At 37.4% G+C, this 72,089-nt stretch overlaps 2 protein-coding genes and 4 pseudogenes across 2 annotated transcripts; 2 read left to right on the top strand and 4 right to left on the bottom strand.

Annotated features, from left to right (window-relative positions):
- Positions 1-20,037: 20,037 nt before the first annotated feature.
- On the bottom strand, positions 20,038-21,083 carry LOC147827829 (olfactory receptor 8B8-like). Its single transcript, XM_087212635.1, has one exon. It carries the CDS (start codon positions 20,968-20,970, stop codon positions 20,038-20,040), a length of 933 nt encoding a protein of 310 aa, XP_087068761.1. The 5' UTR covers positions 20,971-21,083.
- Positions 21,084-30,513: 9,430 nt separating this feature from the next.
- Positions 30,514-31,461, bottom strand: LOC147827828 (olfactory receptor 8B3-like). Its single transcript, XM_087212634.1, has one exon. The coding sequence runs from the start codon at positions 31,438-31,440 to the stop codon at positions 30,514-30,516; it is 927 nt and encodes a 308-aa protein (XP_087068760.1). The 5' UTR covers positions 31,441-31,461.
- Positions 31,462-32,835: 1,374 nt separating this feature from the next.
- On the bottom strand, positions 32,836-36,040 carry LOC147827827 (olfactory receptor 8B3-like; annotated as a pseudogene).
- Positions 36,041-40,389: 4,349 nt separating this feature from the next.
- On the top strand, positions 40,390-41,210 carry LOC147827826 (sin3 histone deacetylase corepressor complex component SDS3 pseudogene; annotated as a pseudogene).
- Positions 41,211-49,118: 7,908 nt separating this feature from the next.
- On the top strand, positions 49,119-52,145 carry LOC147827825 (GRAM domain-containing protein 2B pseudogene; annotated as a pseudogene).
- Positions 52,146-61,395: 9,250 nt separating this feature from the next.
- Positions 61,396-64,422, bottom strand: LOC147827824 (GRAM domain-containing protein 2B pseudogene; annotated as a pseudogene).
- Positions 64,423-72,089: the final 7,667 nt, after the last annotated feature.

Raw genomic sequence — 72,089 nt, 5'->3', positions numbered from 1 at the left:
CACAGGGACATGCCATTGTTGGACATACATTTCCCTAAAAACACAATACATAAACAAAAAAAGGAAGAGTAAAACTACCTCCACAAGATCAATTAGATTTTGTTATCTTCTCTTGTTACCTTCATTAAATTTTTTTAAAAATCCCCTTGTGAAAAGTAAATATATTCCATGAAAATTCCATTGATACAAAGATAAATCTACAGATATGTCCCAGGCACAAGTGTTGTCAAAAGATGTTCTAATTAAAAGGTAAAATGGCTCAATACAATTAATAATATAAGGGCCCGAGTATGTTTGTGTTCCAACAGAAAACAAACTCACAACTTCGGAGATCACCACAACTGATGTGTCACCTGCTACTGAGACCAAAAAACAAAAGAGATATATCATGCCATGGACAAACTTCAATGAAGCAATTGTCTAGATGCCATGCTATCTTGACTCACTCTGCTGCAGCTGTTGCTGTTTCTAAAAAGGAAAGGAGGAGATGTAGCAGATACCTCTTCCCAGTTTTAGCAGGCAATGGCACAAATTTCTTGCCCCTTCATAATTCAGCTGTGTTACATTAGAAGTAGTCTAATCCACTAAGTTCACTTCCACCCAAGGTCCATTCAGCTTCAGCAAAGTCCATCCCCTTTGAATTAACTTTTTGTTCTCTTCAGTAAAGATATGCTTTTACCCTCATTCTACAGTCCTCCCTGCTTGATATTTGTTATCAGCAGGTGTCCCAAAGCCTGCCCAGTTTTCCCCCTTCCCCCACTTATAATAAACAATGGATTTCCTAGGAATCCTTTGTCTTTGCTCCCCAGAACAGATTAGATCATTAGTTTCTCTAAAGTCTCTGTGTGTTTTTTCTATTTCCAACTTTCCTATCTCTTGGATGCCATGCTGGATTACAGGAGGCCAAGACCACTACAGGGGCCTCTGGTAATATCCCCTTTCCCTTTCCCCATACAGTACCTCTGAAAAGCCCCACATATGAGCACATGAGGTTTTGAGTGCACATCTAGATGAAGCCCTTTCTTATGCAGGCTCCCAAAAGATTCATGTAGGTCCCTTTATTGACAAGGGTATTTAGTCCATCTCTAAGATTGGCCAATATCCTAACAGTTTCAGCACTGCTGAAAAATCCAAGTCCAAAATCTCCCCTGAGATTTAAGGCAAATTCTTAGCTGTGAGCCCTGTAGAAATGGAAAGAAAATTAAAAACTTCTAACATTCAATGGCACAAAATAAACATTACACTTCAAAAAGGTACAAATAGGAAGATAGAAATGAATGGAATCAAAACAAGTTGAATATCCAGCAGAGCAAACATTAATTCCCATAATTCCATGCCCAACACCTAGGGCACTCTGTGTCAAGATATGAACTCCAATGGGTCTGAGTGGTTCCAGCCCTATGCCACTGCTGGTGGTTGTAGTTCTATGGCTTTTCTTAGGGGATGGCTTTTCTCACTCCTTGCAGATTTCCTAAAATGTCTCTTGCTTTTCAAAATTTCTGGGGTTTCTACTGCATCTTTCACTTCACACTGTGGAGCCAGAGTGACTCCATTTTGGAGCTGTCTCCTTTGTTCTCTCAAATTTGTGCTTATCCACTCAAGATTCCTAAGTTTATTACCCAGCCATCTGTGTACTCAGGAAGGACATTCCGGACACACTACCTATAAGGTAAAACAGTTAATGGCTAACTGCCCACAAAAGATAGATGTGACCATTAGTCAGTGGATCTGCTAACCATCAGCTTATGACAGTCGACCACTAACCTTTGCCCCCTTCTCCCTTGCAAAAATCTATACGTAACCCCCTTAACCCCCCCTAAGCCTAACCAATCAAAACCCTACACTTCATATGTATTTAGTATTAACCAATCACCTGGCTACTAACAACCAAAGCTTGTTGTATACTCAATAAAAACCCTGCTACTTTTGAGGCTCGGGGCTCTCAATCTCGATCCGCTGCGTCGGTGACAATTGAGAGTCCCTGCTTAAGCTTGAATAAACGACCCTCGTGTGCTTACATCGGAAACGGTCTCCTGGTGGTCTTTGGGACATCGCGATCTGGGCACAACAACACTTAGAGCTCCAAGCTGCCCTTTCAGAGGCAAATTGTCTGGACTACAACTTTTGCATTCTGCACACACATAAAACCAGCACCACATGGATAATTCCAACATCTGCTGCCAGCTGAAACAGCAACCTGAGTACCTTTCCTCTTGGTTGTAGGGGTCCAATGCCTATGGAACAAATTCCAAGGAACAACTTCCCTGGACTGCTGTCACTCTGCAACATGGTGCTGTGGAACATTCTTGCTCTCTTCTCAAAACAAAGTCTTTCACATTTGCAATTCTGAAGCTGCAGATGGTGGAGTCCTGCTGCTTCTTGTGATGCCCTCAGGGCATCTTTTCTATTCACCTGTTCCTACTCAGCAATCAAGATCTCTGCTCTATCTTTGCAGGTTACAACCTTATTGATGCTTCCTTTCTGGCCAAACTCAAAACATTTTAAATTATTCTACTGGGCTTTTTGCTCTTCATTCTTAACATAAATCTGGCAAAAAGCACCCAATAGTAGCCATAAGATGGCCTCAAAATTAGATGGCCTTGCAATTTATTTTGCCAGATTACTTAGTCCACCACCCTTAATCTCAGTCTCAGGCAAAGTCTGGACAGAGCAAAATGCAGACAAAATTTCTGGCAGTGTATAACACATATTGTCTGGAGTCGTAGCCAACACAGGACTTCAGAGAAGAAACCTCCTGAGCCTGGTGTTTACTGGCTTTCTGGTCTTCTGAACTCTGACCAGAATCTCTCATACAGTAAAGCCTAAGGCATTCCATGTCTACTTCTTCAGCCAGCATCTCCAAACCTTTCCTAACTCTTTCTCTTCCCACAAGCCAGTTCTAAAAGCACTTGAGTCACATGGCCAGGTAACGTCACAGCAACAACCTCACTTCTCTCCTATCAAATTCTGTCTTAGTTATTTTACTGTCATTGATGAGACAAAATATCTAATATTCCAAATTAAAGGTCAAAGGGCTTTTTTACCCCACACTTCACAGAGTTGGCTCCAAGGCAGAGTGGCACATGGAAGAGGGATGTCACAGAGGAGACTCTTTCTCAGCAATGGAATTTTTTTGTTATTTGTGAGAAATTGTCTTTGCCTTTATTCTTAAGTAATAATGTAGAAAAATATAAAATCATAAGTAGACACTGATTTTCTGTCAGCACATCAAAGATATCATCACTTTGAATTTATTATGAGTTTATGTATAGTTGAAATTGATCTCCAAGTTGACTAGCTGAACATAACTGAATAGTATTTAAAGAATTCAATTTACTTATTGCCACCATTATGACTCAATTCTAATTATGTTTCATATAAAAATGTAATTTTAAATGATTTTAATAATATATAATTCTCTAATCTAAAAATAGAGTCTTTGCACTAGTTATTCCAATCTTAGAGATTCTTCATGGATGTATTTCAAGAGTTTCATCATGAAGAAATTGATTTTCTTTTTTCTCCATAAAATATAAACTTTTCCTTGAAAATCTCAAACTTGGAAAAAAATAGAAGCAGTACAGTACAACACAGTTCCATTATCCCAAATATCAGTTTCAAACTGTCCAACATGAGGATGTCTGTTATGGCTTGTATCTAGATGTTGCCCCGAAGTCTCATGCAGTTTTAGGTGGGTCTTTTAGGAGGTGGCTGGATCTAGGGTGTGTGATGCTGGTATCAAGAATGTGATCCTGGCATTGATTCTTGGTGCAATGCTAGGACAAAGGCTGCCACACCCTGGGTGTGAGTGTGAACTTCTCCAGGGTAGCCTCGTTAGGATATATTGGACAGAAAAAGATTCACTGCTTGTCACTTGCTCTTTGCTGCTTGCTACTTCCCACTTTTGTTCCCTTCCTGTCTTTTAATCACCATGAACTCCTGTTTTTCATCTGTGATGCTCCTCTGCCATGTCACTCTGCCTTGGAGCCAACCAACTATGAATTGAAACCTCAATAAACTGTGAGCTATGATAAATCTTTCCTCCTTTAACTTTGGGTGTTGGGTATTTTCCTCAGCAAAGAGAAAATATAACTAAGACATGAACTATGAATACTTGTGTCCTTTACTTATAAATTGGTGATGTCCAGATTAATTCTTTATAAACTGAAACTATGCTGCACAGACAGTGCCTTTTATACAGCTACCCTGCCAAACAAAAAAGCTTGACCTTAGCTGAGCTCACAATGCTTACATTAGCTTAAAGTATCATAAGACTATCATCCTTTTTCATTAACCAAGGAGGAATTCAAAATTAAAAACTCAATGTACAGTTTCTATTAAATTTTGTTACTTTCACCAACTCATAAAAATCAAAATATTTTAAGTTGAGCCCCATGTATAATCTTTTTTTTTATTATTTTGGTACATCCTCCATCAAAGCAGTCACTAAAATATTTTCCCACTTTTACTTCCTGTGTTCTTCCATAAAGTCAATAACCTACAGATGCCCTACCGAGGTCCTGAGTCACACAGAACACCCCGAATCACCCCGCTACAGACAGGCAGGTCTGCCCATGCCCTATCTAGGTCCTGAGTCCCACAGAACACGCCAAATTAGCCTGCTCCAGACAGGCAGGTCTGTGCATGCCCTACCGAGGTCCTCAGCCACACAGAACACCTCGAATCAGGCCACTGCAGACAGGCAGGTCTGTGCACTCCCTAACGAGGTCCTGAGTCAGGCGGAAAATGCAGAATCAACCCCCTGCACACAGGCAGGTCTGCCCATGCCCTACATAGGTCCTGAGTCACACAGAACACGCTGAATCAGCCTGCTGCAGACAGGCAGGTCTGTGCATGCCCTAACCAGGTCCTGAGTTGCACAGAAGACACCTAATCACCCCGCTGCAGACAGGCAGCCACCTGATTCCACACTACAAAGACTCAGAGGACACCAGACCACCAGACCAAGGTACTAAGTACCACTGTGCCCCGCCCAGAGGTAGGGACTTCTGAGCCATCGTCCCACTGCTCCTGGTCCAGAGGAAGGGGCTTTTGGGCCACCTTCTGTCCCTCTGTTCCTGGCCCAGAGGAAGGGGCTTCAGGGACACCATCCCTCCCACTGCTCCCAGCACAGAGGGAGGGCCATCTGAGCCACCATCCCACTGCTCCTGGTCCAGAGGAAGGGGTTTCCCAGCCACCATCCCTCTGGCTGCTCCCAGGCCACAGGAAAGGGTTTTTAGGTCACCATCCCTACCGCGGCTCCCGGCCACTGTCCCACCTCACCCAGCTCAGAGGAGGTAATCTGTGCAGGTGCTAACAGCCCAGCACCCCAGTTGAAATGAGAAAACACATAAATAAGTCTCAAAACCAGACTTCCAGATCAACTACAGCAACCCCAAAGGGAAATGAGATGGAACACTCTGATACTCAACACCTGGACCCACTGAACTGGCAACAAAAGGGGATCTGGAAAAAATGAAATCAGAAATAATTTCTCAGATAACAGGAGAAATTGTGCCCCTAGTGCAAGACATGATTAATAAATCTAGAGAGGAGCTGAGGAACATGATGGAATCCCAACATAGGAAACAAATGGAATAAATAAAACAGATGCAAATAGATTTCCAGGACATGGAAAACTCCATTGAAAGTCTACACAGCAGAATGAGCCAGTGTGAGAACAAAATTTCAGATGTAGAAGATAAGATTGCAATTAGTGACCAGGAAAAGAAAAATTGCTTCAAAATTCTAAGGGAACATGAGAAATCAATCCAGCAGCTGCTAGATGATGCAAAAAAGAATAACATAAGACTGATTGGGCTCAATGAAGAAACAGGAGAGAGTGCAGATGACATAAAAAAATCTCTTCACAGAAATACTGGCAGAAAACTTCCCAAGCAGGGAGAAAGAGCTTGACATACAGATAAGTGAGGCATATAAGACTCCAAATAGCCTTGATCAAAAAAAATCTACACATAGGCATATAAATGTTAAGATTCCAGAAACACAACAGAAGAACAAAGTTTTCCAAGCAGTCAGAGAAAAGAAACAAATCACATACAAAGGAAAGCCCATCAGAATCACAGCAGACTTCTCAACACAAACCATCAAGGCAAGAAGACCTTGGAGTGACACATTCCAAGCCCTAAAAGAAAACAGCCTCCAACCCAGATTGATGTATCCTGCAAAACTATCTTTGAAAATGGATGGAGAAATAAGATACTCTCATGACAAAGAGCACCTTAGGAACTTTGTGAATACCAAACCAGTACTCCAAAGAAATTTACACAATATCCTAGGAACAGACATTGAGGATCACAAGCCCAGGAAGTAAAGCAGAATGAACCCATGTGGCATGACAAGAAATTAAATGTAAAGGGGGAGAACCCAACAAAAAGAAAAAGTCATGGCAATGACAAGTTATATGTTTCAGTTATAACCATCAAAGTTAATGGTCTCAATTCACCAATCAAAAGAAATAGACTGGCAGAATGGGTCAAGAAGCAAAATCCAACAATATGCTGCATACAAGAAACACACTTAATTCAAAAGGAAACTCATAGACTGAAAGTTAAAGGGTGGAAAACAATACTCCATGAGACGGGAACCAGAAAAAAGAAGGAGTAGCTATCCTCTTGGCAGATCAAGTAGATTTCAAACCAACACTGATTAAGAGAGATGAAGAAGGACACTACATCCTTGTAAAGGGAAGAATCCAAGAGGAAGAGATGACAATCATAAATATCTATGCACCAAACACTAGTGCACCCAACTATATAAAACAAATACTAACGGACATGAAAAGTCATATATGCACTAATACAATTGTAGTGGGGGACCTCAACACCCCACTGTCACAAATAGATAGATCAACTAGACTAAAAATAAGTAATGAAATACTAGAACTCAATCGAACTCTTGAACAAATGAACTTAACAGATGTTTACAGAGTCTTCCACCCCACAAAATCAGAATACACATTCTTCTCAGCTGCACATGGGTCATTCTCCAAAAAAGACCACATACTCACAAATAGAACATGTTTCAGTAAGTGCAAAGAAATTGAAGTTATCCTCTGTATATTATCAGACCATAGTGTGATGAAATTGGAGATCCATAGAAAAAGAAACTCAAAAAATTTCATAAACATGTGGAAATTGAACAACACACTTCTGAATAACCAATGGGTCACAGAGGAAATTAAAGAAGAAATCAGACAGTTCCTTCAATTAAATGACAATGACAATACAACATAGCAGAATCTATGGGACGCAATGAAAGCAGTCTTATGAGGGAAATTCAAAGCAGTGAATATGCATATTAGCAAACCAGAACAAGCCCAATTAAACAACCTGATGCTGAACCTCAAGCTTCTAGAGAAAGAAGAGCAGGACAACCCCAAAGCTCATACAAGGGAGGAAATTATAAAGATCAGAGGAGAAATCAATGCAATGGAGACTAAGAGAACGATACAGAAAATCAATGAATCCAAGAGTTGGTTCTTTGAAAGAATCAACAAAATTGACAAACCTTTAGCCAACCTTGTCAGAAAAAGGAAAGCAAAGGCCCAAATCCATGCAATTAGGAATGAAAAGGGTGAAATTACTACAGACCCAGCAGAAATCCAGAGGATCATCAATACCTAACTTCCAGAACCTATATGCCAATAAGATGGAAAACACAGAAGAAATGGACAGATTCCTAGATACATATGAATTAACAAAGTTGAACGAAGAAGACCTAAAAATTCTGAACAACCCAATATCAACCAATGATATTGAAAATGTAATTAAAAACTTATCAACTAAGAAAAGCCCCAACCTTGATGGCTTCACTGCTTAATTCTACAAGACATTTAGAGAGGAACGACTGCCATTACTGTTTAAACTCTTCAATGAAATTGAAAGGGAAGCAATACTCCCAAATTCATTCCTGGAAGCAAGCGTCACCTTCATCCCCAAAGCAGAGAAAGCCCCAACTGAAAAAGAGAACTATAGGCCAATCTCACTAATGAACATAGATGCAAAAATCCTTAATAAGATACTGGCAAACAGAATGCAGAAGATTATCAAGAAGATCATACACCCTGATCAAGTAGGATACATCCCAGGGATGCAGGGATGTTTCAATGTACGAAAATCAATTAATGCAATACACTTTATCAACAGAGCCAAGGACAAAAACCATATGATTATCTCCATAGATGCAGAAAAAGCATTTGACAAAATCCAACATGCATTTATGATAAAAACCCTACAAAAAATTGGAATAGATGGTCTCTACCTCAAACTGATAGAAGCCATCTATGAAAAACCAACAGCCAATATCATACTAAATGGTCAAAAACTGAAATCCTTCACACTAAAATCAGGAACAAGACAAGGATGTCCACTATTACCACTCTTGTTCAATATAGTTCTGGAAACATTAGCCACAGCAATTAGACAAGAGAAAGAAATAAAAGGAATAAAGATAGGAATTGAAGAAGTCAAATTGTCATTATTTGCAGATGACATGATACTCTATATAGAAGACCCCAAGAACTCCACCAAAAGTCTTCTGGACTTAATAACCAAATTCAGTCAAGTAGCTAGTTACAAGGTCAACACACAAAAATCAATAGCTTTCCTCTACATGAATGACAGACTCACTGAGAGAGAAATAGGGCAAATAATTCCTTTCACAGTAGCATCCAAAAAACTGAAATACCTGGGAATCGTCCTAACAAAAGAAATCAAAGACCTCTTCTCTGAAAACTATGGCATTCTGAAAAGAGAGATTGAAGACGGTATCAGAAAATGGACAGACATCCCCTGTTCCTGGGTAGGAAGGATTAATACAGTGAAAATGACCATACTTCCAAAACTGCTATATAGATTTAATGCAATTCCAATTGAGATCCCAGCAGCATACTTCATAGACCTTGAGAAAACAATCCAAAAATTCATTTGGAACAAGAATAGACCCAGAATAGCAAAAGCAATTCTAGATAACCGAGACATGGCAGGGGGGTATCACAATCCCCAATCTGCAACTCTACTACAAAGCTACTGTGATAAAACAGCATGGTACTGCCAAAGAAACAGACTTGAGGACCAGTGGAACAGATTAGAAGATGCAGAAACAACTCCAGACACACTCAGACATCTCATCTTTGACAAAGGAGCCAAACACCCTCACTGCAGGAAAGATAGCTTCTTTAATAAATGGTGCTGGAAAAACTGGGCTTCAACTTGCCAAAGATTAAAACTAGACCTGTATCTCTCACCATGCACTAAACTAAAATCAAAATGGATTAAAGATCTAAATATTAAAATAGAAACTCTGAGCCAGTTGGAACAGAGGTTAGGTAGAACCCTTGAAGACATCGGTGTAGGAAAAGATTTTATGAACAAAACCTCAGTTGCCCGTGAACTAGCACAAACAGTCAACAAGTGGGATCTCTTCTTATTAAAAAGCTTCTGTACAGCAAGAGAAACCACTAGCAGTGTGAAGAGACAACCCACGATGTGGGAAAAAATATTCACCTGCTCTTCCTCAGACAAAGGTCTACTATCTCAAATCTATAAAGAATTTAAAAAGATCAGACCTCCCAAATTTAAAGACCCAATCCAAAAATGGGCATCTGAAATGAATAGACATTTCTCAGACAAAGAAGTAGAAATAGCAAATAAATACATGAAAAAATGATCAACATCACTGGTTATTTGAGAGATGCAAATGAAAACAATGCTGAGATTCCACTTCATTCCAGAAAGAATGGCTGCTATCATGAAATCAACCAATAACAAATGCTGGAGGGGCTGTGGGGAAAGAGAAACCCTGCTGCACTGCTGGTGAGAGTGTAGACTGGTGCAAGCACTGTGGAAATCAGTATGGAGATACCTTAAAGAACTAGGACTGGAAGTCCCATTTGACCCTGCTATTCCACTGCTGGGGATCTTCCCCAAAGAATTAAAAGAAGCATACCACAGTGATATATGTGCACCCATGTTCATAGCAGCACAGTTTGTAATAGCTAAAACTTGGAAACAGCCCAAATGCCCATCACCTGGAGACTGGATAAAGAAAATGTGTTTTTTTAATAAAATGGAGTACTACTCAGCCATAAAAAATGAGAAATTAGAGACATTTATAGCTAAGTGGATGCACATTGAGGCAATATTCTTAAGTGAAATAAATAGGACACACATGTGTAAATACCGAATAGTTTCTCTGGTGTGAGAAACTGAAAGTGTAAATAAGGACTAAAATGTATAATAGGTAATGTGAAATAGGAAGAAAAGGGGCAAAGGGGAAAGAAATGGGAGGGCTAGGGGAAAGGATAGAAGGGAATGGGATTAATATGAGAAAATGGAAAAATAGGAACAAAATCTTTGTAAGTAGGGAGGACTGGAGGGGTTGAAGGGAGGGCTGGGTGAAAAATAAGAACCAAGAGAGACTGTGTAAAGGTGCAAATTTCCAATGATGAATGTCATTATATTGTATACCTAAAATGTACCAATGATTAGAATGAATAATCGATAATGCAAAATAGGAAGAAAATGTCCAAAGGGGTAGGGTTAGTTGGAGGGGCAGGGGAAAGGGGAGAAGGGAAAGGAAAAAATGCTGAGAAATAGAAAGAATGGAAATAAAGTCTTTGTAAATAGGGAAGGGTGGAGGACATGAAGAGAGGACTAGGAATGGGGAAAAAATAAGAACCAACATGCATTATATAAAGGTACAATTCCCAATGAGAAATGTAATTGTGTTGTATACCTACAATGTACCAATAAAAGAATTTAATACAAATAAAAATAAATAAATAAATACAAAATAACCTACATTTTTTGTGTAAGTGATGACTAACTTCATAACATATGTGGTTTTGTATTGTTTGCTACTTTGATACTGGTGGTTAAGTACAGAGTACATAGTACACACTCATAAAATACTTCAATAAATCACATAATTCTCTACCTTAAAATCTTCATAATGTTCCCTCATTTCTCCTGTTCTGAATAATAGAGACTAAAGTAGAACCACTTCTATCCTTTCACCCAGCTTCAACATCAGGTCAGGCACTTTTTAACCTTTAGCTGAACTTTGCTACTAAATTAGAGTGTCTCCTAACCATTGTTGAATCATTCCTTTCTTTTGAGGTGATTATCTAGGCTGATTTCTCATAGTTTTTTCCCAGAAGCTGACACCAACACAAAGGGCCAGGTGTAAGAATCTCTCTTCCTTTCTTCAAGCCTCACCACAGCTTGAAATTATGAAAATATCAGAGGTGAACAAATGCTGTGTATAAAACAAAGGACACATATGCTTCTGCATGTTAAAAGTCAGAAATGTGCCCTTAAAATTCCATAATGTGACCATTACACATTTTTAACACAAATGTAGAAAATCAGTTTACTTTATTGTGAATACTGACCTTCCTACCAGTGAATCACTTAAAGAGGAAATTTTCCCTCTACAAATTTACTAGTTCATAAATCTTTTACACATTCTAGAATACAATTCCTGGCAAAGCATGGAATGACACTCCTTATTCAGGAGAGACTTCTTCCTAAATTCAACTCCCATGAAATAAGAATTTTCACTAAGGCCAGAGTTGCTACATTGTGAAAAATAAATCTGAGCTAAATATGGTGATGAATTAAGAAACAAGAAAATTAACACTTTAAAGTATACTATTTTTGAAATGTGTAATAACTGTAGCAAATAGTGTCAATTATATGGTGAAAGAAAAATTTGATAATTATTTACTAACTCTTCATTTTTCTTGTCACTCTGAGAAGGATTTGAATTACTGAGTGTTAAAAGCTAAGAAAAATAATTATTTCAAAGAGTAATTCAAGGACAGAAATACATTGAAAGGCTCAAAGAGGGTTAAAGATTCTTCTTCTTTTCACTCCATTTTCTTTCTTCTCATTCTATGTGACCTGAAATGATGAATATAGTAGTTAGAAAGTGTTTGTTTCTTTGACTCTTAACAGACAAGAAAAAAAAACCTTGGAGTTGAGGATAGACAGTTGACTATCATTTTGTGAGGCCCTGGGTTTAATCCCCAGAACTGCCAAGAGAAGAAAAACAAAAGAATAAAAAATTTTTTAAAGTCATGCTAGTATAATAAAGAACTTGTAACATTTGAAAGAAATTGAAGATCTAGAGCACAGAGATAAAAAGACTCTACTTAATATATTCATAAATTATAGACCATTTGTGATAATATATTATGTACAATGCACAAATTATACATAATGAAATGACCATGTAGTTTATATACATCATAATATACAGTCATTTTAACTTTAACATATATATTTAATGGAATAGATATACTATAGAGTTACTTTACACAAAAGTTAGCATGTGACAAATATCCACAGTCAATGTAGAGTAACTACACATATATATGTATACAGAATTGATCACTTTATTCAATTGGGAGGTAAAGACAATATGATGGATGATGAATCAATGTTTCTGGAACAACTAGATGTACACATTCAAAAGTAATTTTAGATATTTGCCTCATAATATAAAATTAATTCAAATAAAGCATAGATCTCAGTGTAAGTCATACTATAACAAAACTCACAAAAGAAAATATTAGAGTACATCTTTGTTATTTTCAGTTGGACAATGGTTTTTCAGAGATGAAACTTAAAGCATAAGATACAAAATAGAAAGAAAGAAATAATTTACACTTCATAAAAATTTGAAATATTTTTAGGCACATAGAACTTCAAGAAAACTGACAACAGTGACAGCCAGTTTAACAGCTCAATGAGACAGCATGTAGAATTCAGGAATAGGCCACACAGATTGATTTTGACAACAGACTAAAGGTCATTGATACAACAATTCTCAACAAAAATGTTCAAATTGATTATTCAGTGTATTTAGCTTAAATTAACATTACACATTATATACATGTATCAAAACATTGCATGCTACCCCATAAATATCCATGGTTGGTATGATTTATGTATCCATGATAAGTAAAATTTTGAAAAGGAAAATAAAAGGATTATATGCTCACACTGGAACATATGAAATTTATTTTTCATATTCCAGGACAGTAGGCCCTGTGAAAACCAAATAATATGGTATGTATATGGGGCCATGTTGGGAGCAATGCTACATAATTTTAGGATAAAATCATTTGGTTAGCCTAGTTCTCCTGCCTACAGCCCAGCTATGGAATTCTGAGACATAACTCCATTTTGGCCTCCGGTCACAACTGAGACCTCAATGATCCAGTGATGCTGTGATTCTCCAGGACAAGAAACATCCTGGGAGCTGAGAACATCCTGGGAGGAACAAACATCTACTCAGTTCCTCCTTGTTCTTGGATTGTTACATCTTATTTATGCAGCATGTACTGAGCTCTCTGCAAGTCATTTGTTACATTTGTTCCTCCCAATGAATATTGAATAAAAGGTGTGGTAAGCTGGGGGCTTTCATCTTTGCTGCCGAGAGCAGCACTGATCAGACCCAAAGCTCAGCTTCTTCTAGGTCTCATTTTTCTACCTTTCCTGTAATTTGCCATGTGCTGCCATGGCTCGTAGGGGACTAGGACTTACTGCAGAGGTTCTGGTAATGTCCCCTTCCCCTGTTCCCTACAGAGCAGGGACACCAGAAAGGTAACCCTCTTTGCTGTGTGGAGAATGGATTAGAAAGAAGAAGGAAGTGAGAGAATGCATGGAAAGAGTTAGAGAAGCCTAGCATACTTTCTCAGAATCAGATACTGGAAAAACATGGTCTAGAGATTATGAGGTAACGTATGAGTGGTAAAAGTTATGAGTTCCTGTTAAAGTCCCTAAAAGTGACAAGAGAAAAAAATGTAGGCCTGGAAATTTTGTGCTAAAGAGTGCTTTTATGCCAGTATGTGGGGCCAACCAGAACACTCAAGTGATCTACCCATCAAGATGGAAACTTAGCTGAGAGAAGAATGACATTCAGGGGAAGTTTTATTTGTAACAAGTTTGGAAATGAAACATAATTTCTACCATGGACACAGGTATTAAAATCTCTACAAAGCAAATATGTTGTCACACTGTTCGGCTATTGTGAGGATGACATCTCTATTCTTACTTTATTCCTTAAACAATCTGAAAAAAACAACAATTGTTTCAAAGCTGAAATGCAAACACATGGTAGCACAGGATGCAGTTGACCATTGATTATGTCAGCATCATTACTTGTACCACAGGCCCCTGAGCCAACTGATCATGTGCTACATCAGTGATGTGCCCCAAATGATGTCCCAGTGTCTACTGACATGTAACTTCAACATGGTAAAAATGACTTTGATATCTTGCCTCAGGTGAACTACAGCTCCACGAAGCTTGTGGAGTGTGGCCACAGTGAGTTTCAGGAGAGTTTTTGACTCCAGAGCAACTGTAACCCTTCAGTAAGGGCTTTTCACAATGATCTCATAACCTCATATGACCAGTGGATCAATATGTGGAAGACTGCAGATGTTTCCAGTCTCCCTTGGAGCCATGTCAAAGAAAGAGATATGGCTCAATTCCATTTGTTTGATATCCATGAGTTATGGAAGAACTAGTCTCCTGAAGAAAGGCCCTCTGCTCCATATATTCTAGACACTTATCTGAGGGTTTTGAATATTTTTTTGAGGGTTTTGAATTTATTTAGAGATACTATGGTCTCCAACAAGAGGAGAGAATTGAAAAGCCATGCAGTCACTGAAGGATGGGAGTATAAATGGAAGGCACAACAGTTTTATTCTGATGATAGAGATTATTCCTTGAGTTTAGTGTTCCTTGCTTTTTGCTTCATAGCCATGTGATTCTTTCTCTACCTCACTGTGCACGTTTCGTGCACATTTTGTTTTCTCTCTCCTGGCAATCTGGGTGTCAGTTGTTAAGAAAGAGCAAACTGGCCCTGATTTCACTGTGGCTTCAGCATTCTAATGCCAGTTGTTTCCTGGTAAGGATGAAGAGAGGAAGTGACCTACTGAATATAGTATTTGAAGGAATTTGTAGCCATACATAGCATTCACCTATTCTTGTTGTTGAATTTATAAGGCTGTAAAGAATGTAGATAGAGAAAGATTTAAATTTCTATTAACTATTCAATTGAATAAGATTTAATATGGTGTTTCCATACAGCATACACCAGGCCCTGATCAAAAAGAGTGAACTTTTACTACCTACCCCTAAACCTTCAGAATGTAAAGTAATCCAACTATTATGAGAAAAAATAGGGAGGTTTCTCAAAATGCTGAAATAGAGGTAATAAATGATTGAGCTACCTCATTTCTGGATACATATCCAAAGGAGAGAAAATTTTTAGTATAAGGATATGAATGAACCAAACATTTGCTCTAACAAATAAAATTCTTCCCCTTATTTTAAAAATGACATTAATACAAAAGGAAATCATAGTATTTATGATTTCTTTCACATGGTTTCAAAGAAGTCATCTCCTGTTTTAGATGATTGTTTGCCAAAGAACCTATGTGATCTGAAGAACTGTGGTAGGATGCTCTTTGTGATCTAGGTGAAACAGCATGAGGAAATCATTTCTATATGCAGGGATTTACTTGCAATCTTTGTTTATGAATTAGTGTATTTCTCACTGAAAGTCTGGCTTTAATCAAAGTTTTGTAACCTGATTATATTGAGAAATTTACCATAAATACAAATGTGAAGGTGCTATAAATTATACAGACTTCCACCTATTTCAGAATGAACATTAAAACCACTGCATAGATGTAGAAATAGAATATTGTCAGAGTCCTTCATAGGTCTCATCTTGTGTCTCCATTGATTCTTCCCTCTCCATCCTGATTCTGTCTGACTTTTCTTCATAGTTTCAGCACCTAAATAGGACCTCATTGTCACATGCATCAGCCTACCAAAAGACAAAGATAGTATGAAAAGGGACACCACAAGGCTGATATGGTATCCTTCATTTCTAGAACTGTCACATGACACATCACTGGACAAAGCCTGGGGACAGTATGTTCTGGAAGAGGGGTTTAACAGCAATGGTCTCAGCCTCAGTGGGGTGCTCATATGGGTGCCTCCCAAACATGACTGATGTGAGATTAAATAAGATGTTGAATGTGTAAATTAATTGCTGACCCTGTGACTAAAACAAGAATGAAGATATAGGCCACTCTTATTCATTTCCATTTATTGTCTAGGCCACTAATACTTAAGAATATATTCACACATTCTGAATTAGGCTAAAGAGTTATGAAATATGAACTATGAAGGATACTTTCTGCACATTTTTCTTATGTGAGTATTTTGCTCTTGTTTATGCTATTAGGCACTATTTCATCACAAAAACCATTGTTCACATTGTGATAATTTTTAAAAATATGCACATTTTTCATAATTTTAAAAAAGATTATTCAGATGCCAAATGCCTATTCAAAGTGTCCACTCAACTATTTCTAAATTGTGATTTGGAATGGGCTATAAACTTCTGTTAGCATTAGGCCCATCAACTATGAGACGAACTATAGGATTCCTCACCTGCTGACCTTCGCGTTCTTGTTGGAGGAGCAAAGAGAATGACAGATGGGACAGGGCAGAAGGCACTCCTCCTCTGAACATTTGTGCCCCCCTCTACAGACCTATAGCTTGATGTCCAAAATAGGTCTTCAGCTTCATGCCCAAAAGAGAACTTGAGCAGTTCAGGTGATTCTACCAACCTCACACATCCTAAGGAAGATGGAATTCCTGCCTCAGAAATAAAACTTCCTCACATTCAGATTTTTTTCCTTAAATTCTTTTATTGGTACATTTTAGGTATACAATATGTTTATATTTATCACTGGGTGTTTGTACCTGTACATGATGTATCTTGGTTCTCCCCCCGCCCCCCATTACCTGTTCTCCCTTCATCCCCTCAACCATTCCCTAGTTACATCAACTTTGTTTCTATTTTTTTCTTTTCTCATAACTTTTCCTTTCCCTTCTTTCCTTTCCCCTTCCATTCCCAAAACCCCTACCCTTTTGGACATTTTCTTACCATTTCAAATTATCAACTATTCATTGGAATCATTTTAATCCCTCACATTGAGACTTTAATGTGGAAAGATAAAAGTTTTGAACAATGTGGTCCCCAATATGAATTACCTCATCTGACACTCAGCCAAACTAACCAAGAAATGTGCCAGCTGAGCTGGATTTATAGAAAAATTCCACATCAGCTCTCATAGTCAAATTTTAGGAGTAGTCCTGGCTAGATAAGACAATTTTAGAACTTTTCCACAGGTAGGATGCAATTCTTTAGGGTAACAGTGTGAAGAGGGGTACAAAATGAAGGTCAATGAAAACCGGAGGTTAAGGAAGTACAGGGATATAGAAATCAAGCCCTTTTACTTCTGGATTTCATCAGCCTTTAAAAGAGTGAACTCTGACTACATTCATTCCAAATTAAGCCTGACCAACAATCATAGCTTCCTTAGAGAACGTTTACATTAAGATAATTCTAAATACAATGAGCAAATTTTTCTTCTGGAAAGTTTTTCTCAGCTATCACTTAGAAAGTTCAAGTTTCCCCACTGATTTAGAAATATCCCTTTTGGAGTATGCAGACTCAGGTCAATCCCATGGCTTACTTTTTAAATCTCAGATGTAAAGATTTAATATCATTTTACTTTCTTTTATGTTTTTTACTTCCTTTGAATAAAACCTTTAAGCAGCATAATTAAAAGTGCTAAGCAAAATCTATCAAAATAATTGTGTCTTAAGTTTGGCAACCTTAACTTTTACAATGTCTTTATATCTTTGTGAACATTATTTTTTTTCACAAAAAGTCTTACAGAATGCTGAAAGTTTATGTTCTCTGAAATGGAAACATTTTGTTTGTGTTTTGAGGCTTGTCAAATGAAAGTTAAGTGATCCAGTTTAATTTACTTCTTGGGCTACTCCAATTAGTTATAAAACACATGACAAGGTGAATAAATCCCTAAAATGTCTACAAAGCATCATGAATAACAGAGATTTTATTTACTTATTTAAAAGTGTTTCTCATTCAATAAGATGATACCTTTTATTAAAAAGAAAGAGTAGGTTAAAGAAAAAATAAACTAGAAGATTCAACTGTTTTACATAAATAGAAGTTTTGTGAATGAAAATCAAGCACATTGATGCTAGGTTAGGGGACAGAATATGAGTGATTGATTCACACTGTAAATCAATGATTTAAAAATGCTCCACACTGAAAACTAACCGAACAAGACAATAAAGCACATATGGTAAATTTTACAATACATAAATATTAAGTGAAGGTTAGAAAAATGATAATATAGTAAATATTACAGTTATTTTAGAAAACATTTGAATTGTCTTTTGGTTAAGAAGTAAGGATTAAGGATTTTTAGACTCATCATTTTTTTTTGCCTGTTTTCTCAAAGGGAAAATGATACACTGTATTTTAGAAATGCAATTGTCATCTTTTGGTTTATTCAGCAAATAATTCTCTCAAATTTTCATTGCTCTCCTAACTACAATATGATATTTTAACATCTAAAAGTCAATCTGGAAATAAAATGTGAAAGCATACAAAACTGGAATTATTTAATTCTTCCCAGGACCTTCCACATTCTAGATTTAACATTTTTTAATACCAAAAACCTTAAGACTCATCCTACACAGATAAACTTGCGACTCCTATAATATTTGTAAAGTCCTCCAATTTGGAGAAAATTCCCATAGCTACTGGAGGAGCTTTAGTTTTCCATCTTTTTCACTTTCTAAATTCTTATCTTGTTTCAGTTACCACTCAAGGTGTTTCTCCTGAGCTTGGTATCCTTTCTCTTCCCCATTTCTCACAGAAGTGGCCATATCTTTTTCATATCAATTCCTCCAAAATTATTAATGTATGGCCATTGTGGATTATAAGATTGATCAAAGCTCCATGGTAGAGAAGCATATTGTAGTACTTTGCAGAACAAATACAAATTCATGCTGAAATGCAGCTTTTACACCTTTAATCACCATTCCTTAGACCAACCTCCTATCTAAAAGCCATGTGTCTTTTGGGGTCCTGGACTAAGGACATGTCCTGGGATTCTCTCTCATACACATTTTCTAAGTTTAAAATATCTGAAAACATTTCAAATTCTGTTTTTAGGTTTTGGACAACACTGAGCTCCCTCCTTGAGCCAATCATCTCTCGACTCTCCTGTCTCAACAGGCCTCTTCTTTCATAGCAAATGGAAAACTGAAATTGTTTTCAAGAACAGCAGCAATAAGGGATATAAGTTTACATAACATTTAGAGACAAGGCATTGTCAACTTTAAAAACAGAAATATTTGTCACGTTTAATGAAATACAGCAAATAAAAGGGGGAAGCACATATGAAACAGCAGGAGAGTTAAAATAAGTAGGCTATTGGCTTGTTCTATGCCTTTTCATTAAAGAGCAGTGAGTCTTTCAATTGTTAACCTTACTGAGCTTCAGTATACTATCCATGCAATAAATACATATTGGATATCTTCCACAAGCTAGTTTGCTTTACAAAATATGTACAAATATTATGACAAAAAGAAGATGAATGCATAGAGTTTGCAACAGCAAAATGTATTGCATATGGTAGACCTGGGGATGTATATGTGTGAAACACTGGCATTCAAAGGAGACATTTCCTGCCCACTGGAGGATAGAAGGACAAGGGTATAGAAAACACATCTCATTTGTTTCCAATAGAATAGAACAAAACAAGAAAAGAAACACATCCTCTGAAATGGTACAATATCATCTTAACATTTATTTTGTCATTTGCAAAATTTTTATTTTTACCAAAAGAAAAATAGTTCATAATTACAAGGAGAAAAAATAGAGATGAAATCTTCCTTAATTTTATTATTAAATAGGAAAAATGATGAAAATAAAAAATGTGTCTGTGAAGGGGAAAATGAATATTAGTAAAATTGGAAACACATGGAGAGAATCTTCAACTGTCACCATGATGAGAAATAATAGGAATAGCTATTTGCTCATCTATTAAAATAGACTCCATGTCTTATAATTAAGTGCATATAGAAATTAAATTACTGATCAAAACTTTCTCCTGGTCAAGGATTTTCTCAGGGCTACTTTAACATCTTTGTTCCTCAGACTATAAATTAAAGGATTCATCATGGGAGCCACATTGGTGTAAAAGACAGAAGAGATTTTTACCTCATCCATAGACCCAGCAGATGATGGCTTCAGATACATGAATGCACCTGACCCAAAGAAGAGAGAAACAGCAACTATGTGAGAACTGCAGGTGCTGAAGGCTTTGGATCTACCCTCAGTGGAGTTGATGTTAAACACAGTAAAGATGATGAAACCATAAGAGATGAAGATAGTGACAGTGGGCACAAAGATGTTGATCCCCACCACAATGAAAACCTCCAATTCATTGATGTAGGTGCTGGTGCAGGAGAGCTGCATCACAGGGAGAATGTCGCAGAAATAGTGGTTGATGGTGTTTGTATCACAGAAGGTCAGTCTCAGCATGCATGCTGTGTGGGCCATGGCACCAGAAAATGCTATCAGGTATGAACCAAGCATAAGATTGCAACACATTCTAGGAGACATGGCAGCGTTGTACAACAGTGGATTACAGATGGCCACATAACGATCATAGGCCATTACCATCAACACATAGCACTCAGAAATAATAAAAAAGCTGTAAAAATAAAGCTGGGTCATGCATCTTGTATAAGAGATAGCATTCTTCTTTAATACAAAGTTCATGAGCATTTTGGGTGTAAACACAGAAGAGTAACAGAGGTCAATAAAGGACAAGTTGAATAGAAAAAAGTACATGGGAGTGTGAAGGTGTGAATTAAGTCCAATTAAAGTTACTAATCCCAGATTTCCCAATGCAGTGATCATATATATTAGTAAAAACAGGAAGAAGAGTGGGAGTTGGAGATCTGGCTGGTCTGTTAACCCCATCAGAATGAATTCATTCACAAAAGAGACATTTTCAAGAGCCATTCTTCCCTAGTAGAATCTGTGGTCATGGAAAAAGGGGTCACATTAAAGGACATCCTTATTTTTCCTGCATTATCTCTTCCCACTAGAAAAGAGTATATACTGGCCAAGTCTAAGTCTCACTCAATCTGAGCCCATAGAATTAGTCTTTATCATGACCAGATGCTGACATGGACATCCACTTGTTAGAGTCTTACTAAGCTAACCATATTAAAGTGCATCACCAGCTGACCTACAAAGTAAAGGCTGGTGCTGCCATATCCAAATGTGACTGCTCAAAAATCAAGGGATAACAAAGAAAGGACTCCAGGAAAGAATGATCTTTCTCATTTCCTCACCCTTTTGCTTCACCTATCTACCCTCTCACTAGTAAAACTGGAAGCAGAGGCCTTAGCACCACGGTGCTGATCTATACTCAGCAGTTGAAGTATAACCTCTAAAATCCACAGGCAAGAAAATAGATCTAGGAGAGGTGAGTCACTAATCATACTACAAAATTAAAGTTCTAAATCTCCTAGGGCAGGGAGAGTTCTGTCCTTGAACAATGAACACGTTGCCTAATACAATCTGTATACTCCAAACTCCTTAATGTTTCTGAACATTTTCTGCACCCCCTATGAACAAATTCCTCTGCCTGCTCTACTTGAGTCTCGGGACTGCCCAAAATGGGAGAAACAAACAACCTAACTTAGATCCCTGAATGCAAAGGAGGACATTAATAGTCATAGAATTTATAAACTCACCATCCATAGACCAGAAAAGTTTGGTGTTTCCTTATCCTTGCTACTTGTTCACCAAAGGCCTGCAAAGAGAATTTCAGGATTTTAGGGTTTGTTTCCTTGGATACTGAGAGGAGACAAGGGAGACTGAATTTCCACCTGGGCCTGGAAATTTTTATTAACTATAGATCACGTTTTCTGATTATGACTTCTAGTCCTTTTACATAACAGAGAAAAACAGTGTACATTATTGTCACATTTGCCACTTAGTATGACGTGAAAGATTTAATGTGGAATCAGTGACACAAAGTGATTGGTAATAAACAGGATAAGAGCTTGCTTGGTATCTTCCCCAGAGAAGAGATTCAACCTAGAAAAAGGGAAATAAAAGGATTGTATTTACACCTTGGGCTATGATCTGCCTTTAGTTCCTGAGGGACTCACAAATTCATTCAAACATTTTCCTTTACCCTGGGGCTTGTACAACCCCCAACACAGAGCGAAAAATAAGTTTCATTCTCTCCCTCTTCACATATCCAGTGGGAAATACACTTCATTGTTTCTCTTTCCTACCCATTCTAGATGGCAATTTCCCCACACATTCTTGCTCCCTGGTTCTTATTTTCTTCATCCGAAAATTTACAAGAATTGTCAGAACTCCGTTTGGTAGTTTTTATGGAATGTCTCATTTTTAAAGTCCATGTCTCCCTTCTGAAGTTTTTGTTTGTTTTGTGGTACTGGAGATTGAACCTAGAGCCTTCTCACTAAGTGACTACTCCAGCCCTTTCTACTGATTTTTTTTTTTTAAATTTTGAAATAGGATCTGGCTAAGTCACCAAGTTGCACAGGATAGGCTCAAATTTATTATCCTCCCAGTTCGGCCTGTCAGAGGGCTGAGATTACAGGCAAATGCAACCACACTCAGCTCTTCCTAGCAAAGTGTTTACTTTTGAACAACTACTATAAATTTGTGTATGAATATCCTGCTGGAAGTAAATGTGTTAACCATTCCTGTGAATGAAGTTATACAGCTGTGTGATCTAAGTAGATTCCTATCAGAGATGGACATTTTGTCATTTAGAAATTAATGTTTAAGTTTTAGTGTAGATAGGCAGTGTCTTCTGAAAAGAAATTTGGCTTGGACGAGATTTAAATTAATTTTTAAAATTCCGCTAAGGGATGGATATACCAAATGAAAACTCTTTAAAAAATTATTTAAAATCTAATTAGGAACCTTGATTTATATCCATCTAATTTTAATACTTGCAAGAAGATATTGAAAATGATATTGCAGAAAAATGTGGCACTTATTCTATGACCTCATTTCCCTTTAAATATGAGAAACATTTGCATTCTTTTTATTTTATTAATACATTTGTAGCATAATGATCTCATTACTCTTGGAGAGTTGGTGCATGTACATACCACATCTCAGTTCTTTTTTCATCTCTTTCTCCACCATCTGCCCCATCCCTCCACCTCTTGGTCTTTTTCCTGTTTGGAAAATATTTGTGTCTCTACTTCATATTAGCTATCTTTTACTTTGCTCTTTGTTAAAGGAAGCAATTATTTCAAGCAGTGCTTCCAGTAACCAAAGAATCCACCTCAGACTCACTGGGATGGTTTTAATAAAGAAGACAACTAATAACAAGTGTTACAGAAGGTGTGAAACCTTGGAATGCTTATACACTACTGGTGAGGCTATTTAATGGTTTCAGCCACTTATACAGCAATATGCATTTTCTTAAAAGACTAGGAACACAATTACCATTGCAAACAGTAATTCCCCTCCTGCCTATATGTTTAAGGAAAATGAAAACATGTATTCCCATAAAATCTTGTACATGAATGTTAATAATATCATTATTTGTAATAACCAAGAATAGATAATTTCAAAACGTACATCAATTAATTCATGGGCAAATAAAAGGTGATATATCCAAACAATTTACTATTATTCAACCAAAGGATTAGGAAAGATGCATATTTATAAGTTCCAAAGGACCGGGCATTTAGCTCAGTGGTTCTGGTGCCTGCCTCACAAGTGCAAGGTCTTGAGTTCTATCCCGGTACCAAAAAAAAAATTTATAAGTTCCAGAATTGATGCACTTTGAAAATACTATGCCACATGAAAAAAGCCACATGAAAAAAGTTACAAAGAATGGGTATCATATTATTCCACTTTATGAGCTGTCCAAGATAAGCAAATCTATAAACAGAAAATAAAATGGTAATTTGAGAGGGTTAGAATGAGAAATATATATTGTATATATATAGATATATATACAATATATAAATGTATATGTCCATCTTATACATATATACACACTAATAATATATATAATATAAATACATTATATATACTATATATGTACTATGCACATATTTTGCTAACACTAATCAAAATAAAGCAGGAAGGTGTAGCTATCTTAATTTCAGACAGGGCTCAATTCAGAGCAACTGAAGGTTAACAGTGATGCAGAGCACTCACTACATAATAATAGAAGGGTCAATATTCCAAGAAGAGATAAGATCCTTAGTGTGATTTCTCCTAACAACATAACATGAAGGTATGTGATACAAAAGAAAGAAGAAACATAAATCGACTATGGCAATTGGAGATCTCAGCAACACTTCATTTTTTAATTAATTATCTTGGTACATTTAAGGTATACGATATAATGACATTCATCATTGCAAATTTGCATCTTTACGTAATCCATCTTGGTTCTTATTTTTTTCCCATTCTACTGCCCACTGTTTAACACCTCCACCCCATAATGTGAAATAGGAAGAAAAGGTGCAAAGGAGAAGGGAAAATGGGAAGGGAAGGGGAAAAGAAGGAAGGGAATGGGATTAATATGAGAAAAAAAAATGGAAGCACCCCTTCTTTTAAAAATAGGAAGCTCCCACAGGAAGCTCACAGTTGATCCAAAACATCAGCGATGACCTAGAGTATCTATATCCACAGACTACTTCACCTCAAAATAGCAGAACACAAATGACATAGAATTTACCAAGATAAATCATTTTCAGGCCCATAAATACATTTTAAAATCTGAAAGAAGACAAATTATACAATCTCAGGCTAGAAATCTGTAACAAAATATAACTATAAAATACAAATATAACTGCAGAACAAATATTTTATCCATGAATATATATATATATATATATATATAAACATACAGAGAGCAAATAATCCTATGAAAAGACACTCCACAACATCTACATTCAGCAAAATGAAAAGAACAGTAAAACACAATCCAACCTACTAGAATAGCCAAATACCAAAAGGCTGACAATAACAAATGCTAGTGAGGGTATAGAAAAAATAGAATCTCATATATTGCTGGTTGGAAACTAAAATGGTAAACCAATTTAGAAGACAGCTTGACAACTTAGAAAAATAAACCTACTCATAATATGGTCCAGTAATCACACTCCTTAATATTTATCCAAAGGAGCTGAAAACCACACATAGATGTACATAGATGTACGTAGGAGCTTTACTCAGAATTGCCAAAACTTGGAAGCAGCAAAATAAATGAGTGAATAAATAAATGAGTGGCCCTTCCTCGACTCTTGAATTGAGTTTATATTCTATAAAATGTTAATGTTAAATAATATTTCAAAACTCAGTGGACCATATATGTGTGGTTCTATTTCTAGATTCTCTGTTTTATTCAAATGATCTATATGTCTTTCCTTACACCAAGACTGCCTTGATTACTGTAGCTTTAGAAAAAGTCTTAAAATTAGGTACTAAACAAACGTCTTTCAACAGTGTTTTGTTTTTGTTTTTGTTTTTAACTTTTCTAGGTCCTTTGTACTCCTACATAACTTTTAAATTTCAATATCCAATTCTTCATTTATAGCAAGTATACACAGGCCTGAATTTTTATATATACCTTGTGTTTTCTAACCCTGCTAAATTCAAATACAAGTTCTAGGGGCTCCTAGAGATTTCTTAGTATCATCTCTGCAGATGATCGTTTCATCTACATATAAAGATTTTGCTTCTACCTTGTCAATCCTATCCTAGTTGTGCCATTTTATTGCCAGACTATTTTGGTGCGGACTGCGTTTCAAAGTTTAATGGACAGATAAAGAGTAAGCATATCTGCCCTTGTTCCCCACCTTAAGGAGAAAGCGTTATATCTTCTCCATTTATATAAGGCATTCTCGCTGGAAGTATGGAGTACATGTCTTTAATCTGTTGAGAAGGTTCTGTTCTACTTCTAGTCTCCTGATGGCTTTTACCATGAACAGCTGTAGAATTTAGTCCAATACTTTTACTCCAACTAGTGACAGGATCATATGACTTTTTCCTTTCCTCTGTTTAAATGATGACTTTTGGGGGTGGATCTTCCAATGCTGAACCAACACTGCCATCCCTATAACAAAACCATTTTCTACAACCTGCCAGATCTGACTTCCAGTAGTTTGTTTTGTTAAACAAATTTCTATCTATGTTCATACTTTTTTCTTCTATTGTCTTTATCCAGTTTTAGGATTAGCACAGTGTTAAGTTCCTAAAATGAGGGGAGAAGTGTTCCTTCTTTTTTCTGCTTTAATTGTTTGATATAATTTATCAGTTAAAATGTTTATGAGCCTGCTGTTGTCATATAGGTAGATTTTTCAAGCTAGGAATATACTTTCTTTAATAGGTGCTATTCAAATTTTATATTTTCTCCAGAGTTAGTTTCATTAATTTGTCTTCCAAGGTACTTCTTAGAAGTTGGAAAATTTATTTCAAAAAAGACTTTTGTAATATGCTTCCTATATCCTTCTAAATTCTGTAAAATCTGTGGTAATGTCTCCTAGATCTTAATATTATAATTTTGAAAATGTATAACTGATATTGTATAACAGGAAGAAAAGGTCTAAAAGAGCAGGGGAATTGGGAGGGGTAGGGGAATGGAAATAAGGGAAAGGAAAAAATATGAGAAGAGAAAAAAAATGGAAACAAAGTCTTTACAAATAGGGAAGGGTGGAGGAGTGATGGGAGGGCAAGGGAATGGGAAAAAAATAAGAACCAAGATACTCATGTAATGGTACAAGATCCCAATGATGAATGCAACTGTATTTTATAGCAAAAATATACCAATAAACTTCATGGGGAAAAAAATAAAAATAAATAAATGAGTGGCCTATTCAATGAAATATTACTCAGCAGTAAAAAGAAATGAGCTACCAACGGGTGAAAAGACATAGAGAAATATTAAATTTACATTTGCGAAATGAAAAGGCCAAATTGAAAATCATACATGTGTATGATTCCAACTACATGGTGCTCCTGTATAGGTAAAAATCTAAACTCAGTGAAAAGATCAGTAATAGCCAGGAGTTAGAGAGTAACAGAATGAAGAATAGGCAAATAGTGGAAGATGAAAATGAAAATATTTTGTATTATGAGTGCAATAAAATGATCTATATGTTTTAATGGTCTACACATGTCATGTATCTGTTCAAACTCATAGAATAGAAAACACCAAGAGTGAACACCAGTGCACACTATGGAGTTTTGGTGCTTGTAGTACATCAATATGAGTTCATCAGTTGTAAAACGTTGGTTACTCTGATAGCAAATGTTCATAACAGAGTAGTCTGTGTATCTGTGGGGGCAGGGGTTATACGGGAAATTTGTGTATGTTGTCATCAATTTTACTGTGAATCTAAAACTAGTGTAAAATATGAAGTCTAAAAAGCAAAAGGTCTTCAAATCATTCCTCATTAGGGAAATGCAAATTTAAACCATGATGAGCCATCCCTACAATTCTATTAAATGGATCCCATCTGCTTTTTTATGAGTGCAGTTTTATTGGAAGGCATATATGAAGAGACCCAAGGGCTGAGCTGTGAGAGGGTCCTGAAGCAGCGCTCCTATGACTCTTCCTAGTGGCATCGGGGTGGATCCACCTCCTCACATAAGCTTCCACTGAGAAGCAGCTTTGAGCAATAAAGTCCACAGTATGTTTTCATTAATATATATTGGCAGTACCTAATGATTATGTGATTTGTGGGGAGTTGGTAAACATACATAACACATCTTAAATCTTTTTATTTCCCCTTTCCCTCTCCTCACTCTCCTCTACCTCTACCTCTAACGCTCCTTCCCATTTGCAAAAGATCTATGTCCCTGTTTCCTGTTATCTATCTTTAATTTTGCCCTTTAAATAATTTATACTTTGGGTTTTGCACATAAGAGAAAGCATGTATATAATTTATTTCCCTTAATAGTATGATCTCAAGGTGTATCCATCTTTTACAAGTTGTTCAAATTTACTCTTCTGTATGGCTGAGTAGTACTCCACCATGTATATAGACCACATTTTCTTTATCCATTCATTTGATGGACACATGAGCCACTTCCAAGGTTTAGCTAGTAAGAGTTGCACTGCCATAAACTAGGGTGTTCATGTATGCCTAGTATGATTTCTTTACATCTTTGGGAAAGATGCCTAGAAGAGGAATATCTAGGTCAAACTGAATTTCTATTTATAAGGGACTTTCTGAGGACTTTGTATCTTGTATTCCTTTTACAAAGTATTTGAAGTTTTGAAGTTAATTTTACAAAAATAAAATTGAGGGAGTTAATTTTAAAGGAAGTTTAACACTTTAAAAAAGAAACAGACTTCCTTATTTAGAGATTCTTCAAATGAAAGATCAGTGATCCAGTTTAAGATAGGCTTGGTCAGTTCAAGTGCCAATGAAATACATAATGTGCACACATAACCTCTGCAATGCCTTCAAAGGATACCAAAAGACACAGATATTATCTATTTAAATATACTTTTATTTAAGAGGGAAAATAATTTGATCAAAAGGAACAGTAAAAGCTATTTAAACAAATCCTTACCAAGTTCAGCAATTATAGACAGCTGAAACTTGTGGGGAAATACCAAACACACTGGTGTTGCAGCCATCAGATGGGGAAGGAGTGGTTACTTCAAGGCTTAAATGAAAAATTTAGCAAAGCCACACATATAAACATACAAGAAAACAGACCATTGACATTCAATTTTGCAGTAAACACTAAATTGAAAGTTTTTTTAAAAGTTAAAATAGTATATTATTACAATTATCTCAGAAATTATTTAAATTGCCATTTGGTGCATCAGATTAGGAATTTTCAAATAGTCATTGACTATGGTTCCCGAAAGAAAAAAGTATCCATCATCCTATTCTTGAAAAGAAATTATCATAATTTATTTAATTTACCAAATGTAGTTTTCTAATTCTCACTGCTCTCCAAGGAGAGATATCAGGTTTTAATTCTTTAAATTCCAAATAGGAACAGTATATTAAAATCAATAAAAGCAGGAGTGATTTAGTTGTTCCCAGATCCTCCTGCCCTCCAGGTTAACTGTTCTTTAAAATCAAATGGCCTAAGCCTGTGTTCCATCCAGAGAAACCTATAGTTTTCATATTTCCTGGGCCTTCCATAAAAGAGAAGGGAGAAGAGCCTTCATTTTCCCAATATTTGAATTTTTAAATTCTTTCATTCTAACTTTAATTTTAATTAACATTCACTGTTTGATTTCTTGAAGTTGTTGTCCTTTTGATTCCTGGTTCTCCACAAATATGGTCATTTTTATTCCTAAAACAATATTAATGTATGTCCATTCTGGCTCATAAGTTTTCCCACAGCTCCCTGATGAGTGGAGGATAATTAGAGGACTCTGCAGAACAAGATACAAGGTCAGATTTAAATGCTGTTAAATTTTCATTGGTCATTCTTCAAACAGAGATCTCTTTAATTGACAGCGTGTTTCTCTGGGAACTGGTTTGTCGGTTTCATTCTATCGCAGGTCCCAGTGTTCTCAATTAAAAGACCCTGAAAATGAATTCTAATTCTCCTTCTCAAAAAAATTCTGTTGCCAACTTGTGTCAGTCATTTCCCATGTATTCTGACCCCACAAAATCTACCATCAGGTTGTGCACGTGAACAAAAACTTAACTCAAGAACCTTTAGAAAAATTCCTATATAGTCCTGTGTAATTCCTTCTTCCTCTATCCCTTCCTTCCCTACCTTCTTCCTTCCTTCCCTCTCCATCTCTCCTTCCTTCTTTCCCTCCTTCATTGTCAACATGGATTTTTCCTCATAAATAATGAATAATTCTGTACACAATAAAAGAAAGTGACACTATTCTGATATGGTGTTTTGGGGGATGAGACAATTTTCATTTGTCAGTTGTTATCGAAACATGAGTCCCACAGGCTGCCTTTCTATACTCTAGTTTTTCTGGCTTACATTGGGCAGGAATATGTTTCTTTCATATGCTACCATTTTACAAATATAGATCTTTTTGCATAGTCCATCAAATAGAACCTCTATTGCAGCAATAAACACTATGCGTTATACTTTTTAGAAAGATATATTTACTGTACCTTGTGAAGTGTAACTAATACTTCCTAGATTATCAATGTATATTCATTGAGTGAAAGGGCTAGTGAAACTCAGAGAGATGAATAATTTAGACTCCCTTAGCTGCTTAAGGAAAAAAGAAAGCCTAACACTACCTGTTAGTACTCTGATTTAAAGTCTACTACTTTTCCTAGATTACTGTGTCAACCTCATTTTCTTAGTCCTTTTCACTTAATTCATACATAACAGAAAAAATGGTGAAAGGAGATATTGTACAATTATAAGGAAAGAGAGAAAACATACTGTAAAAAAAAAAAGATTTGGAAAACAAGGTAAGTTTCAAATATTGCCCCCCCCAACTATGAAAGAAAGTTTTGACCAAAAATATTTTATGTGAACTCAGAACTTATTTGTGCTGCAAGCACAAGCACAGAGAGATAATGTTCCTGATCAAAGCTATCTTTTGCTCAAAGATTTTCTCAGGGCAAGTTTCACATCTTTGTTCCTCAAGCTATAGACTAAAGGGTTCATTATGGGAACCACAATGGTATAAAAGACAGAAGAGATTTTCCCCTCATCCATAGACCAAGCAGAGGATGGCTTAAGATACATAAACGCAGCTGATCCAAAGAAGATGGAAACAACAATTATGTGGGAACTGCAGGTGCTGAAAGCTTTAGACCTGCCCTCAGTGGAGCTTATTTTAAATATGCTAGAGAGGATGAACATATATGAGAAAAAGATTGTAACAGTGGGCACAATGACATTGATCCCCGCCACAATGAAAACCTCCAATTCATTGACGTAGGTGCTGGTGCAGGAGAGCTGCATCACAGGGAGAATGTCACAGAAATAGTGGTTGATGGTGTTTGCATCACAGAAAGTCAGTCTCAGCATGCATCCTGTGTGGGCCATGGCAGTAGAAAATGCCATCAGGTATGAACCAAGCATAAGACTGCAACACACCTTAGGGGACATGACAGTGTTATACAACAGTGGATTACAGATGGCCACATAGCGATCACAGGCCATTGACGTCAGCACATAGCATTCAGAAATGACAAAAAACCCATAAAAGTAGAGCTGAGCCATACACCCTCTGTAGGAGATAACATTCTTCTTGGATATGAAGTTCATGAGCATCTTGGGTATAAATACAGAAGGGTAATTAAGGTCAATGAAGGATAAGTTAAAGAGAAAAAAGTACATGGGAGTGTGAAGATGAGAATTCAATGCAATTAGAGTTATTAAGCCCAAATTTCCTAACACAGTGAGCACATACACTACTAGAAATAGGAAGAACAGTGGTATTTGGAGATCTGGCCGGTCTGTTAACCCCATCAGAATAAACTCAGTCACAAAAGAGCCATTTTCAGGAGCCATTCTTCTCTATAGAATCTGTGGATACAGGAAAGAAGGATTGCATCATACCACACCCACTCTTCCAACAATATCTTCCTTGCAAATGTGAGGCATAAGCTGTGAATGTCCAGACCTAACCCGCCTGGGTCCATGACACTTGCCTTTAATGTTACCTGCTACTGAGTGACACTGTCTTCCCCTCACTTAAGTCTTCAAAGCTAAACACACTGAAAAGCATCATGAGTAGAGCCAAGCCCAGTGGTGCCATATGAAAACATAGCTGCCTTGAAAAAACAAAGGAAAAACAAAGCTAGAACAGCATAGAATTTTTTCTCTCATCTCATCAGTTCCTCCTTTGTTTGGATCCTCCATTCACTAGTAAAATTGGAGCCAGAGGTCTTTCATCTTGATATTGAATTCTAAAGCAGATTAGACTCTGTTTGCTTGAACCATAAAAACTGTTCTAATCTAAACAAAACAACCAGACCCTAAGAATGAGTGGTTCCATTACAGTCCCATGATGCAGAAAATCTTATGTCTAGAAGAGTGAGAGATCTGTCCATGGAAAGGGTGCTTACTAACTAAAATACTGCACCCCTGTGTCCAATATTCCTAAGAACATCATCTACTTCTCTTTCAAAGATGTACTTCTGCTAGTTGTACTTGAGTCGTGGGAAAGCAGAAAATGGGGAAAAAATGACATATATCAGATTCCTGGACTTCACCTCAAAACATGAGTTCCTTATGCTAATTATGAAAAGCAAGACACAGAAAGAGAAATAATGTCAGATCTTGCATGTGTGTGCAAATCTAAAATAGTGCATTCATATGGGCAGAGAGTAGAATGTTGATTGTTATTAGCCAGTGAGAAACTCAGGTGATTTTGTCCAAAGGGTATTAAGATCAATTACATAAACAATGAAACATTCGAGATCTAATGTAAAACATGGTAATAATAGTTAATACTGTATCATATACTCATGATTTGATAAAAAATAGATCTTTAAAATTTCTTTTGGGGGACGGGGATTTAGCTCAGTTGTTCCGCCTCCTGCCTCACAAGCGCAAGGACCCGAGTTCAATCCCTGGTACCAAAAAAAAAAAAAAATTCTTTTCATTATATATCTGTGTGTATATCACATAAGTTAATAATTTTCATTGTTCAGATCATTTTACAATGTGTATGTATGTCAGCAATCAATTTGTATATTGCATATACATAATTATACATGTTAGTGATAACTCAGTAAAGATTTTATTGGAAGATATTCATATAGATGGATGTCAAAACTTACCCTTCTTAGGGGAGAAAACTTGGTGCTCCTTTGTTGTATTTTACCCTTGGTCCTGAAAGGACAATTTGGGTTTCTGGCTTTGATTCCTTTGATCCTAAGAGGATAAAATAGACTTAATTTCTCATATTCGCAGGAAGTCTTTCTGAATTAGTGGTCGTAATTTACAGTGATAGCGGTAACTTCTCTGAAGCATCAGCTTTGGAGAAAAATAAACAGCCCTTCTTATTATAATTGTCACTACATGAGACATCAGAATATTCAATGTGCATTTAATTGCATAATGCACTTGTCTGTAAACAAGGAAGAAGAGTCCTCAGTTTCTGCACAGAGAAGAGAGTTTAGATTTAAAAAAAGAAAGGAAGGGATTGTGTTTACTTCTTAAGCCACAATGTGTATTGAATTCCCTAGACACTCAATATTTTCTCCAGTTTTCCTTTCTCTTCGGGGACTGTACATCTCCCATGGTAGAGCCAAAATTAAACTCCTATCTCCCCATCACTGTGATCTCTCAAAGGAAATGCATTCCTTGGGTTCTTTGTTGTTTGTTCCCACATCTTTAATGATCATCTTCTGTAGAGTTTGTATATATGCTTCCTTGTTGTTTGATCTGAAGTTTTTGACCTTTAAACACTTAGTAGAAATGTCTCCCCAAGTATCCTGCTGAGCTCTTAAATATAACACTTCAGCAGTGTAGTTAGAAATTTCTAAATTCGTCATACACAAGATGGAGAAATTAGTTACAAGGTCTATGTTGGAATCCTTCCCCGTGCTTCCAAATGATAATATCTTGGACAAGTAACTTAACATGTCTGTGCTACAGATTCACATTTATCAAATAGAGATGGTTAAAGTAACATGCATTTCACTGGATTGTTGTGATGATTATATAAGAAGAAAAGAAAAAGGGTGAAAATGATGGAATGCATGAGGAAAATAGTCAAATATCAACTTGAGTATAGATGTCCTTCAGTATGAAGAAGCTGTGTTCAGATTAATTCATCACACACTGCAAATATACTAAAATGGAAATGCATTTAATACAGCTGTGCTACCAAACAACATAGCTTGGCTGTGCCCATTTTAACTGTGCTCAGAATGCTTACATTAACTTAAAGCATCACAAGAGCATATGAAACAAAAGGTCAAAATTTGAGAATCAAAATGCAGTTTCTCAGAACTAGACAAGAAAAGGTCATTAGCCAAAGAAAAGGTCAAAATTCGAGCATTCCTATGGATTTTGTTCCTTTCATGCTCTTGTACAATCGAAACACTGTAAGTTGAACCATTTTAAACTGGGGACAATCTGTGATTATGTTCTCATCTTTTCTGGTGTACCTTCTGGCATCACAGTCATCACAAATTTTTATCAAATTTTAATTACTGTGTTCATCTATAAACTACATATTATATTACTTACATCTTTTTATGGAAGTGATGTATGAATTCATGAATGTAGAGAGTAGTATCAATTATAAGTTGGTGGAAGAAACTTTTGATAAATGTTTTGCCCTTTTTTTCACTTTCCCTGCTGTCACTTTGAGAATCATATGAGTTCTTCAGTGTTAAACACCAAGGGAAGTAATTCTTTCCAAGGGTATTTCAAAGAGAGTAAGAACTTGAAGACTTGACAAACTCATGAAGAATGCAACTTTTACCTCATAGTGAGAAAACAGGACATGGTTTTCCGTTCTTATAACTACTCCATGGTTAGAGGTGATAGTGCAATATGGCAAGAAAACAAGAAATGGCAGTTACATTGTAAAGGAGGAAACAAGATAACTTTCTCAGCAGATAATGATTGCTCACAGTAACATTCAAGACACTCTAAAAAACCAATTCTACTACAAGTTATAAATAAATTTAGAATGCCTCAGAACATCAAATCTGTCTCAGTCCATTTCTTGCTGGTAAAACAGAATGCTACAGATGGGTGACTTATAAGAAACAAATTCAGTAGCTTTCTGTTCTGGAGTCTTAGATATCCAAGACCAAGACACCAGCATCTGGTAAGGGACTTCTTGCAGCATAATAAAATGATGCTTGGCATCACATGGCAGAAAAGCAAAAAGAAGCTGAGAGGAAAAGTGAAGGTGGTAAGGAGACTAGAATGAGCCAGAGAGGGGCCAGACATGTCATTGTATAAGGAACCTACTCCCACATTAACTGCGTACTAACTCTTCAGACTATTACAAAGACAATTAAATTTCTACATGAGTTTAGGGGGAGACATTTAAACTGTAAGGTCAATATTATTTCTTCTTATTAACAATGAACAATTAAAAATTTGAAATTTTATAAGGCAGTACCGTTTACAACAGTACCAAAAACTATGAAACTTTAGTCACAAACATAATAATACAGTATATGCAATATATGTATGCCATGAAATAAAAACACTAATTAAAAATTGAAGATGTACTCATGAAGAGGGCTTCCATAACTGCTTTACAAAGTTCCAAGAATGACAACATGACATTGTTTGTAGTAAAGCGGAGTATTTTGAGGGAACATATATCCTTTACGGCAATACATTTTTTTCTTAAATTCTTTTATTGGTACATTTTAGGTATACGATACATTTACATTTATCTTTGGGTGCTTGTACCTGTACATGATGTATCAATTCAACAGCTGCTAGATGATGCAATACATTTTTTGATTTAAACATTAATTTGGTTTTCTGATCACCACTTGTAGAGATAGAAAGATAACTGCCCTTTGTGGAGCTGATGTGAAAGACAGTGAAGACAATGAAACCATGAGGGATGAACATGGTGAGACTGGGCACAATGATATTGATCCCCACTACAATGAAAACCTCTGATTCCTTGATATAGGTGCTGGTGCAGGAGAGCTGCATCACAGGGAGAATGTCGAAGAAATAGTGGTTGATGGCGTTTGCGTCACAGAAGGTCAGTCTTAGCATGCTTCCTGTGTGGGCCATGGCACCAGAAAATGCCATCAGGTATGAGCCAAGCATTTGGTTGGAACACACTTTAGGGGACATGACAGTGTTATACAACAGCAGATTACAGATGGCCACATAGCGATCATAAGCCAGTGACGTCAGCACATAGCTCTCAGCAATAATAAAAAGCAATAAAAGTGTAGCTGAGTCTTACACCCTCTGTAGGAGATAACATTCTTCTTTGATATGAAGTTCATGAACATATTCAGTGTAAATACAGAAGAATAACAGAAGTCTATGAAGGATTAAATTTAAGAGGAAAAAATTACACAGGGGTGTGAGGATGTGAACTCAGCTAAATTGGAGTTGTTAAACCTAAACTTGCCAACACAGTGACCACATGAATTACTAGAAACATATTCTGTTAAGCCTAGTAGAATCAATTCAGACACAGAAGAGCCATTTTGGAAGTCAAATTGTCATTATTTGCAGATGACATGATACTCTATAGAGAAGACCATAAAAACTCCATGAAAAGTCTTCAAGACTTAATAACCAAATTCAGTAAAGTAGCTGGATACAAGGTCAACATAGAAAAATCAATAGCTTTTCTGTACACAAGAAACAGACTCACTGATAGAGAAATGGATAAATCAATTCCTTTCACAATAGCATCCAAAAAATTGAAATACCTGGGAATCAACCTAACAAAGAAATCAAAGACCTCTACTCTGAAAACTACAGCACTCTTAAAAAAGAGATTAAAGAAGATATCAGAAAATGGAAAGACATCCCTTACCCCTGGGTAGGAAGAATAAACATAGTGAAAATGGCCGTACTTCCAAAACTGCTATATAGGTTCAATGCAGCCTCAACTGAAATTCCAGCAGCATACCTCACAGACCTTGAGAAAACAGTCCAAAAATATATTTGGAACAAGAGACCTAGAATAGCAAAACCAATTCTCCCCAATAAAGACAAGATACAGGGTATCACAACCCCCAACTTGAAACTATACTACAAAGCTACTGGGATAAAAACAGCATGGTACTGCCAAAGAAACAGACCTGAGGACCAGTGGAACAGATTAGAAGATGCAGAAACAACTCCAGACACACTCAGCCACCTCATCTTCGACAAAGGAGCCAAACACCCTTAACGGAGGAAAGATAGCATCTTTAATGAACTGTGCTGGTAAAATTGGGTTTCAACCTGCCAAAGATTAAAATTAGACTTGTATCTCTCCCCGTGCAGTAAACTAAAATCAAAATGGACTAAAGATCTAAATACAAAACAGAAACACTAAACCGACTGCAAGAGAGGTTATGTAGAACTCTTAAAGACATTGGTGTAGGAAAAGATTTTATGAAGAAAACCTCAGTTCCCCGTGAACTAGCACAAACAATCAACAAATGGTATCTCTTCTTACTAAAAAGCTTCTGCACAGGAAGAGGAACCACCAACAGTGTGCAGAGACAACCAACAATGTGGGAAAAAATTTTCACCAGCTGTCCCTCGGACAACGGTCTGCTATCTAGAATCTATAGAGAACTTAAAAAACCAGACCTCTCAAACTTAAAGAATCAATCCAAAAATGGGCATCTGAAATGAACAGACATTTCTCAGACAAAGAAGTAGAAATAGCAAATGAACATATTAAAAAATGTTCAACATCACTGGTCATTTGAGAGATGCAAATGAAAACAACGCTGAGATTTCACCTCACTCCAGAAAGAATGGCTGCTATCATGACATCAACCAATAACAAATGCTGGCGGGGCTGTAGGGAAAAAGGAATCTTACTCCACTTCTGGTGGGAGTGTAGACTGGTGAAACCAGTGAGGAAATCTGTATGGAGATACCTCAAATCACTAGGATTGGAAGTCTCAATTGACCCAGCTATTCCCTTCCTGGGTATCTTCCCCAAAGAATTAAAATTATCTACCGCAGCAATATGTGTGCACCCATGTTTACAGCGGCACAGTTTGTATTAGCTAACACTTGGAAACAGACCAATTGCCCATCAACTGGAGACTGCATAAAGGAAATGTGGATTTTCTATAAAATGGAGTACTACTCAGCCATAAGGAATGAGAAATTAGAGACATTATAGCTAAATGGATGCACATTGAGGTGACACTCTTAAGTGAAATAAATAGGACACGTATGTGTAAATACCAAATAGTTTTTCTAGTGTGAGAAACTGAAAGTGTAAATAAGGACTAAAAGGTATAATAGATAATGTGAAATAGGAGGAAAAGGGGCAAAGGGGAAGTTGGAGGAGTAGGGGTAAAGAAGGAAGGGAATGGAATTAATATGAGAAAAAGAAAAAATGGAAACAAAGTCTTTGTAGATAGGGAGGGTTGGAGGGGTTGAAGGTAGGGCAGGGGAATGGGGAAAAAAATAAGAACCAAGAGTGAATATGTAAAGGTACAAATTTCCAGTGATTAATGTCGTTACATTTTATACCTAAAATGTACCAATAAAATTAATTAAAATTAAAACTATCAAATATAATTGTTCTGTTGACTATGTGGTATATACTTTCAATTCATATAAGTAGTAATTATCTGATAATCTTGGTTCCTTATACATAATGTTGCAGAGTGTGTTTCCCTTTTCTTTCCCCATTTACTGAGTCTAGCAGTTTTAAACTCGTAGGTAACACATCGGGGTAAAATCCTAAATAAGACAAAGGAAACGATATACAGAAATCTAATATTTAAGTTACAAAAGGCATAATGTTAATTTAATGCATCATAAATTCAATGCCTAACTAGCCTTTTTCATCTTTCTCTGTTACAAGATGTCATTTGTTGTCTTATGTTTCTGGAAATATTTCATAATTGTGTTAGTACAATTCATTGTTTTATGTTTGAAGAGTCTGCATTTTGAGGAGTTTGAAAACAATGAGGAAGCTTACTTCTTTTGTACTATTTATTAAGCCTATCTATATGTAAGTATAGAATGAAGTTTCTATTACACATAAGTCCCTTTTTTATATAAATATATACCTGTATATGTTCATTTTTTCACACACAGAGAAATACATATTTATAAAATGGATTGAACATTCCAAGGCATGTGGATTGACTTACACCTTAAAATCACACAGGTAAGCAAAAGAATGTTGGAACATAAGGTACCTGAACCATAAATTTCCACAGAAGCAATGATTTAACATCCACGGACAGAAAAATTCCAACACAAAGTTTTGTAGCTACAACAGAGCCCAAAAGCAAGAAGGACTGCTTTCAGAAAGTACCTCTGTCTCACTAGGATTTTTATTTGCTGATGTTTGATGAATCTCTGGGAGAAGCATTGGTGATCGCTAGTCCATTTTATTCTCACTGGGTGAGAAGTAGGAATACACTATGTCCGGTGTCCTGTTAGTACTTTGAGACAGCCTATGTATGCAGTCTTCTTAGCAGTGCTCAGAAAATTTTGGGGCATTGAAAGGGCAATGTACTTCTTCCCTAGTTTAAGTAGAGATGTGTTGTTCAAATTTTTGACTCCAGTCTCTGCACTGAGCTGAGGGGATTTGGATATGCTGAATGGCAGGCTAAATTGCTGTATCTTTTCTAAGTGGCACCTGGTGATCAGAGTGGCCTCTGTCCTGTGCCCACTCAGTGTGATGAGAACAGGAGATAGATGTTTATCTTCTGAATAACCTATGAAAAAGATGGGGCACTGGATGCATGATGTACCTCAATCTTTTCCTATGAGAAGTTTCTGTCCCAATTTTATGGTGCTATGACAGGAATAAGGACCATGGCAAGAGGGTAACTCATATGTTCCCACATGATTCAATGTGGTTGATTTCATGGTAGACCAGGCTCCAGGAGTACCATAACCAGTTTTGGAAATTCTCATAACTGAAATTTGTCCATGAATATCATTGAATTGCTGTGCTCATAGGGGAAAGGTGATGTAGGATCTCCTATTCTACTGTCTGGTTGACTGAAAAATCAGAGTTTATTTTTGGTTCTTCCGTGGGGGATATACACTCTCTATATAAAAGGGAAAGAGAGAGCACAATATTAAGTCCCTAAGGAACCACAGACATGTTAGGGTTCAAATTGTAAATACAACTTCTTATTTCCTATTACACCTAGACTCTGTTCCCTGGAGATGACACTGAGCCATTTTGTTTCCTGATTAAAGCTGTTCACTGTATGAAAATTAGCTGAAATGTACAATTTATATACTTTTATGTGTGTGGCTGTGCTAAATTTCACAGTAAAATAAAATTGTAAAACTTTTACTAGAGTCCTATTGTATGGAACAATCAGCACATCATAAACAGACATTAAGAATTTTTATTCTTGCAGGGGGCAGAGCTCAGCACAGACAGGCGGCTCTGCTCCTGGAGTTGAGGGAGCCCTTGGGCCCTGCTAGGCAGAGGTCTTCTCCCCAGCTCTTGTGGCCACGGTGGTTCCCCTGGACAGAGTCAGCCTTGGTCAGAGGCAACATGAGGAGCTGGAGAGCACTGAGGACGAGGAGCGCAGCTGTTGGGGCCATGGGTCAGAGGAGGACACTGAGGATGCTAGTGAAACTGACCTGGCAAAGTATGATGAAGATCATGTAGAAATGAAGGGACAGATGTATCAGGGCAAACTGGCTTCTCTCAAGAGGCAGCTGCAACAACTGCATGAAGAAACATTACAGGAATATCAGAAGAGAATGAGGGCCAGGGATTTAGCTCAGTGGTTCACCTGCCTGCCTCAGAAGCACAAGGACCTGAGTTCAATCCCCAGTACAAAAAAAAAAAAAAAAAAAATGCAAATGCTTTGGGCAGGGGATTTAGCTCAGTGGTTCTGCCGCAAGTTCCTGAATTTGATCCCCTGTACCAAAAAACAAAAAAACAAGCAAACAAACAAAAAAACCCAGAAGAGAATGAAAAAGCTGGATCAGCAGTACAAGGAGAGGATCCAAAATGCAGAATTCTTCCTCCAGCTGGAAACTGAACAAGTGGAAAGAAATTACATTAAAGAAAAGAAAGCAGCAGTGAAATAATTTGAAGACATGAAGGTTGAATTGAAAGAGAACCTGATTGCTGAGTTAGAAGAAAAGAAGAAAATAATTGAAAATGAAAAGCGACCATGGAACTGATGGGAGAGTCTATGGAAGTGAAACCCATCATGACTAGAAAGTTGCTGAGGTGACCAAATGATCCTGTCCCTGTCCCAGACAAGAGAAGAAAATCTGCTCCTGCTCAGCTAAAGTATTTATTAACTGATGAGCAGATCATGGAGGATCTGAGAACATTAAATAAGTTTAAGTCACCCAAGAGACCAGCATCCCCTTCTTCTCCTGAACAATTGCCTGCTACACCTGTGGAGTCTCCAGCCCAGAGATTGGAGGCTCAGATAGAAGATGGCAAGCTGTACTATGACAAGAGATGGTATCACAAGAGCCAGGCCATCTATCTGGAGTCAAAGGACAACCAGAAACTGAGATGCATGATCAGCTCAGTTGGATCCAATGAGAGCTGGGTGAGGAAGGCAAGTGACAGCACCAAGATGAAGATCTATCTGGGCCAGCTTCAGCATGGACTCTTTGTAATCCACTGGGGGCCAGTGGCTTGACTTTCTACAGTGTCCCTTTTCCCTTGACCCTTTTTCTGGAGTGGTTTTTATTTTTGTTTTGTTTTCTTCTTACTAGAAATTTTTTTAACTTACTGGTAATAACTATTTGGCCTTGGAAATGGAGAGCACTGTTGTGGATTCCACAAGGCACTTTTGTGGCTGGCCACTTCCGTCTTTGTGTCCTTCTTTCCTGCCTCAACTTCTTCTAGACATCTGTCATGATGGACTCTTTTTTGTTTTGTTTTGTTTTGTTTTTTGTTTTTTGGTACCAGGGATGGAACTTGGGTCCTTGCGCTTATGGTGCAGGTGACGGAACCACTGAGCTAAATCCCTGGCCCCGTCATGATGGACTCTTACTTTCGGGAGTATTGGGGGTTTGATTTATTTTATTTCTTTGTTTTTTTGCTTAGGCTTTATTTTAAAAACCTCCTTTGAGTTTGAAGGGACAAGCCTTTTTGTTAATTATCTTTTGGTCTTTCTCCTGTGAAAAAAGCAGGAAGGAATGCACTTTTTGGTGCATTTTCATGTTTTGAATCTGATTAGTGGATCACCACATAGCTGCTTTCCTTGTCAAGCCCAATTCACTGTTTTCTCAGCAGCTTGGGGCAGAGGTCCCAGCAGAAGGAGATTAATTCTCCTGGGTCGAAGCCTTCTTGGGGAAACAGATGCCTTGTGTAACATCTGGCACATGCCATCCATTCCCCAGGCCGAACGACAGGAGACTGTGCACTGCAGCAAATGCAGCTGGGGTAGGGACATTTCATATTCATAATGTGCTGAAGTTACCATATTTTTAAATGTTATTTAATGCTGGTGATTTAGTCCAACATACTTACTCTAGCTCAGGCTGGAACACTAAGTTTTCATTTGTAATTCCTTTCTCTCCCCAGTTCCCAAGTAGATAGAAGTAGCACATGTCACAGGGTGATCATCTGGGTTATCTCTCATAGGCAGGACAGCAAGGTTGATAGTATAATAATCGGTGATCTGTAGGCTTGATGCATAATTCAGAGATCACTCTCAGTGCTGGTATCATTATCAAACATTGGCCATTCCTCACCATGGAACCTTGTCATCAGGCCCTGGGCACTTGTAGCCTCTCAGGAGACCTGGCTCCATTGGAGACAAGGAAAGCTGTGCTATGGCTGCGGCCAAACCTGTGTTCTTCCTGATGAGTCCTAATGAAACAGTCTTCCCTGCACTCCCTGCTTCTTCCCTTCTGCCCCTTGATTGAGAAGTGATTGGTTCACTGGTGATGGGGTTTTTATATTCTAGCTGCCATCTTGTGGTTTCAAGCATTTGGGGCTAGAGCATCTGTTAGCATCTCTCTGGGCAGTCAGTAGAATTTACACATTTTAGGAAATCATTATAAGTAATTCCCTTGGTTCCTTGATCACAGTCACTTGGAATCTCTTTATGTTGTCTCTTGATCTACATACCCCATAGCAAGGGGACTGTGATGACAAATAAATCACCTCCTCAGTTCTGGCTTCTATGGATACCAAATGGTTCTCAGAGTAAAGACTTATACAGATATATTTTTGTTTTAATTTATATCCATTTTCCTCCTTTTTAAAAATCGGTATTCAAGACTTATTTAGAAAACAGGAAAAATGTTGTTTATCAAAAGCTCCCCAAGTGTTCTCTTTCTTCTCTATCTTCCATTCCCTCATTGTTAGGATCTTCACTACAGTGAACCAAGGCCACAGTAAGCAGAGGCCTCACCACTGGTTTGTTCTGTGAGGGATAACTTTTCTTGCTTGAATTACCACTGGTGTGTGTCCTACCATATAACATGTTTATCAGGTCCCCTGTGATAGAAATTTATTTAGATACATTCAGAACGCATCTGCCATCAAAAGTCTTTAAAAAATTAAGAGAAAATAAAAACAACCTGATCATCTTCCTTGTCCTCCTCAGTAGTGTGCTAAAGTGTCTTTTTATTGTAAAGGATTGTGTTGATAGCCACTGGAAGCTGTGGTTTGAAGCAACAACAAGTTGTCTTTTTTTCTTTCCTTTCTGGTCTTACCTTTGTGCTTTGTGAAGTAACTATTTATTTGAAGACCATAGTAAGGACTCCTTTGTGTCCTCTTCTCTGTAATGTTTGAGGATATTTGAGGTCATGTTTAGACATGGTCTTGACGCTACTGCTGCTTTCTCCTCAGTGTCTTTACAACCCTTAATCATGACCTCTCGAGAATAGGGGGAAATGTGAGCAGACTCAAGACACTGTATAGTAAGTTATAGTCCTAGTACCAGATTTAATTTTTATTTAGTCACCCCAGAGGTGAAAAAGTGGTAGTTGAACCATTCTGACAGACCTCTGTGGTGACCAAGGCCAGAAGTCCTCCACTGATAAGTTGAGCTCCTTCTGTGATGGACAACTAAAAATGGAAGCAGACTCTTGAGATTTCTGAAATAAGAGGGGCTGGTTTTCAGCCTGGCTGGCATTCTTACTTTACAAGGTCTTTGTCTTATAGTAGACACCAGCACATGTATTCAGCTGTGCCCTGCAAGTGACCCTTTGAAAAAGGCTGTTCCAGACAGTTCTGACCAAGAACCTGTGTGTGTGGTTTCTTAGAGACATCTTCCTCAAGTGTTCTATCCAGTGTTTGCTCGGGATTTGTCCCAATACTTATTATACCTCCACATGGGGATGTTTATGTGTCCTCCCCTCTTTGTCCAATTCTCCCCAATCTAGTGTCCTGTTGTACAATTTCCAGGTAGATGTCTGTACCCATACCAAAGGCAAAGTGTTTCCATTCATTTGAATACCAGTATTTAAGGATGTCTAACTACCTAACCTAATTTTTACTTTAAACTTTTAACTAGGACAAGTGTATGATCTCAGAGGCTGATCTGAAAATCAAGCTACACATATTTGCATATGAGACCCTGTGTTCAGAACTGGGTGGCTTTTCCAAGAGAAATAGGGAGTGGGATGGGGTTGATTGCATTGTATAACCTAAGTGTTGCCGGGGGGTGGGGGCGTCTCTTTTTCCATTTTTTTTTTTTAGCATTTCCTTTCAGTCTTGAATTTTTACTAAATAATTTTTTCCTTATTAAAAAATTTTCTTTCTCATCTGAGATTTAGAAATCTTGGTACTATTATACCAATTTTTTTCAGAGATCAAAACATTTTAATACCAGAACAAGATAAATCTGCAGCCATTTCAGACAGTGGGTGGGCTTTAAATATAACATCATTAATTGGTAAAACTAAATGTTCTGAGGGGTGAATGTAAAAATGTAAAAAGGTTTTTAAAATTTTATTTATTTATTTATTTATTTATTTATTTATTTATTTATTGGGGGGGTGAAATAATAAAAATTCTACTTGCAAGTGGGCTGGACCACCAGAAACTGGTCTGGTTTTCCATGCCCCTTTGTTTAGCATTTCCCTTTTTATATCCTTTTTAGCCATTATCTCATCCCTAGTGGTCTTTGATGTGTAAATACAATTCCAGTTCCTATTTACAAATCACAGACACAAGATGGGCACATATACATGGTAAATTCACCCAGGCATTGCAACTTTGTTAGGTTAATGAAGTTACTGGTTAAAGAGTCAGATTACAGTCAACTTAAACAACAAGAGTTATGGGAAAAGCAAATCTTAAAGGAGCACATTACATATTTTGCTTCTACAACTACCTTAATATTCAATCTACTAAGTTATCTAAAACTTTTTCCTATCATTCCTCCCTCTGTTTACTTTGGGATAATTCTTCTATCCATTATAAGTTCTATCCAGTTTATCTACATTTCTTAACACTAGCATTTGGTAGTGTTGAGCTACAGCAATCCACTGCTGTATAAATTTTGAAATCCATTGGATGACAGAAGGACCAAACATTAATATCAATATTATAATAAGAAAGGGACTCAAAAGAGGTCCTACCCAAGTTTTTTATCCTGCTCAAGTAAAATTAATCCCATAGGATAGCTCTCCTATACCAAATTCCTCATCAAGAGCCTTGATCTGATCTTTCAGTTTGTCTAGTGATTCTTGTAGTACACTAGATTTATTAGTGTAATAACAACACCCTTCACCAAGAAATAAGCAAATCCCTCCATTCTGGGCTGTTAGCAAATTGAGAGCATGCCTAATCTGTAATATGACATTGGCCAGCAAATCTAGTTGGGTTCCTAAAGCCTGAAGTGTGTCTCGAATTTACTCAAGATCTTTTCTAATTTCTTGTCCTAATGAAATATATTTCTCCTTGTAGCCAAGTAGGATCCCATGGGGCTGGCATATACGTAGATATAGGATTACATTGACCTTGTTTAAAACTGTAACAATTACCAGTGGCTCATCCAATAAGGGAGCTGTTGATCCAAACTTGTGTTTTTCTTTGCAATATAATTTCTCATTAGAATAGCCCCCACACTCAGAAGCTATCCTAGGTCCCCCATAATGTTCTTTTGGGCAGGCACCAAAGAATATTGTAAATGGATAGACTTCTGGTTCCCATTTTACCATTTTAAAAGTCACATATTGTTCATCAAACTTTTCATAACTAGACTTAAATACCCCCAGTTCAAAAACAAACTTAAAGCAGTGGTGATCTGGCACAACACAATAATCCATGTTGTCCTTATTGGTGCTTCCATTCTTCAGCTGTGCATTGACTCACCAGCTTCTGGAGTGGTGAGAGCAGGGCTTTGAGTGCATTGTCTTTCTCAGCTTTCAGTCTCAGCTTTATTGTTACCTTGTGCTATGAAGTCTTTGCCTTTTTGATGTCCTGAACGATGTATTACTGCAACTTTGCTAGGTTCCCACACTGCCTCTAGCAACTGTATAATTTCCTATTATTTTTAATTTGCTTCCCTTCTTCTGTGAGAAGACCTCACTCTCGGTAAATCATGCCAATGATGTATAATGTAGCAAATGCATAGCAAAAGTCCGTATATATATTTACCTTTTTACCCTTTGCCCATCAGAGTGCCTGTACGAGTCCCCAGAGCTCACCATGCTGTGCCGACTAGGAAGGAGCCCCAGCTAGGATCACCTCATCCTTCATGGTTACCCCATATCCAGCATGATGAACCCCATCTTCCACAAAGCTGCTCCCATCTGTGAACAGAACAAAGTCAGCATCAGACAAGGATGTCATTTGTAGGTTAGAGCATCTGGAAAAGAGCTCATTGGTGACACTCAAGCACTCATGATCAGGAGGGCCTGTCTCCATGGGCAAGAAGGTAGCAGGATTTAAAGCTTTTACAGGAATAAACCATAAGTGGGGGTTCTCACAGAGAAGGGGCTTGGTACTAAGTAACCTGATTATTTGAGAGCCATCGATGCCCTCTTGTGTTCAACAGTTTCAAGACTGCATGTGGAACCTGTACAGTTAGTTCCTGACTTCCTGACCTAGAGTTAGCTTATCTGCTTCTTGGATTAAAAACACTGAGGCCACCAAGGCCCGAAGTCAAGGAGGCCACCCTTTTGCTACTGGATCTAAATTCTTAGACAAGTATGCCACTGGTTGACTCCATGGGCCTACTTCTTGGGTCAACACTCCAAGGGCCACATGGCTTTTTCTCAGTCACATATAGAGTAAAAGGTCAATTCACATCTGGTGTGCCTAGGGCAGGGGCAGCTGCCAAAGTCAATTTTAGTTTCTTAAAAGCCTTTTTTCCCCTATATCCCAAAGTAAATGGTTTTCCTTTTTCCCTTTAATTTCTGCTGTTTTCTTTGAGCTGTGGGGCACTTGTTTTTATAATGCCCTTTCTCTCTGCCATACGCACACTGGTCACAGTCTAAGTCCTCATGTTTAAAACCTTTCTTCTGTTTTCCCTCTGACTTCATTCCCTGTCTTTCTTTCTCCCTCTCTTCCTTGGCTCCCATAGCAACTGCTATGTATCTGGCTTTTCTCTTATCTCACTCATCTTCCTTCTTGCTTGTTCGCTCTCTCTCACACTAACTCTCTGTTCAACACACTTTCCCAGCTAATTGCAACACTTGCATTATATTCATGTCTTCCCAAGTTTCTTGCTTCTGAATCTTTCTTCTAATGTCTGGAGCTGACTGAGTTACAAAGGTTGTATTGATTAACTGATGGTTATCAGGAACAGCAGGTTCAAATGGTGTGTACATTCTGTAGACCTTGCAGAGCCTCTCATAAAATCTCTCAGTGCTCTCATCAGGCTCCTGTTGTGTTTCTAGCACTTTAATCATATTTGTAGGGCTTTTACTCACAGCTCATATCCCTGCCAGGAGGGCCATCTGATAATTGCTTTAACTGACCTGGCCTCCTGGGGTGTTGGGGTTCCAATTGGGCTGCTCATTCAATGGAAATTGCTGTTCCTGTCAAGCATCTGGATTTTGTGTGCCTGTCAGCATTCTAGGAGCATTGATCTTTTTAATTTCTCCTAAAACTCTCTGCATTTCTTTAGAAATTAACAAAGCTCTACAAAGTTCTTTATAGTCCTCCCAATTAGAACAATGGGTAGCAAAGATGGAATCAAATAATTGAAGCATTTTGGAGGATTCTTGGGAGAGAATAAATGACTTTCTTTCTCTCTGGACCTAGCCTCCTTTGTCCCTTTTTTTAAGTCAAATATCAAATACTGCACCTTGGTCTGACATATTTGTGCCTTTTCCCACTAGTATTTTTTTAACTCACCATAAAGGAGGAGGTCATATTGTAACCTGTTGGCTCTTAAACCCTTTGAAGATGACCAATGTACACATATTATGGTAACACATTTAGAATTGAACCCTTTGATGACAACCAATGTAAACATATTTAAACTTTTTGTAACAAACTTGAAATCAACAAACATACATATTTTTTGATAAATCACTTTCACACATCTTTTGACATACCTAGGCCTTCTGGTCTTGTATTTTTTTTATCTTTCTAACAAGGCAAACATACAAATTTTTTATATCAAAATTGTTTCTCTTTTACTTATAGCTTTTTAATAATTTTTATCTCACTTACTACAGACCTTTTATCACAAATTTGTCTTTAGCTGTTAAAAATTTTAAAGTGTCCCATTTTTGTTCTCAGATTGTTATACTTTAAATTTAGTTGGCTGCCAATAGAATTGTAGTAACCCTGAGTTTTTTATCAACAAAGTACAGAAAAGAGCAAGTTAACCCTATAATTACATTTGAAGAATTTGCAATGTACAAGAAATACTTTAAGCACCCCAATTAAACATCAACTCAAACTGAAACACAGATACATTTATCAATTAGCTAAAATTTGTAACTTTTTAAACTGCAACACAGATACATTTATCAATTAGCTAAAGTTTGTAACTCATAAAATTTCTTACTTTTTCTGGCTTTGTTTTATGCCTTTCAGAGCTTTTGTTAGCTGTTTTCAATCCATTACTTAGTTTTTCTTTTCATTTTTTTTTCAATTTGACTGTAAGCCCCATTTGATCCTCTCTGAGTCTGACTACAGCATGCATCCTCTGGTGCTCTAGAGCCAAGTAGTTCTCATGCTTTTGTCCCCACCTCCTTTGAACCTGTGAATTTAGCAACTCAAAAGGAGGGGGAAAGTCTAAATTCTCTTGGTCCAGATCTGAAAGGACCGGTTTCTTTTCAGCATCATCCCCTTTCTGACAGACCACCAAGATATTGCTTTTTCCTTCCAAGGTGCACATATGAATCCAAGGAGGTATTCCCTGGAATAATTTGAGCCATAAATCAATGTAGGGAAATTGATCTGGATGTTCCCATCCAGGGGCAGTGACTATTAGCCAGATGGACCAGATGAGACCCTCACCTAGGGATCTCTCAGTTGGCCAAGCTGGGCAAAGTGTGGGCCATTCTAACTCACAAAACGTTCCAAGTTTTTTCGTTTTAGCTTAATACCATAATTTCCAGTAAAACCTTTCTTAAAATTCTTAAGAATGCATTACAAAACAGTAGGATGAGATGTTTCTGTCCCCATGATCGGCCGATCAGAGTGTTGGTATGTGTATGGGTACCTTGTGCAGAGCATAAGACAAACAAAGGTGGGAGAATCACTCACTCACCTGCCTGGCTGTGGGCCTCTTGGCCACTTTAAGGTCTGTTTAGGCTAAGGTTGGATGTCATGTAAGCTCACCATTGTGTCTTTGTTAATTGCGACCACAGGACCAAAAGACAGACCACACACAAGTTCTGTGACTCTGGGAGGACTCTAAGTGCAAGCTCCTCCTCCCTCTGTCTTATTCTGCACCTTGTTCCACTCACTCTCCTATCCAGAACTCTTTCACTCACACATTTATTCAGAAGCTATCACATTCCCTCCTAGTGACCCCCTAACTGTAACCAAGACAAATGAAAGAAGCTACCTCCTCAAATGGCAAAGCACAAGGGGTGATCAGGACCCCATGCTGCATTTGCCCAAAGTTACAAAATACAAATTCACAAAGTAAAATCAAAGCCAAACCATGAGTTAACAATTAGGGGGTTTCCTGCAGTTTCTCACCCAGCAAAGGAAAGAGACAGATGAGACACCAACAGCAGCAGCCCTCCTTCTGTGGTCTTCCGTCTTGGGTTCAGGTGATCTGCAACTGGTGAGCAGCTCTCCATGTCCTGCTGGGGAGCCTAGGAAATAAGTCCCAGGGGTGTGCCTTTTCTCTAGAGGAGACAGAGAGCTTCTCCCTCTGGTGGGGTTCAGGCTGATCCTCAAAAGGGCTATTTCATTCCCGATTCCTAGTCAGGGAACAAAATGCTTCAGAAATCTCAGAAAGAAATACATGGTGACACAGAATTTGGGTAAAATAATAAAAGTTCTACTTGCAAGTGGGTGAGACCACCAGAAAATGGTCTAGTTAGTATCCACCTAGGTTTTCTTTTTTAAAATAAACTTTCAAAAAGAAAACCAAAAAAAAAGGAAGAAGAAGAATTTTTATTCTTAAGTATATGAGAACAACCTACCTAGTGCAGCAGAGAACAGCAGAGATGGGTAAACCTAATCTAGGCTGGGTGTGGTGACATTCCTGCAATGTCAGCATGCTGGGAAACTGAGACAGAAGGATTGCGAGTTAAAGCCCAGTATGGTGAAGTTAGTGACTAAGCAAAATTTTGTCAAATAAACAAACAAACATACAAATAAATAATGATTGAATGAATGAATGATGGGTTAGGGATGGGAATGTCATTCACAAGGCCCTGGATTCAGCACTGAGTACCGGAAACAGACAAACAACAGTAACATCAAAAGAAAAAAAATCAGAGCCCATCTCTGAAGTGTCCAGGTAGGAGGTCCTTGGGGCTTGGGTGGCCTGGTTGTTTGCGATACAGCACAGCAGGAGGGTGGGGTAGGCCAAGTCAAAGGAGCTGGGAGCCAGGGAGTTCAGCCAGCTTGAGTCTGAATCCTGCTTTCAGTTTTGGCCCAGTGACTAAACTAGAGCAGGATGTGGAAGACACAAAGTGCTTTGGGAGAGGGAGAGCACAGTTGGCTCTGCCCACTCAGAGGTTGAGAATGGTGTGAATGAGGCAAAGAAGGTCTTCAGATCATCAAAACCATCCATGGAGGCTGAGTCCCGAGAGCAGAAGAGAAGCATTTGCCTGCAGTCAAAATCCAGTTTTGATGATACCTCTTTAGCAGGTGCCAAGAATGATTGTAAAACAGAAAGCAAAAATGACCCTAGGACCAAAAGAAAAACGTCTTCATCTTCGAGGCAGTATAAAGCAAACACGCACTTTCACAAGTTGTTTCTGGATTTCCCATCTGAGGAACCACTGAGGCAAAACTATACCTGTGCTCTACAGAAAGAAATACTGTACCGGGAAAAACACTTTGCATCAGAAAACTGGATTTGTTTTCATTTCAAGGTCTTTGTAAAAGACACTAAAATCTGTATTCCAGCTTTCTTGGTAACCCTAATAGAACCGAAACTGCTCCTTTGGTGCTAAATCCCCTGATTATAATGACAGTCACTGACAAGTACATATTTGTCTCTACTCTTCAGACATTCAACTAAGAAATTACTGAAATCTGTGTGTGGACACTTACAAGTGTGGGGAATCGTCCCAATCTATCTTCTACTGAAAATTGTTTTTGGGGCAGATTGCCTTCATCTCTGCCTCTGGATTTCAATGATGAGTTTTCAGATTTGGACAGTTGGACAGAGAAGGCAAGATATGAAAGGCTACAGCAGCTCTGGCTCCCACATTCCCAGATCTGAGAACTCTCAAGATTTCCATGTGACCGCATCTCAGACTGTTCTGAATACAATGGACCCATGACTTATGAACTCAATTGGTTTATGAGGGCTGGTTGTAGCTCAAGTTGGTCAAGCACACAGCCTCCAAAGTCTCTCTTCTGTCTAACTTTAGGCCACACTTTCTTCCAGGCAGATCTCTGTCCTTAGAGAGACACTGAGCCAGGATTCTCAGTTAACCCCACATGGGAAAGGATGTTGTAGTGTTCCTTCCAGAACTCTTTAAGGGTTAAATCTGCATCTGAGACCATCTGGAAGCACAAGTAGCTGGTATTTGGGTTGTAACTCAAAACTTTGGTCATAATTTAAAACTAAAATTCTTATCCTAACCCGTTAGGACCACTCTTAGTATATTAGTCCAGAAGTAACTCGAGGGTCCACCGTATCTACAAGACAGAAGTGAAACGATCTTGGGCAGAGGCCCATATGAACAGTGTCTGAAGGAAAAGCCAAGAATCTCCCTACATGGTCAGTCAAGCCTCAGAAATGTCTAACTGTCCACCATATTCTTCTATTCTATGCAATTGTTTTCTGTGCACTAGTCATCTTGACCTTCTACATGAGCTACAGAATCAGTAAGGTGAAGGAGTGGCTGGAGTCACTAACCTTCATTATGGAGACCCACAGTGCTGAACAGATAACACCATCTGGCCTGAGATCACAGTTAAATGCAGACATCCTCTGCCATGCACTTGCAGACAATATAGTAAAATTAGAAAAATACAAAACAACTTACAGAACCTGCTAGAGAATGGTGACTGATGACTAGGTTGCTGGGGCCAATGAATACCTCTCACTTTTCTTGGAAGAAGGTGCTCCAGAGGCATTCCTGATGAGCACTCCCTGCTGGTCAGAGGAGCTAGTGTATGAGAACCTGAACACTTGCACTTGGAAGTCTCCAGCTCAGGAAAAGGGGAAGGGAAATCATTTTGGTTCTTGTGCAATAAAAGTTGACCTTGTCTTTCTGAGGAAGTTTTTGCTGCTGCTGCTGCTGCTGCCTGAAGAAAACACATCCACCTCTGGATATTTTGTTTTGCTTTGTGCTTGTGACTAATATGCAATTGGAGTGATTCTCACCCATCTCAGGTCAAGAATCTGTGACATACAAGACTGGAATACTAAATTAAACTTACTTTGAAACCAAAATGAATCTTTAAACCAAAAGCTGAAATAGTGATTTAATAAAGAATAAAGAACACTGAATTTTTATGATTGTAGGTGGACTATGTTAGCCATTTTGAAACACGATATCTGTATTGGATGCTGAAAGTCATTTCAGCCTGTCAATTGTATGTCTTTCTCCTTTGCTGGCTAAGATAAAGAAAGAATTGGGGGTTTTCTAACTTTATTCACCATATTGTTTGTCTGGGTTTTATTAATAATTATTTAGGATACCATAAAGATCTGTAAATATAAAACATTCTATTTCTATCTGTAATGCATTTTATAATCATTTCTATGAAATATATTTTATTTAATCAGATAACCCAATAAGTGAATTGGTTATATCATTTGTATTTGTTACCCTACTGGACAATAACTGTGCCTGGTCCACCATTGACTTTTAATAAATACTCAGTGGTTAAAAACTCGAAACCACATAGTAAAGTACACTCATACATTGAAGAGCCAATTCTCTGTGCACATCTATGGTGGAATTTCTCCACTGTTTGTTGTAGGAGGAAGGTCAATGTTCAGTCTTCTTGCACTGTTATATATCACTGTATTGTTATGAATGCTACAGTGAAGAAAGTGTATTTCTTGTTCCATACTATATAACTTCATTACTCACCATTTTAACTGGATTGAAAAATTTCTTCTTCAAAGAACCTCTTCAAACATTTTTTGATAGCTCTCAGGTTGAAAGAATTTAGAAATACAGAAATACTTAGAGAAAAGACTGCTTTGAGCATCAGAATATTTATGAAATGTAATAGAATCAACCCAAATGTTAAGGCATGTGGTTTTACAATTTCCCCAGAAATATTTATCAAAGAGCCTGTCTTACCTCCAGTTTATGCTTTTGGCAACTTTGTCAAAGATCAAATAGCTGAATGTACCTAGGTTTGTTTCTGCTTTCTCTATTCTGTTCCATTGACTCACATGACTTGTTTTTTGCAAGTACCATACGTTTTGTATCACTGTAGTTTTGTAATATAACTTGAAATCCAGGTTTGTGATGCCTCCTGCTTTGCTCTTGTTGCACAAGAGTGCTTTTGCTCTTCTTGATTACTTTTGTTTCCATATGAATTTTAGGATTGTTTTCTCTAGTTCTGTGAGGAATGCTATTGATATTTTGATTGGAATTGCATTAAATCTCTATATCAATTTTGGAAGTATCACCATTTTGACAATATTGGTTCTGTTTATCCAGGAACAGAGGATATCTTTCCATTTTCTGATGCCTTCTTCAACATTCTTCTTTACAACACTGTAGTTTTTCTTGTAGAGGTCTTTCATTTACTTAGGTTAATTCCTAAGTGTTTAATTTTTCTTGATGTGATTGTTTTTTAAATTTAATTCTTGGTGAGTTCAGTTTTGTACAGGAATAGTATTGATTTTTATGTGTTGGTTTTGTATCCTGCTATATTACTGCATTTAGTTATGAATTCTAGGTGTCATTTTGTGGAAATTTTTTGGTCTTCAGTTTATCTTCAAAGAACAATAATTTGATTTCTGCCTTTCCTATGTATATCCCTTTTATTTCTTTGCATGATTGCTTTGGCTAATACTTCGAGTACTGTAATGAACACAATTGGTGATAGTGGAGATCCTTGTCTTTTTCCTGGTTTTAGAATGAAAGCTTTCACCTTTTTCCCATTTAATATGATGTTGGTCATCAGCTGTCAGAAATGGCTTTTATTCAGATGGAAATAAGGTCTTTGAAACCTATTTTGTTCAGGGTTTTATCACGACTGGAGGTTTGATTTGTCAAAAGGTTTTTTCTTTGTCTATTGAGATGATCATGAAATTTTTGTCCTTCTTCTGCTTTTGTGATACATTACATTTATGGATTTTCATATGTTGACCAGTCCCTGTATCCCTAGGGTAAAGCCTACTTGGTCATACTCTATGATCTTTTTGATAATTTGTTGCATTTTATTTCCCAGTATTTTGTTGAGAATTTTTGTTGTAAGTTCACAAAGAGAGATTGGCCTCTTTCTTGAGATGGTTTGTAGTTTTGGAATCAGAGTAATGCTATCTTCCTGGAAGTCCTTTAGGACTACTTCATTTTCCATTTTATTAAAGTTTGAGATCTATTGACATTAGATCTTCTCTGAAGTTCGTGTAGAATTCTGTGGTGAATCTATTGGGTCCTGGGCTTTTCTCAGTGGGCAGTTTTTGTTTTTTTATTACTCCTTCAGTTTCTTTGCCAGTTATTAGATTATTAAGGTTTTGGTATCTTCTTGTATCTTTTATATCTTCAGTTTCAATAATTCATATGTATCTAGGAGTCTATTTCTTCTTTCTCCAATTTATTGGAGTAAAGGTTCTCAAATTAGTTACTAATAATTTTCTGGATTTCATTGGTGTCCATTGTGATTTTATCTTTTTCATTGTAATTGTATTGATTTGGGTCTTTCCCTTTTTTTTCCAGTAAGATTGGCTAAGTGTTGTCTATTTTTTAAATTTTTCTCCAAATGAATGGCTCTGATACCTTGATTCTTTGAATTGTTTATTGTCTCAATTTCATTAATTTCTGATCTGATCTTTATAATTCCCTTCCTCGTACTAATTTTGGAATTGCTTTACTCTTGTTTCTCTAGAGCCTTGTCATGCATCATTATTACTTTTATTTCTAATTATTCTATTTTTTTCAATGTGAGCATTTATAGCTATAGCTTCCCTCTTAGAACTGGTTTAATTTATGGGTTTTAGTATTTTGTACTTTCATTGTTATTTGATTCTAGGAGCATTTTATGTTTTTCCTCTGATTTTTTTTCTGTGACCCATTCATTATGCAAGAGTGTATTATGTAATCTCCATTTGTTAGTATCGTCTCTGTGGTTTCATTTCTTGTGATTTCTAGTTTAATTCCATTATAATACAACAGTATGGAAGGGATTACTTCAATTCTTTTTCATTTATTTAACCATGCTATATAGATTCTGATATGTCTTCTTTTGGATAATGTTCCATGTGCTATTAAGAAAAACGTTCATTCTGCTATTGTTGGATGAAACACTATAGTTATATATTAAATCTATGTGCTCTGTCATGTAGTTCAACTCTGATATTGGTTATTTTTTATCTCATTAACAAATTTGTGAAAGGGTTATTGAAGTTCTGTACTATGATTGTATTGGCTTCTATTTGTTATTTTATGTTATGTAGACTTTCTTTCATGAAATTCAGTGTGATGACATTTGTTTCACATATATTAATAATTTCTATCTCTTCACAGTGAATTCGTCTCTTTAACAGTACATAGTGATCTTGTATCTTCTGATCAGTTTTGGTTTAAAGTCCACTTTTTCTGAAAATAGGGCAGCTATTTCTGCTTGTTTTCAGGCTCTGGTTGCATGGAGTAAGATTTTCCATCCTTTCACTTTAGTCTTTGTGGATGAGGTGTATGTCACTTGAAGGCAATATGATTGTGTTTTATTTTATCCTATTTTCTAATCTGTGTCTCTTGATTGGGGAATTAAGACCATTGACATTGAGTTTGATTATTGAATAGTATTTATTGAATCCTGTCATTGCCTTATGTTTCCAGTTCTGATTCCTCTCTTTTTTCTTTTGTTTAACTACACTCCCAGCTAGATATTTTTTCCTTTGGGATCTTTGACTATGTTGTTCCACTATGTCTGTCTAAGTTTGCCTCAAGTGATTTCTGTAATGCTGGTTTGGTGGTCATACATTTCTTAAGATTTTCTTTGTCATAGAAAATCTTTATTTCTCCATCACACTTGAAATATATTATTGCAGCAGAGAGAAGTCTGGATTGAAACTAGTTTTCTTTAGAGCTTGAAAAACTTAACTCCAATGTCTCCTGCCTTTAAGTTTTCTGCTAAGAAATCTGCTGTTACTCTGATAGACTGCTTTTACATTCACTTAATGTTTTTTAACAGCTTTTTTTACTCTCTCTTTGTGATGAATTTCTGGGATTTCAACTGTAATGTTTCATGTTCCTTTCTGGTCATGGCTGTTTGGAATTCCATATGCTTCCTTTACTTAGATATTGAATTATTTCTGTAGATTTGGAAATTTTCTGCTCTGATTTACTTGAAAAAATTATACTTTCAGTGTTATCTTTCCCTAACTTCTATAGTTCTTAGGTTGTTTTTTTGTTTGGTTGGTTAGGTTTTTCTTTTTTTTAGTTACTTAGGAGCTGTTTGATCCAGCTTCCATTTTGTCTTTTTTTAGGGTATTACTGAGTTCATAATCAATCTTGTCTTCAACTTCTGATAGTCCCCCCCTCAGACTGGCCATTTCTGTTGCACATACTTTCAAGTAAATTTATCATATCCATTATGATAATTTATCATAAAATTATCATATGCTTGATTCCTTTGGATATTCTCTAATTCTTTACAAAGTGGTTGTTCATATCTTACATTATCTTCAATTATTAAAACAAATTTCATCTCATTAAATATTTTATTGATTACATCTTGTATCTGTTTATGTATATCTTCTTTAAGCTCACCAAACATCTTATGAGTTTGATCATTTGTTTCTTCATTGATCTGTTCAACATTGTAACCATTTGGTTTTTAAGTTCTTTATTGATAAGTCTGCCAGTGGGGCCCACATACTTTCTCAGAGCAGCCCTGCTTGCTTTTGAGCTCCATATTACTTCACAAATTTGTGTTAGATTACAGAGAATCCATAGGCTTTCTTTTGTCTATGGATGTCAAATGATTGTTTCAGTGAGGATTTATGGTTAGGAACCTCATAATCCGACATCCTGATAGTTTCCTCTATATTTTTAAGATGTGAATCAATTTACATGCCTTGGAATATTCCATGCATTTTATAAATGTAAATCTCTCTCTATGTCACCAATAAATATATACAAGGACATTTTACACATAAAAAACTTACACATAATAGGAGCATCAGTCTATATTCATATATATATATATCATGTTATATACTATATATTATATAACATATATTCATATATTTAATTTAAATTATCACAATTTTAAAGTGAATAAAAATTTTTGGTTAGACATTTCACCAAAGAAGAAATAAAATGTTAATAAGCACAGGAAAATATGCTTAATGTCACATATAATAATAAAATATAAATCCAAAAAACAATAAAATATCACCTCACACAAGATACTGGTGAGAGAGCAAAGGGGTTTACAATCCTAGAATAGATGTCTAATGGTGCAGCTGGATTTAAAGTTATTCCTTAAGTACCATACAATTTTAAATATAGAATTTCTATGTGACCTTGTATTTTCTCTCATAGGTATATATATCTTATATAAGTGAAAACTTGAAATGCACACAAAAAACTTGTATGTGAATGTCTATAGCATCATATGTGTAGCAGCTAAGACCTGAAAAAATTCAAATGCCCATCAATAAACATACCAGTAAACAAACATAGTGTATCCACAGAATGATTTTTTTAAATTAAATGCCTTTACAAAGATCAATATACATGACCCTTGAAAATGTTATAGCAAATGAGAAAAAAAATGAAGTCTAATACATGTTATTTAAGTTATATGAAATGTCCATAAAATTGAAATAGATTAGAGATCTAAATATTAAAACAGAAATGCTGAACCAGCTGGAACAGAGGTTAGGTAGGACTCTTGAAAACATTGGTGTAGGGAAAGATTTTATGAACAAAACCTCATTTGCCTGTGAACTAGCACAAACAATCAACAAGTGGGATCCCTTCTTATTAAAAAGCTTCTGGACAGCAAGAGAAACCACTAGCAGTAGGAAGAGACAAACCACAATGTGGGAAAAAATTTTCACCAATGGTCACTCAGGCAAAGGTCTACTATCTCAAATCTATAAAGAACTTAAAAAAATCAGACCTCCCAAATTTAAAGACCCAATCCAAAAATGGTCATCTGAAATGAACAGACATTTCTCAAAGAAGTAGAAATGGCAAATAAACATATGAAAAAAATGTTCAACATCACTGGTCATTTGAGAGATACAAATGAAAACAACACTCAGATTCCACCTCACTCCAGAAAGAATGGCTGCTCTCAAGAAATCAACCAATAGCAAATGCTGGCAGGGCTGTTGGGAAAGAGGAACACTGCTCCAATGCTGGTTGGAGTGTTGACTGGTGCAAGCACTGTGGAAATCAGTATGGAGATACCTCTAAGAACTAGGACTGGAAGTCCCATTTGACCCTGCTATTCCACTCCTGGGGATCTTCCCCAAAGAATTAAAAGAATCATACCACAGTGATATATGTGCACCCATGTTCATAGCAGCACAGTTTGTGATAGCTAAAACTTGGAAACAGCCCAAATGCCCATCAACTGGAGACTGGATAAAGAAAATGTTTGTTTGTTTGTTTTTTTTAATAAAATGAAGTACTACTCAGCCATAAAACATGAGAAATTAGAGAAATTTATTGCTAAATGGATGCACACTGAGGTGATACTCTTAAGCGAAATGAATAGGGCACACGTGTAAATACCAAATAGTTTCTCTAGTATGAGAAACTCAAAGTGTAAATAAGGACTAGAAGGTATAATAAATCATGTGAAATAGGAAGAAAAGGGGTAAAGGGGAAGGGGAAGTGGGAGAGGTAGAGGAAAGGAAAGAAGGGAATAGAAAAGCAAACAAAGTCTCTGTAAATAGGGAAGGATGGAAGGTTGAAGGGAGGGCTGGAGAAGGGGAAAAACATAAGAACCAAGAGATTATGTAAAGGTGAAAATTTCCAATGATGAATGTTATTATATTGTATACCTAAAATGTACCAATAAAATAATATATAAAGAAAAAAATGTCCACAGCAAATCCTTTGGGAAAAAAGTAGATTGATGGTTACATAAAGCTGGGTATAAGGGTGATAATCAGGTAAATACTAAAGTGTGTGATGCCCGATGCTCTTTTACTTAGACTTTTTCTAAATTTCCTTTTCAGAATTTTTTTTTAGTGTTCATGGATTGAAATGCAACTGATAATTCTGTGTTGACTATGATATTTTATTAAATTCAGGCTTTAGTTAAAATAATTTTTGTTTGAATCATTAAGATATTTTTTACATACGCAATATCATCTGTGAAGAGAGATCTTATATATCTTACTATCTTATATATCTTATATTTGGATTACCTTTTGTTTCTCTATATTGCCTAATTGCCCTCTCTAGAACTTACAGTACTATCTTGAATGAAAAGGTCAAGGTCTTTTTGACTCGAATCTTTTGACTTTTCTTCATCCTAGTACCAGTGGCCCTTATTTTACATTATTTTTTCTTTCTAGTTATAGTATTTTGTATACTTTTGTTATTACTAGCAGTAACTTCCAACATGTCCATTTTCACCACACTTTGGCCATCACATTTCACCAACACTTTCATAAATCAAATAATTTATTCTTAAGCCATTCTCAGTTCCAAATTGTGATGTTTCTTTGGAAAGATAAAAACCTATGACAATTACATTATGAGTATGTGCATGCTGAGACCAAGTGTCAACTACTTATTCCCCCTTGTTTTGCTTGTGTGAGTACAGATTATTTGTACCTTCATTCCTCTCCTCATCTCCAGGAACAATACCCATCCATCAAGCTGAGTCACAAAATATTCTAACCCTATAACTTGTGACTCAACATAAAGCTACTGACTGCTGAGTCATCTATGAATTTGAATCACAACCTTAACATTTGGGTTGATTCTATTATTACATTTCATAAATATTCTGATGCTCAAAGCAGTCTTTTCTCTAAGTATTTCTGTATTTCTAAATTCTTTCAACCTGAGAGCTATCAAAAAATGTTTGAAGAGGTTCTTTGAAGAAGAAATTTTTCAATCCAGTTAAAATGGTGAGTAATGAAGTTATATAGTATGGAACAAGAAATACACTTTCTTCACTGTAGCATTCATAACAATACAGTGATATATAACAGTGCAAGAAGACTGAACATTGACCTTCCTCCTACAACAAACAGTGGAGAAATTCCACCATAGATGTGCACAGAGAATTGGCTCTTCAATGTATGAGTGTACTTTACTATGTGGTTTCGAGTTTTTAACCACTGAGTATTTATTAAAAGTCAATGGTGGACCAGGCACAGTTATTGTCCAGTAGGGTAACAAATACAAATGATATAACCAATTCACTTATTGGGTTATCTGATTAAATAAAATATATTTCATAGAAATGATTATAAAATGCATTACAGATAGAAATAGAATGTTTTATATTTACAGATCTTTATGGTATCCTAAATAATTATTAATAAAACCCAGACAAACAATATGGTGAATAAAGTTAGAAAACCCCCAATTCTTTCTTTATCTTAGCCAGCAAAGGAGAAAGACATACAATTGACAGGCTGAAATGACTTTCAGCATCCAATACAGATATCGTGTTTCAAAATGGCTAACATAGTCCACCTACAATCATAAAAATTCAGTGTTCTTTATTCTTTATTAAATCACTATTTCAGCTTTTGGTTTAAAGATTCATTTTGGTTTCAAAGTAAGTTTAATTTAGTATTCCAGTCTTGTATGTCACAGATTCTTGACCTGAGATGGGTGAGAATCACTCCAATTGCATATTAGTCACAAGCACAAAGCAAAACAAAATATCCAGAGGTGGATGTGTTTTCTTCAGGCAGCAGCAGCAGCAGCAGCAAAAACTTCCTCAGAAAGACAAGGTCAACTTTTATTGCACAAGAACCAAAATGATTTCCCTTCCCCTTTTCCTGAGCTGGAGACTTCCAAGTGCAAGTGTTCAGGTTCTCATACACTAGCTCCTCTGACCAGCAGGGAGTGCTCATCAGGAATGCCTCTGGAGCACCTTCTTCCAAGAAAAGTGAGAGGTATTCATTGGCCCCAGCAACCTAGTCATCAGTCACCATTCTCTAGCAGGTTCTGTAAGTTGTTTTGTATTTTTCTAATTTTACTATATTGTCTGCAAGTGCATGGCAGAGGATGTCTGCATTTAACTGTGATCTCAGGCCAGATGGTGTTATCTGTTCAGCACTGTGGGTCTCCATAATGAAGGTTAGTGACTCCAGCCACTCCTTCACCTTACTGATTCTGTAGCTCATGTAGAAGGTCAAGATGACTAGTGCACAGAAAACAATTGCATAGAATAGAAGAATATGGTGGACAGTTAGACATTTCTGAGGCTTGACTGACCATGTAGGGAGATTCTTGGCTTTTCCTTCAGACACTGTTCATATGGGCCTCTGCCCAAGATCGTTTCACTTCTGTCTTGTAGATACGGTGGACCCTCGAGTTACTTCTGGACTAATATACTAAGAGTGGTCCTAACGGGTTAGGATAAGAATTTTAGTTTTAAATTATGACCAAAGTTTTGAGTTACAACCCAAATACCAGCTACTTGTGCTTCCAGATGGTCTCAGATGCAGATTTAACCCTTAAAGAGTTCTGGAAGGAACACTACAACATCCTTTCCCATGTGGGGTTAACTGAGAATCCTGGCTCAGTGTCTCTCTAAGGACAGAGATCTGCCTGGAAGAAAGTGTGGCCTAAAGTTAGACAGAAGAGAGACTTTGGAGGCTGTGTGCTTGACCAACTTGAGCTACAACCAGCCCTCATAAACCAATTGAGTTCATAAGTCATGGGTCCATTGTATTCAGAACAGTCTGAGATGCGGTCACATGGAAATCTTGAGAGTTCTCAGATCTGGGAATGTGGGAGCCAGAGCTGCTGTAGCCTTTCATATCTTGCCTTCTCTGTCCAACTGTCCAAATCTGAAAACTCATCATTGAAATCCAGAGGCAGAGATGAAGGCAATCTGCCCCAAAAACAATTTTCAGTAGAAGATAGATTGGGACGATTCCCCACACTTGTAAGTGTCCACACACAGATTTCAGTAATTTCTTAGTTGAATGTCTGAAGAGTAGAGACAAATATGTACTTGTCAGTGACTGTCATTATAATCAGGGGATTTAGCACCAAAGGAGCAGTTTCGGTTCTATTAGGGTTACCAAGAAAGCTGGAATACAGATTTTAGTGTCTTTTACAAAGACCTTGAAATGAAAACAAATCCAGTTTTCTGATGCAAAGTGTTTTTCCCGGTACAGTATTTCTTTCTGTAGAGCACAGGTATAGTTTTGCCTCAGTGGTTCCTCAGATGGGAAATCCAGAAACAACTTGTGAAAGTGCGTGTTTGCTTTATACTGCCTCGAAGATGAAGACGTTTTTCTTTTGGTCCTAGGGTCATTTTTGCTTTCTGTTTTACAATCATTCTTGGCACCTGCTAAAGAGGTATCATCAAAACTGGATTTTGACTGCAGGCAAATGCTTCTCTTCTGCTCTCGGGACTCAGCCTCCATGGATGGTTTTGATGATCTGAAGACCTTCTTTGCCTCATTCACACCATTCTCAACCTCTGAGTGGGCAGAGCCAACTGTGCTCTCCCTCTCCCAAAGCACTTTGTGTCTTCCACATCCTGCTCTAGTTTAGTCACTGGGCCAAAACTGAAAGCAGGATTCAGACTCAAGCTGGCTGAACTCCCTGGCTCCCAGCTCCTTTGACTTGGCCTACCCCACCCTCCTGCTGTGCTGTATCGCAAACAACCAGGCCACCCAAGCCCCAAGGACCTCCTACCTGGACACTTCAGAGATGGGCTCTGATTTTTTTTCTTTTGATGTTACTGTTGTTTGTCTGTTTCCGGTACTCAGTGCTGAATCCAGGGCCTTGTGAATGACATTCCCATCCCTAACCCATCATTCATTCATTCAATCATTATTTATTTGTATGTTTGTTTGTTTATTTGACAAAATTTTGCTTAGTCACTAACTTCACCATACTGGGCTTTAACTCGCAATCCTTCTGTCTCAGTTTCCCAGCATGCTGACATTGCAGGAATGTCACCACACCCAGCCTAGATTAGGTTTACCCATCTCTGCTGTTCTCTGCTGCACTAGGTAGGTTGTTCTCATATACTTAAGAATAAAAATTCTTCTTCTTCCTTTTTTTTTGGTTTTCTTTTTGAAAGTTTATTTTAAAAAAGAAAACCTAGGTGGATACTAACTAGACCATTTTCTGGTGGTCTCACCCACTTGCAAGTAGAACTTTTATTATTTTACCCAAATTCTGTGTCACCATGTATTTCTTTCTGAGATTTCTGAAGCATTTTGTTCCCTGACTAGGAATCGGGAATGAAATAGCCCTTTTGAGGATCAGCCTGAACCCCACCAGAGGGAGAAGCTCTCTGTCTCCTCTAGAGAAAAGGCACACCCCTGGGACTTATTTCCTAGGCTCCCCAGCAGGACATGGAGAGCTGCTCACCAGTTGCAGATCACCTGAACCCAAGACGGAAGACCACAGAAGGAGGGCTGCTGCTGTTGGTGTCTCATCTGTCTCTTTCCTTTGCTGGGTGAGAAACTGCAGGAAACCCCCTAATTGTTAACTCATGGTTTGGCTTTGATTTTACTTTGTGAATTTGTATTTTGTAACTTTGGGCAAATGCAGCATGGGGTCCTGATCACCCCTTGTGCTTTGCCATTTGAGGAGGTAGCTTCTTTCATTTGTCTTGGTTACAGTTAGGGGGTCACTAGGAGGGAATGTGATAGCTTCTGAATAAATGTGTGAGTGAAAGAGTTCTGGATAGGAGAGTGAGTGGAACAAGGTGCAGAATAAGACAGAGGGAGGAGGAGCTTGCACTTAGAGTCCTCCCAGAGTCACAGAACTTGTGTGTGGTCTGTCTTTTGGTCCTGTGGTCGCAATTAACAAAGACACAATGGTGAGCTTACATGACATCCAACCTTAGCCTAAACAGACCTTAAAGTGGCCAAGAGGCCCACAGCCAGGCAGGTGAGTGAGTGATTCTCCCACCTTTGTTTGTCTTATGCTCTGCACAAGGTACCCATACACATACCAACACTCTGATCGGCCGATCATGGGGACAGAAACATCTCATCCTACTGTTTTGTAATGCATTCTTAAGAATTTTAAGAAAGGTTTTACTGGAAATTATGGTATTAAGCTAAAACGAAAAAACTTGGAACGTTTTGTGAGTTAGAATGGCCCACACTTTGCCCAGCTTGGCCAACTGAGAGATCCCTAGGTGAGGGTCTCATCTGGTCCATCTGGCTAATAGTCACTGCCCCTGGATGGGAACATCCAGATCAATTTCCCTACATTGATTTATGGCTCAAATTATTCCAGGGAATACCTCCTTGGATTCATATGTGCACCTTGGAAGGAAAAAGCAATATCTTGGTGGTCTGTCAGAAAGGGGATGATGCTGAAAAGAAACCGGTCCTTTCAGATCTGGACCAAGAGAATTTAGACTTTCCCCCTCCTTTTGAGTTGCTAAATTCACAGGTTCAAAGGAGGTGGGGACAAAAGCATGAGAACTACTTGGCTCTAGAGCACCAGAGGATGCATGCTGTAGTCAGACTCAGAGAGGATCAAATGGGGCTTACAGTCAAATTGAAAAAAAAATGAAAAGAAAAACTAAGTAATGGATTGAAAACAGCTAACAAAAGCTCTGAAAGGCATAAAACAAAGCCAGAAAAAGTAAGAAATTTTATGAGTTACAAACTTTAGCTAATTGATAAATGTATCTGTGTTGCAGTTTAAAAAGTTACAAATTTTAGCTAATTGATAAATGTATCTGTGTTTCAGTTTGAGTTGATGTTTAATTGGGGTGCTTAAAGTATTTCTTGTACATTGCAAATTCTTCAAATGTAATTATAGGGTTAACTTGCTCTTTTCTGTACTTTGTTGATAAAAAACTCAGGGTTACTACAATTCTATTGGCAGCCAACTAAATTTAAAGTATAACAATCTGAGAACAAAAATGGGACACTTTAAAATTTTTAACAGCTAAAGACAAATTTGTGATAAAAGGTCTGTAGTAAGTGAGATAAAAATTATTAAAAAGCTATAAGTAAAAGAGAAACAATTTTGATATAAAAAATTTGTATGTTTGCCTTGTTAGAAAGATAAAAAAAATACAAGACCAGAAGGCCTAGGTATGTCAAAAGATGTGTGAAAGTGATTTATCAAAAAATATGTATGTTTGTTGATTTCAAGTTTGTTACAAAAAGTTTAAATATGTTTACATTGGTTGTCATCAAAGGGTTCAATTCTAAATGTGTTACCATAATATGTGTACATTGGTCATCTTCAAAGGGTTTAAGAGCCAACAGGTTACAATATGACCTCCTCCTTTATGGTGAGTTAAAAAAATACTAGTGGGAAAAGGCACAAATATGTCAGACCAAGGTGCAGTATTTGATATTTGACTTAAAAAAAGGGACAAAGGAGGCTAGGTCCAGAGAGAAAGAAAGTCATTTATTCTCTCCCAAGAATCCTCCAAAATGCTTCAATTATTTGATTCCATCTTTGCTACCCATTGTTCTAATTGGGAGGACTATAAAGAACTTTGTAGAGCTTTGTTAATTTCTAAAGAAATGCAGAGAGTTTTAGGAGAAATTAAAAAGATCAATGCTCCTAGAATGCTGACAGGCACACAAAATCCAGATGCTTGACAGGAACAGCAATTTCCATTGAATGAGCAGCCCAATTGGAACCCCAACACCCCAGGAGGCCAGGTCAGTTAAAGCAATTATCAGATGGCCCTCCTGGCAGGGATATGAGCTGTGAGTAAAAGCCCTACAAATATGATTAAAGTGCTAGAAACACAACAGGAGCCTGATGAGAGCACTGAGAGATTTTATGAGAGGCTCTGCAAGGTCTACAGAATGTACACACCATTTGAACCTGCTGTTCCTGATAACCATCAGTTAATCAATACAACCTTTGTAACTCAGTCAGCTCCAGACATTAGAAGAAAGATTCAGAAGCAAGAAACTTGGGAAGACATGAATATAATGCAAGTGTTGCAATTAGCTGGGAAAGTGTGTTGAACAGAGAGTTAGTGTGAGAGAGAGCGAACAAGCAAGAAGGAAGATGAGTGAGATAAGAGAAAAGCCAGATACATAGCAGTTGCTATGGGAGCCAAGGAAGAGAGGGAGAAAGAAAGACAGGGAATGAAGTCAGAGGGAAAACAGAAGAAAGGTTTTAAACATGAGGACTTAGACTGTGACCAGTGTGCGTATGGCAGAGAGAAAGGGCATTATAAAAACAAGTGCCCCACAGCTCAAAGAAAACAGCAGAAATTAAAGGGAAAAAGGAAAACCATTTACTTTGGGATATAGGGGAAAAAAGGCTTTTAAGAAACTAAAATTGACTTTGGCAGCTGCCCCTGCCCTAGGCACACCAGATGTGAATTGACCTTTTACTCTATATGTGACTGAGAAAAAGCCATGTGGCCCTTGGAGTGTTGACCCAAGAAGTAGGCCCATGGAGTCAACCAGTGGCATACTTGTCTAAGAATTTAGATCCAGTAGCAAAAGGGTGGCCTCCTTGACTTCGGGCCTTGGTGGCCTCAGTGTTTTTAATCCAAGAAGCAGATAAGCTAACTCTAGGTCAGGAAGTCAGGAACTAACTGTACAGGTTCCACATGCAGTCTTGAAACTGTTGAACACAAGAGGGCATCGATGGCTCTCAAATAATCAGGTTACTTAGTACCAAGCCCCTTCTCTGTGAGAACCCCCACTTATGGTTTATTCCTGTAAAAGCTTTAAATCCTGCTACCTTCTTGCCCATGGAGACAGGCCCTCCTGATCATGAGTGCTTGAGTGTCACCAATGAGCTCTTTTCCAGATGCTCTAACCTACAAATGACATCCTTGTCTGATGCTGACTTTGTTCTGTTCACAGATGGGAGCAGCTTTGTGGAAGATGGGGTTCATCATGCTGGATATGGGGTAACCATGAAGGATGAGGTGATCCTAGCTGGGGCTCCTTCCTAGTCGGCACAGCATGGTGAGCTCTGGGGACTCGTACAGGCACTCTGATGGGCAAAGGGTAAAAAGGTAAATATATATACGGACTTTTGCTATGCATTTGCTACATTATACATCATTGGCATGATTTACCGAGAGTGAGGTCTTCTCACAGAAGAAGGGAAGCAAATTAAAAATAATAGGAAATTATACAGTTGCTAGAGGCAGTGTGGGAACCTAGCAAAGTTGCAGTAATACATCGTTCAGGACATCAAAAAGGCAAAGACTTCATAGCACAAGGTAACAATAAAGCTGAGACTGAAAGCTGAGAAAGACAATGCACTCAAAGCCCTGCTCTCACCACTCCAGAAGCTGGTGAGTCAATGCACAGCTGAAGAATGGAAGCACCAATAAGGACAACATGGATTATTGTGTTGTGCCAGATCACCACTGCTTTAAGTTTGTTTTTGAACTGGGGGTATTTAAGTCTAGTTATGAAAAGTTTGATGAACAATATGTGACTTTTAAAATGGTAAAATGGGAACCAGAAGTCTATCCATTTACAATATTCTTTGGTGCCTGCCCAAAAGAACATTATGGGGGACCTAGGATAGCTTCTGAGTGTGGGGGCTATTCTAATGAGAAATTATATTGCAAAGAAAAACACAAGTTTGGATCAACAGCTCCCTTATTGGATGAGCCACTGGTAATTGTTACAGTTTTAAACAAGGTCAATGTAATCCTATATCTACGTATATGCCAGCCCCATGGGATCCTACTTGGCTACAAGGAGAAATATATTTCATTAGGACAAGAAATTAGAAAAGATCTTGAGTAAATTCGAGACACACTTCAGGCTTTAGGAACCCAACTAGATTCGCTGGCCAATGTCATATTACAGATTAGGCATGCTCTCAATTTGCTAACAGCCCAGAATGGAGGGATTTGCTTATTTCTTGGTGAAGGGTGTTGTTATTACACTAATAAATCTAGTGTACTACAAGAATCACTAGACAAACTGAAAGATCAGATCAAGGCTCTTGATGAGGAATTTGGTATAGGAGAGCTATCCTATGGGATTAATTTTACTTGAGCAGGATAAAAAACTTGGGTAGGACCTCTTTTGAGTCCCTTTCTTATTATAATATTGATATTAATGTTTGGTCCTTCTGTCATCCAATGGATTTCAAAATTTATACAGCAGTGGATTGCTGTAGCTCAACACTACCAAATGCTAGTGTTAAGAAATGTAGATAAACTGGATAGAACTTATAATGGATAGAAGAATTATCCCAAAGTAAACAGAGGGAGGAATGATAGGAAAAAGTTTTAGATAACTTAGTAGATTGAATATTAAGGTAGTTGTAGAAGCAAAATATGTAATGTGCTCCTTTAAGATTTGCTTTTCCCATAACTCTTGTTGTTTAAGTTGACTGTAATCTGACTCTTTAACCAGTAACTTCATTAACCTAACAAAGTTGCAATGCCTGGGTGAATTTACCATGTATATGTGCCCATCTTGTGTCTGTGATTTGTAAATAGGAACTGGAATTGTATTTACACATCAAAGACCACTAGGGATGAGATAATGGCTAAAAAGGATATAAAAAGGGAAATGCTAAACAAAGGGGCATGGAAAACCAGACCAGTTTCTGGTGGTCCAGCCCACTTGCAAGTAGAATTTTTATTATTTCACCCCCCCAATAAATAAATAAATAAATAAATAAATAAATAAATAAATAAAATTTTAAAAACCTTTTTACATTTTTACATTCACCCCTCAGAACATTTAGTTTTACCAATTAATGATGTTATATTTAAAGCCCACCCACTGTCTGAAATGGCTGCAGATTTATCTTGTTCTGGTATTAAAATGTTTTGATCTCTGAAAAAAATTGGTATAATAGTACCAAGATTTCTAAATCTCAGATGAGAAAGAAAATTTTTTAATAAGGAAAAAATTATTTAGTAAAAATTCAAGACTGAAAGGAAATGCTAAAAAAAAAAAATGGAAAAAGAGACGCCCCCACCCCCCGGCAACACTTAGGTTATACAATGCAATCAACCCCATCCCACTCCCTATTTCTCTTGGAAAAGCCACCCAGTTCTGAACACAGGGTCTCATATGCAAATATGTGTAGCTTGATTTTCAGATCAGCCTCTGAGATCATACACTTGTCCTAGTTAAAAGTTTAAAGTAAAAATTAGGTTAGGTAGTTAGACATCCTTAAATACTGGTATTCAAATGAATGGAAACACTTTGCCTTTGGTATGGGTACAGACATCTACCTGGAAATTGTACAACAGGACACTAGATTGGGGAGAATTGGACAAAGAGGGGAGGACACATAAACATCCCCATGTGGAGGTATAATAAGTATTGGGACAAATCCCGAGCAAACACTGGATAGAACACTTGAGGAAGATGTCTCTAAGAAACCACACACACAGGTTCTTGGTCAGAACTGTCTGGAACAGCCTTTTTCAAAGGGTCACTTGCAGGGCACAGCTGAATACATGTGCTGGTGTCTACTATAAGACAAAGACCTTGTAAAGTAAGAATGCCAGCCAGGCTGAAAACCAGCCCCTCTTATTTCAGAAATCTCAAGAGTCTGCTTCCATTTTTAGTTGTCCATCACAGAAGGAGCTCAACTTATCAGTGGAGGACTTCTGGCCTTGGTCACCACAGAGGTCTGTCAGAATGGTTCAACTACCACTTTTTCACCTCTGGGGTGACTAAATAAAAATTAAATCTGGTACTAGGACTATAACTTACTATACAGTGTCTTGAGTCTGCTCACATTTCCCCCTATTCTCGAGAGGTCATGATTAAGGGTTGTAAAGACACTGAGGAGAAAGCAGCAGTAGCGTCAAGACCATGTCTAAACATGACCTCAAATATCCTCAAACATTACAGAGAAGAGGACACAAAGGAGTCCTTACTATGGTCTTCAAATAAATAGTTACTTCACAAAGCACAAAGGTAAGACCAGAAAGGAAAGAAAAAAAGACAACTTGTTGTTGCTTCAAACCACAGCTTCCAGTGGCTATCAACACAATCCTTTACAATAAAAAGACACTTTAGCACACTACTGAGGAGGACAAGGAAGATGATCAGGTTGTTTTTATTTTCTCTTAATTTTTTAAAGACTTTTGATGGCAGATGCGTTCTGAATGTATCTAAATAAATTTCTATCACAGGGGACCTGATAAACATGTTATATGGTAGGACACACACCAGTGGTAATTCAAGCAAGAAAAGTTATCCCTCACAGAACAAACCAGTGGTGAGGCCTCTGCTTACTGTGGCCTTGGTTCACTGTAGTGAAGATCCTAACAATGAGGGAATGGAAGATAGAGAAGAAAGAGAACACTTGGGGAGCTTTTGATAAACAACATTTTTCCTGTTTTCTAAATAAGTCTTGAATACCGATTTTTAAAAAGGAGGAAAATGGATATAAATTAAAACAAAAATATATCTGTATAAGTCTTTACTCTGAGAACCATTTGGTATCCATAGAAGCCAGAACTGAGGAGGTGATTTATTTGTCATCACAGTCCCCTTGCTATGGGGTATGTAGATCAAGAGACAACATAAAGAGATTCCAAGTGACTGTGATCAAGGAACCAAGGGAATTACTTATAATGATTTCCTAAAATGTGTAAATTCTACTGACTGCCCAGAGAGATGCTAACAGATGCTCTAGCCCCAAATGCTTGAAACCACAAGATGGCAGCTAGAATATAAAAACCCCATCACCAGTGAACCAATCACTTCTCAATCAAGGGGCAGAAGGGAAGAAGCAGGGAGTGCAGGGAAGACTGTTTCATTAGGACTCATCAGGAAGAACACAGGTTTGGCCGCAGCCATAGCACAGCTTTCCTTGTCTCCAATGGAGCCAGGTCTCCTGAGAGGCTACAAGTGCCCAGGGCCTGATGACAAGGTTCCATGGTGAGGAATGGCCAATGTTTGATAATGATACCAGCACTGAGAGTGATCTCTGAATTATGCATCAAGCCTACAGATCACCGATTATTATACTATCAACCTTGCTGTCCTGCCTATGAGAGATAACCCAGATGATCACCCTGTGACATGTGCTACTTCTATCTACTTGGGAACTGGGGAGAGAAAGGAATTACAAATGAAAACTTAGTGTTCCAGCCTGAGCTAGAGTAAGTATGTTGGACTAAATCACCAGCATTAAATAACATTTAAAAATATGGTAACTTCAGCACATTATGAATATGAAATGTCCCTACCCCAGCTGCATTTGCTGCAGTGCACAGTCTCCTGTCGTTCGGCCTGGGGAATGGATGGCATGTGCCAGATGTTACACAAGGCATCTGTTTCCCCAAGAAGGCTTCGACCCAGGAGAATTAATCTCCTTCTGCTGGGACCTCTGCCCCAAGCTGCTGAGAAAACAGTGAATTGGGCTTGACAAGGAAAGCAGCTATGTGGTGATCCACTAATCAGATTCAAAACATGAAAATGCACCAAAAAGTGCATTCCTTCCTGCTTTTTTCACAGGAGAAAGACCAAAAGATAATTAACAAAAAGGCTTGTCCCTTCAAACTCAAAGGAGGTTTTTAAAATAAAGCCTAAGCAAAAAAACAAAGAAATAAAATAAATCAAACCCCCAATACTCCCGAAAGTAAGAGTCCATCATGACGGGGCCAGGGATTTAGCTCAGTGGTTCCGTCACCTGCACCATAAGCGCAAGGACCCAAGTTCCATCCCTGGTACCAAAAAACAAAAAACAAAACAAAA

This window comes from Heterocephalus glaber, unplaced genomic scaffold (assembly GCF_053883595.1).
Source record: "Heterocephalus glaber isolate CG9 unplaced genomic scaffold, H.glaber_assembly_v1.0 deba00001431, whole genome shotgun sequence".
Lineage (NCBI taxonomy): Eukaryota > Metazoa > Chordata > Mammalia > Rodentia > Bathyergidae > Heterocephalus > Heterocephalus glaber.
The sequence above is the reverse complement of the archived record's forward strand: the minus strand, read 5'-3'. Positions and strand labels throughout refer to the sequence as shown.

Coding starts and splice junctions, on each gene's coding strand:
- LOC147827829 (XM_087212635.1), bottom strand. CDS start 20,970: ATGGCTCTTGAAAATGTCTCTTTTGTGAATGAATTCATTCTGATGGGG.
- LOC147827828 (XM_087212634.1), bottom strand. CDS start 31,440: ATGGCTCCTGAAAATGGCTCTTTTGTGACTGAGTTTATTCTGATGGGG.